General features: G+C 47.7%; 2 protein-coding genes across 2 annotated transcripts; both read right to left on the reverse strand.

Annotated features, from left to right (window-relative positions):
- Positions 1 to 30,756: 30,756 nt before the first annotated feature.
- On the reverse strand, positions 30,757 to 33,468 carry LOC116408231 (E3 ubiquitin-protein ligase TRIM7-like). Its single transcript, XM_031894977.1, has 2 exons — positions 32,535 to 33,468; positions 30,757 to 32,342 (listed from the first exon to the last, which is right to left on the reverse strand). The coding sequence occupies exons 1-2, from the start codon at positions 33,441 to 33,443 to the stop codon at positions 31,692 to 31,694; spliced, it is 1,560 nt and encodes a 519-aa protein (XP_031750837.1). The 5' UTR covers positions 33,444 to 33,468; the 3' UTR covers positions 30,757 to 31,691.
- Positions 33,469 to 55,951: 22,483 nt separating this feature from the next.
- Positions 55,952 to 60,889, reverse strand: LOC105945670 (probable E3 ubiquitin-protein ligase TRIM8; the record flags this gene model as incomplete). The annotated part of the gene is made up of 3 exons (XM_031906809.1): positions 60,515 to 60,889; positions 59,041 to 59,131; positions 55,952 to 56,955 (listed from the first exon to the last, which is right to left on the reverse strand). Coding segments are annotated over exons 1-3 (1,470 nt in total), but the record flags the coding sequence as incomplete, so codon positions are not given.
- Between the last annotated feature and the right edge of the window lie 11,200 nt (positions 60,890 to 72,089).

The raw sequence follows: 72,089 nt of genomic DNA on the forward strand, positions 1-72,089 counted from the left end.
TCGCATGAAAATCGGCTGTTCGCAAGTTCGCGAACTTTTATCGATGTTCACAATTTGGGTTCGCCTTAGCTGGAGCCAAATTTTGACCTCTCACCCCCCAGCCAGCAGATACATGGCAGCCAATCAGGCAGCTCTCCCTCCTGGACCACCCCCAGACCACTCCCTTCCATATATAAACCGAAGCCCAGCAGCCATTTTACATTCTGCCTGTGTGTGTTTGATGAGTTAGCATAGGGAGAGAGCTATGCAGGGGTTTGAGGGAGAGTTTAGGTAGCTTTGCTGACTAGTGATCTACTTTCTACTGCTCTGTATGTAGCTGCTGTGCACAGCTGTCCTACTGATCTCATCTGCTGTAACCCAATAGTCCTTGTAAGGACTGCTTTTATTTTCTGATTACTGTTACTCTTCTTTTCATTGTGTACTGCAGCTCCGTCTGTGTGTGTTGGGGACTGGTGTGCTGCTCATAGTAGTTCACCCCCAGCACCAACCAGAGATCACTTTTTTTTATTATTAATTTATTTTTTTTTTTATTTAACTTACTGTTCTTTAATGTGTCCAGTGCTGTTTGCTGTTATTCATAGTAGTGCACCAAACACGTTACACATAGTAGTGCACCAAACACGTTACACATAGTAGTGCACCAAACACGTTACACATAGTAGTGACATTGCATTGCAATAAAATCACCTGAGTGACGTTTTTCCACCAGCAATAATATATTCCGTATCCACTACTGCGGCGTTTTGTCTTTGCGTGGGAACCGGCCGTAACCTTTACACGACTTGATTGGCATGTAGGCGCCGGACGTTTTAAAGCAGTTTATTACACAAGTTTAGGAATGTAGTGTGATTTCTGCCCTTTACAGCACAAAACGCAACGCTGTGTCAACAACGTATTTTTCAGAGAAATTTTTGCCCTTGATCCCCCCCTGCATGTCACTGTCCAGGTTGTGGCACCCTTTAAACAACTTTAAAATCAGTTTTCTGGCCAGAAATGGCTTTTCTAGGTTTTAAAGTTCGCCTTCTCATTGAAGTCTATGGGGTTCGCAAAGTTCGCACTTTTTGGCGGAAGTTCGCGAACAGGTTCACAAACTTTTTTTGTGAGGTTCGCTACATCCCTACCTACCAGAACTTTGGTGGGAAACTACAAAGGGCATTTCGCCACTGGATACGCGGCAACAAGACCCACACTCTGGAAGACATGCCAGCTGATCCTTAAGGAACAACTCCTTGAGCGATGCCCCACTGAGGTACAGGAGTGGGTAAGTGACCGCAAGCCAGGCACCCTAGAGGAGGCCACCCAGCTAGCAGATGAGTATATTGAGAACCGCTCCCAGGCCCGCCCCCTTACCCTTGCTTTAGGTACTATGGTCAACACCCGTGGTCTGGACCGCCCCCAGCCTCCGTGGTTAAACCATATACCTAATCGCACCCTCTCAGCACCTACTCGCGCAGCCACACCCCGGACCTGTTTCTGTTGTGGATCTCTGGCCCATTTATCTCCAGCCTGCCCTTTAAATCTACGTCCTGCCCCGCCAGGGCCCACAGGGAGGCTCTCTGCACCTCAGCAGTTCGCTGCTGTGTCTTCACCAGGACCCAATATTCGTCAGCAGGTTATCCAGACAGTACGGCAGCTTACCACAGACCCAGCAGTTGCCCCTCTCAGGCCAAGAGAGGATGTAATAGAGGAATATGTTGTCTTGGGGATGGGCTGGGACAACTGTGGATAGTCCAGAAAACATGTACTTCCTGTCAGGATCAATGGTAGGCAGGTGGAGGGATTCTTAGACTCAGGATCATTTATTACCCTAGTGGAGCCCCATATAGTCTCTGCAGATGTAGTGATTCCTGGCAAAACTGCCCGCATTGTTCTGGCTGGGGGGCACAAACAAGATATTCCCATAGCCCAGGTCACCTTGGATCTAAGACACGGACCGTTTACTCATTGGCATACTGCGACAACTGCCTGCTGAGATCCTCCTGGGCAACGATGTGGGCCATATTGAATGCAGCCTCTCCCGAAATACTAATGAAGCCAACACTGTCTCCATGGATGCGCCACAAGGGGTAAGAGAACCTGCAGCTGACTGTGCCAGTCCCCCTACCCCTGACTTGCTCCACCCCACTACCTTTAGGGAAGCTCAGCACACTGACCCTACCTTAGAATGTATACGAATTAAGGCAGGGAAACCCCCAAATGAGCGAGGGGAACAGATTGTTTGGGAGTGGGGGCTACTCTATAGGATTGTGAAGGGGAACCCCAACCGGCCATGGAAGTGTTCCCGACAACTTATAGTACCCCTGAGTTACCGGGCTCAGCTTCTTCACATGGCCCATGAGATTCCCTTAGCTGGACACCAGGGGGTTACCCGTACTCAACACCGATTGACCCAAAATTTTTACTGGCCTGGCATCTCACAGGAGGTGACGCAGTACTGCCGCACATGTGACAGCTGTCAGAGGACTGGCAGGGCCAATGATAAACCCAAGTTTCCCCTCTGCCCCTTGCCCATCATCAGTGAGCCCTTCCAACAGGTGGCAGTTGATCTTATTGGGCCCCTTAGCCGGCCAAGCCGTTCTGGAAAACAGTATATCCTCACTGTAATGGATTATGCCACCCGGTACCCAGAAGCTGTAGCATTGCGTAAAATTGATGCCCCCACAGTGGCTGATGCCGTTATCCAGATTTTCAGCCGGGTGGGCTTTCCTAGTGAAATATTGTCAGACCAGGGGCCCCAGTTCACATCCCAACTACTGCAATGCCTGTGGCAGCGTTGTGAGGTCTGGGCAATCCACTCATCCCCATACCACCCCCAGACAAATGGTCTTTGTGAGAGATTTAATGGGACACTAAAGACCATGTTACGGACATTTGTGGAATCTGGCGAGAAGGACGAGGGAGCGTTATTTGCCCCATTTGCTATTTGCCTATCGAGAAGTTCCCCAAGAGTCCACAGGATTCTCTCCCTTTGAACTGTTGTATGGTCGAAGGGTCCGAGGCCCCTTAGATTTACTATGTGAATATTGGGAAGGGGCCCCACAATCACAAGAAGTCCCCATAATCCCCTATGTATTAAAGTTCCGCCAGCATCTGGAACAAATGACCAGCCTGGCACATGATCACCTCTCCGCAGCTCAGCAAAGGCAGAAAGTGTGGTATGACCGCAAAGCCAGGGAACGCAGGTTTATGGAAGGAGACAAGGTGCTTCTCCTAGTTCCCACACATCATGACAAGCTCCAGGCTGCATGGGAAGGACCCTATGTGGTTACTCATAAGCTTCATGATACAACATGTGGTAACTCCCCCTGAGGACCCATCTCACTATAAGACTGTCCACATAAATATGATGAAGCCTTATCACATCAGAGAGGACATTGTTAGTGCCATATGCAGTGCACCAGTTGAAGGTACTGATGATCCTCCACTCCCCAACCTTATTGAGGAGGCCACTCCAGCCAGGGGAATAGATTCAGTTACCATAAGTGGCCACCTTCCCCTATCTCAACAAGACCAACTTCGTAAAATTTTACATTCCTATTCTCCCATGTTTTCGGCGAACCCAGGGCGCACTCACTGGGCTGAACATAAAGTTGATACAGGAACTCAGTTACCTATACGTAGCCCTGCTTACCGAGTGGCCGAAGCAGTTCGGCCAGAGATGAAAAGTCAGATAGATGAGATGTTGGCCTTTGGGGTTATTACTCCCTCCCATAGCCCATGGGCTTCACCTGTGGTGCTGGTGCCCAAGAAAGATGGTAGTACCCGATTCTGTGTGGACTATAGAAGACTTAATGATGTGACCACCACTGATGCTTACCCAATGCCCAGGGTAGATGAGCTCTTAGACCGGCTGGGAAATGCAAAATATTTGACTACCCTTGATCTCAGCCGTGGTTACTGGCAGATTCCCCTTGCCCCTAGTGCCCAGGAAAAGTCAGCCTTCCTCACCCCCTTTGTTTTATACCAGATTACGGTAATGCCCTTTGGTATGAGAAACGCGCCCGCAACTTTCCAACGCCTGGTGAACAGGCTGCTGGAGGGAATGCAAGACTTTGCTCAGGCCTATCTGGATGACATAGCTGTCTTTAGACAGACTGGGGAGGAGCATCTCCAGCACCTCCAGCGAGTGTTTGCTCAAATTCAGGATGCTGGGCTTACCCTTAAGCCAGAAAAGTGCCACTTAGCCATGGCCGAGGTACAATACTTGGGGCATAGAGTTGGGGATGGACAGCTTCGCCCTGACCCTGCTAAAGTTGAGGCAATTTGTCAGTGGCCTATACCCAAAACTCGGAAACAGGTATTAGCCTTCTTAGGAACTTCAGGTTATTATTGGAAATTTATCCCTAACTATAGTACTGTTGCCAAACCCTTGACAGATCTGACAAGTCGCCAACGTTCTTGAACCATTGTGTGGACCCCAGAATGTGAGCCATGAACACTCTAAAGCAAGCTCTGGCTAGTTCCCCTGTGCTGTTGGCCCCAGATTTCTCCCGGTGCTTCATTTTGCAGACTCATGCTTCCAATTTTGGCCTTGGAGCAGTACTTTCCCAAGTTAATACCTACTGTGAGGAGCACCCCATTGCCTACCTGAGCAGGAAACTGTTACCCCGAGAGGCTGCCTATGACGCCATTGAAAAGGAGTGCCTGGCAATTGTATGGGCTTTACAAAAACTGCAGCCCTATCTGTATGGCAGAGAATTCACTGTTGTGACAGATCACAACCCCCTCAGTTGGTTACAGAGGGTCTCAGGAGACAATGGGAAGCTTCTTAGATGGAGCCTCCTACTTCAACAGTATAACTGCACCATTCAACACCGATAGGGAAAAGAGCATCACAATGCAGATGGACTCTCATGCCAGGAGGACTAACAGACCAGCGGTGGTTCCTGAGGCCTTCCCTAATAAAGGGGAGCCCCAGGGAAACCACCTGCGCCAGGGGGGAGAAGTGTGACCAAAAACCCTTATACTGGCCCCATGTTTAGCCAGTGCATGATCTAGCCAAGATGGTGGCAGCCCATTGTTCTGTTTTCCCGCCGAAAGGGTTTTAAACAAAGAAGCTCCCAGAAGTCCCCTCCAGAGGAGCTGGGCAAGTCCCACCTAGGTTAAACCCCTCCCCTAATGGCCGCAAGTCACGTGTGACACGAGATTACAAAGTCACGACAAAAAAAAGTCGCCAAAATATAATTAGTATTGTATTTGTGTGATCTGTCGCCAAAATATAATTAGTATTGTATTTGTGCGATTTGTCGCGACTTTGTAATAGTCACCGCTATATTGGCAAATATTATGGCGACCAAAGAAACTTTGCCACTATTCTTGCTAACAAATATTCTACTTTAAAGTTAGTGACTGTTCATAGACTATACTCTTAGCCAATTTAAACGCACTTTAGTAAACAGACCCCTTAATGCCCTGTACTGTCCTTTATCAAGGAGGATTATTGTTTAAGCATTGGTTATACAGAGAGAGTATAAGGGAGAGCCCTGGGAGTTAGTGAGGCCCCTTAGCAGCAACTTGCAACAGTTTAGTAGGGTTTTGGTGTCAGAGCCTTAGTATTGTTACACTTGAAAGTAAAGGGAATTGATTGGGGCAACAATGAGTAACAAAAAGTCACTGCGCTGTTATGGCTTGCTTATTGGAGACAACACAATAAAACCATTCCTATATTTTCTTTAGATCAGGTACTGGAGGAGGGCCTAGCAAGCGGGTGCATTATACCCATTATGAGGAGCTGCTGCTGCCGTATATACACCGGGAGAGCGTGAGCAGTGTGTCCGGAACCTTCGATACAGACCGGAATGTTGGCCAAGGTAGGTGTAATGACAGTAATACAAGTGTATTTGCTCTTGCAGAGAAGCTTAAGATTAAAGTTATACTGCCACAAAAAAAACCTTTTTAAAATATAAATCTAATTAAAAAGATAGGGCTGCTTTTGTAAGTAATTGTTACTTGAAGTCCCTAAACCTGACTGTTTTCCCAGCCTGACTGTCCCTTCTCAGCCTGTCAGTTACAGCTTCTAATGCCAACGGCCTCCTGCTGCACAAATATGGCCGCCCCCTCATAGGGGAACATGGGGGATCAGATAGGGAATGTAAAAGCTTGGCCAAATACTTTTATGGCAAAATTATAAATAGCAGCAAAGACAATGTTATGACAGATGTAAAAATGGTTTCATTTCTGGTGTCAGTATCTCTTTAAGGTTAAACATTCTTTTCTCCAACAGATTCATCCCCACCTGGGCCGAGCAGGTGCAGACAAACGGCATCTGCTCCCATTCCAGGTATTATTCTTACCGAATTTGGTTTGACGTGTGTTTTGTGTCAGGCTTGTGCAGTGGCATAATAATGAATTGTGTCTGTGTATATTGCAACTGTTTCAATTCCAGAAGTGCAGTGTATTGCTAATAAGATAGGGGGGTTATTGGCCAAGTGTGCCTTGCTGGGTTAGGTGCAGTCAGTTCATCTTCTACTTTTGGACAGTCAGTCTTTTCAACTTGATTGTACCTTTTTGCCTCATTTGGAATGAATCAATCTCCACAAATTTTTGGGTACAAATAAACTTGGTCATGTTTGAACAAAACTGACAAATCTGCGTCCATGAAGTTGGTTTTGCATCATGAAGATAACAAAAAATTTAAAAAACTTTTTTCTTCTTTTTTTCCAAAGGTGGACGCTCCTCGTCTGGGCTCCACTCCCCATGGCGCCATCCTGCAATACAAGGCGAAACCTTTAGTGGGGAGGCAAGTGAGAGAGGGTCACACGTTGGTGGCAGCGGTGTGGCCTTCTTCTCGGATGAGGAGCCGGCCAACGTTCCCCAGCAGCAGCAGCTCCAACCCCAGGCCGCACGAGAACAGCTAAAAGATAGGTTCCACCAAACCCTAATAAAGCACCACAAAGTGATAATGCGCAAAATCAATCTAGTGCATACCGACTTGTGTGTGGCCACTCAGGCCTACAATGAAGGTCAGGCATGCCAGGTTGCACTTAGAAATGCTAAGCCTACATGAGGCAGACAGGGCACGTAAGGCCCAACATGAGGCCGACATGTTGAGCCTGAAGGAGGAGAAGGTAGAGCTCAAAAGGCAACAAGTGACTCTGTTGGTGGAACAGCAAAAATTATTTCAGCCGGCACAACAAGTAAAGTGCAAGTGGGGCTTAGTCCCTGCATGTTTATTCAGAAAGCAATGTTTCGGGGGCGTACCCCTTCATCAGGCATACAGACACACCAGTGCACATGATTAAATAGTCACATCATTAGCATATATAATTATATAATTGGTATATTAACCATTAAAACACTTTAAAAACTTAACCCAATTGTGCAATACAAAGTTCACAAAATCATTAAAGTGGACCTGTCACCCAGACATAAAAAGCTGTATAATAAAAGCCCTTTTCAAATTAAACATGAAACCCAAAATAATTTTTTTATTACCACATCCATACCCATTATAAAAGCATTTTAAAATCCCAGCTGTCAATCATATAATGCCTGCCTTAGGCATAGGGGCGGGGCAGAGAGTTACTTTCACTTTCAATTCAGAACTTATTAGATGTTGCTGCCCTGCTCGCATCCCCCCTCCCTCCTCACCATGTAATTGTGTAACCAGTGCAAGGATATCGGCATTAGGCCCCCCCATACTGGCACAGAAACAAGATATTGGCAGGATACAATGCCTGCTTTGATAACAGTGCCACAAAATGGCCCCTGCCTGCTTGCTGCAATTGTGAATTCCAAGGCTGAAGAAAATAAGATTAAAATAATTTATATAGTGTAAGTAAAGTTTATTTTGCTTGACAAACACAATAGAAAACAATTTGAAATTATTTCTTAAGGTGACAGGTCCGCTTTAATATACAGTATTTTACATGAATCACAATACTTTCCAATATCCAGTGTTCACAAGTGAAACCTCCATAGACACAATTCAACAGTGTAATTAAATCTGCAAAAACTAATACATAAAAATCTATAAAAACATGTTCCAAAGACCTTGCTTAAAAACAATTATCCCCTTACATAGTTTTCTATGTCCTTCACACTCCTTGTTGTTACAAAGTCTCATTTAACCTTGTAGCCTATACAATGTTATTATATGGTCTCATTTCACCCTGCAACCTTATACAATGTAGCCTAAGCCTCCAGGCTTTAAGTTTCATTACCAAAGGCTACAAAAGGTTACAAAAAATTACCAGATCGAAAAATGTAAACTCACCCTGAAGCAAGAAATGATTCCCTGTCACTTTAGCTCTGCATATCTCAACTGTATAATAAATTATCTGCAGGAAAAATATATATATAATTCACTAGAACATACTACCAGCACAATTCATAAAAAGCAGGACATGATACACTCTTCATTTAATCCTCTAGGATACTTTGTTTTTAAAGCCCAAATCCAATAACATTCCCTTTGCAATAGGCGTCTTTTTTATCATGATCTTCCCTTCCTTTAACCTGTTCCAGTATTTGCCACCTAAGTTGCGAGACTTGATGGCCATATTCAAAGAAATGTCCGGCTAGTGTTGTTTCTCTTTTTTCTCTTTTCTCCTTTCCAAATTTTTTATCCGGTTCATTTGCCTTACCCTTTTCCATAACCATGGGGACTAAGGGTTTGTAGTTACGTATCATAGATTTATGTTCATTCAGTCGCACCCGTATTGCATGACTCATCTGGCCGACATAGCCTAATCCACAAGGACACTTAATGTAGTACACCACAGCTTTGTTGGTGCAATCAAAGGTCCCTTTGATGGACAATTTGTAACCATTATGTGGGTGTACTACATTATCCCCGCGTATAATGCCATTACAATGGCTACAATTAACACATGGATAGGTACCTCCCTTCTCTGTTACTTCATTTCTCATTTTTCTATTAATTGCTCTTGCTTTAACCAACTCACCTACAGTTTTCCCTTTTCTGTAAGAAAACATCGGGGGGTTATTAAACAGTTTTCCAAACTTGGAATCTGCCTTCAAAACACCCCAATATTTTAACACAGATTTTTTAATCAATCCAGCATTATTATCGTAAGTGGTCACAAATACAGGTTGTTCACTAAAATTCATAAGAGTACTGTAAACCCTCCAGGGAGACCCATAGGGCCCGATTCACTAAAAATTATCGCACACTTTTTTGCGTTAAATAAGTCACGGCAATTAGCGTGCGATTCACTACAGCATTACCGCATGCGGTAAGTCGCCATATCGCATGCGGAAATTTCCGTGTGACCGTATGCACTAGTTTAGCGCTTGCATTAATTTCCGCGCTGAAAAGAATACGATCGCATGATTCACTATAACTTTTGCACGCTAAATATCGCATTCGGCTATGCGAAAATTAACCCCTACTACAGGCAGGCGAAAAATTATAGAAAAGTACAGTAAATGAGTTTTTGCCAATAAAATATGGACTTACAGTGTTATTTATTCAAGTCTGTGTTGCAGCGCACGATTCACTATAATTAGCCTAAGTGAGTGCCGACTCTCTGGGCCGTGCACCAAGTTGAAAACTTTCTGGAGCAGGTAAGGGTGTGCTGGTGTTAAGACTTGTTTCTGTTGGTGGAACAAAATTCCCTACTAAAACAACAACTTGCTGCCCTCCAGCAACAGGGCCAAAAGCCAACAGAGCCAACAAGCTCTACCAGTGGAGCTGCTAGTGAGAGTGCAGCTCCCCCTCCTGAAGCTCAATGAGGCAGCTTCGTAAGCGCAAATAAATTGGGCACAGTCATATTAGGGTTTGGTGGAACCTATCTTTTCTTTGGCCTATGTTTTGTTTTTGTTTTATTTTGTTTTATAGACAGGTTTTAAAATAAGGCTTGTGGTGGGCACTAAAACGTATGACAGAGAGTATCAAAGAGTTTGGCGAATCCTGTAAATCCTCTTCTTCTCAACATTACTGGGCATCACACTGGGCATCACACTGGGCATCACTCCCGGCACCTTCTAAGCATCACAGTTGCCATGTGCAGAGGGACAGGAAGTTGTTTGTTTTGGCTCTTCTTCTTCCTTCTTCTTCTTTCTCCCTTCCTGCTTGTTCTCTGCTCTCTCCAACCCCCTGCCTCCCTCCTGCTCTCCAACTCCCTGCCTCCCTCCTGCTCCCCAACTCCTGCTCCCTCCTGCTCCCCAACCCCCTGCCTCCCTCCTGCTCCCCAACCCCCTGCCTCCCTCCTGCTCCCCAACCCCCTGCCTCCCTCCTGCTCCCCAACCCCCTGCCTCCCTCCTGCTCCCAAACTCCCTGCCTCCCTCCTGCTCACCAACCCCCTGCCTCCCTCCTGCTCCCCAACCCCCTGCCTCCCTCCTGCTCCCCAACCCCCTGCCTCCCTCCTGCTCCCCAACTCCCTGCCTCCCTCCTGCTCCCCAACCCCTGCCTCCCTCCTGCTCCCCAACCCCCTGCCTCCCTCCTGCTCCCCAACCCCCTGCCTCCCTCCTGCTCCCCAACCCCTGCCTCCCTCCTGCTCCCCAACTCCCTGCCTCCCTCCTGCTCCCCAAACCCCCTGCCTCCCTCCTGCTCCCCAACTCCCTGCCTCCCTCCTGCCTCCCCAACCCCTGCCTCCCTCCTGCTCCCCAACCCCTGCCTCCCTCCTGCTCCCAAAACTCCCCTGCCTCCCTCCTGCTCACCAACCCCTGCCTCCCTCCTGCTCCCCAACCCCCTGCCTCCCTCCTGCTCCCAAACCCCCTGCCTCCCTCCTGCTCCCAAACCCCCCTGCCTCCCTCCTGCTCCCCAACCCCTGCTCCCTCCTGCGCCCACCCCCTGCCTCCCTCCTGCTCCCCAACCCCCTGCCTCCCTCCTGCTCCCAACCCCCTGCCTCCCTCCTGCTCCCCAACTCCCTGCCTCCCTCCTGCTCCCCAACCCCTGCCTCCCTCCTGCTCCCCAACTCCCTGCCTCCCTCCTGCTCCCCAACCCCCTGCCTCCCTCCTGCTCCCCAACCCCCTGCCTCCCTCCTGCTCCCAAACTCCCTGCCTCCCTCCTGCTCACCAACCCCCTGCCTCCCTCCTGCTCCCCAACCCCCTGCCTCCCTCCTGCTCCCCAACCCCCTGCCTCCCTCCTGCCTCCCAAACCCCCTGCCTCCCTCCTGCTCCCCAACCCCCTGCCTCCCTCCTGCTGCCCAACCCCCTGCCTCCCTCCTGCTCCCCAACTCCCTGCCTCCCTCCTGCTCCCCAACTCCCTGCCTCCCTCCTGCTCCCCAACCCCTGCCTCCCTCCTGCTCCCCAACCCCCTGCCTCCCTCCTGCTCCCCAACCCCCTGCCTCCCTCCTGCTCCCCAACTCCCTGCCTCCCTCCTGCTCCCCAACCCCCTGCCTCCCTCCTGTTCCCCAACTCCCTGCCTCTCTCCTGCTCCCCAACCCCCTGCCTCCCTCCTGCTCCCCAACCCCCTGCCTCCCTCCTGCTCCCAACTCCCTGCCTCCCTCCTGCTCCCCAACCCCCTGCCTCCCTCCTGTTCCCCAACTCCCTGCCTCTCTCCTGCTCCCCAACCCCCTGCCTCCCTCCTGCTCCCCAACCCCCTGCCTCCCTCCTGCTCCCCAACCCCCTGCCTCCCTCCTGCTGCCCAACCCCCTGCGGTTCCCACCAGTCTGACCCTGTTTGCCACGGTGTGTGAGAAGACGGTGCTGAAGCGAGTGCTGAAGGAGTTATGGCGAGTAGTAATGAACACCATGGAGAAGATGATTGTGCTCCCGCCCCTTACGGACCAGTCGGTGAGTTTTAACCCAAACTGAATATTTGTCCCCCTATTTTAACAGAGTTACATAGTTAGTTATAGTTACATATTTACATAGTTACATAGGGTTGAAAAAAGACCAGTGTCCATCAAGTTCAACCCATCCAAGTAAACCCAGCACACCTAACCCACACCTACCAATCTATACACTCACATACATAAACTATATATACACCCACTAGTACTAACTGTAGGTATTAGTATCACAATAGCCTTGGATATTCTGATTGATCAAGAACTCATCCAGGCCCCTCTTATAGGCATTAACAGAGTCTGCCATTACCCCATCACTAGGAAGGGCATTCCCCAACCCCCTCACTGCCCTCACCGTGAGGAACCCCCTACCCAACATCCCCCGGCAGGGCATTCCCCAACCCCCTCACTGCCCTCACCGTGAGGAACCCCCTACCCAACATCCCCCGGCAGGGAATTCCCTAACCCCCTCACTGCCCTCACCGTGAGGAACCCCCTACCCAACATCCCCCGGCAGGGCATTCCCCAACCCCCTCACTGCCCTCACCGTGAGGAACCCCCTACCCAACATCCCCCGGCAGGGCATTCCCCAACCTCCCTGCCCTCACCGTGAGGAACCCCCTACCCAACATCCCCTGGCAGGGCATTCCCCAACCCCCTCACTGCCCTCACCGTGAGGAACCCCCTACCCAACATCCCCCGGCAGGGCATTCCCCAACCCCCTCACTGCCCTCACCGCGAGGAACCCCCTACCCAACATCCCCCGGCAGGGCATTCCCCAACCCCCTCACTGCCCTCACCGTGAGGAACCCCCTACCCAACATCCCCCGGCAGGGCATTCCATAACCTCACTGCCCTCACCGTGAGGAACCCCCTACCCAACATCCCCCGGCAGGGCATTCCCCCAACCCCCTCACTGCCCTCACTGTGAGGAACCCCCTACCCAACATCCCCCGGCAGGGCATTCCCCAACCCCCTCACTGCCCTCACCGTGAGGAACCCCCTACCCAACATCCCCCAGCAGGGCATTCCCCAACCCCCTCACTGCCCTCACCGTGAGGAACCCCCTACCCAACATCCCCCGGCAGGGCATTCCCCAACCCCCTCACTGCCCTCACCGTGAGGAACCCCCTACCCAACATCCCCCAGCAGGGCATTCCCCAACCCCCTCACTGCCCTCACCGTGAGGAACCCCCTACCCAACATCCCCGGCAGGGAATTCCCTAACCCCCTCACTGCCCTCACCGTGAGGAACCCCCTACCCAACATCCCCCGGCAGGGCATTCCCCAACCCCCTCACTGCCCTCACCGTGAGGAACCCCCTACCCAACATCCCCCGGCAGGGCATTCCCCAACCTCCCTGCCCTCACCGTGAGGAACCCCCTACCCAACATCCCCCGGCAGGGCATTCCCCAACCCCCTCACTGCCCTCACCGTGAGGAACCCCCTACCCAACATCCCCCGGCAGGGCATTCCCCAACCCCCTCACTGCCCTCACCGTGAGGAACCCACTACCCAACATCCCCCGGCAGGGCATTCCCCAACCCCCTCACTGCCCTCACCGTGAGGAACCCCCTACCCAACATCCCCCGGCAGGGCATTCCCCAACCCCCTCACTGCCCTCACCGTGAGGAACCCCCTACCCAACATCCCCCGGCAGGGCATTCCATAACCTCACTGCCCTCACCGTGAGGAACCCCCTACCCAACATCCCCGGCAGGGCATTCCCCAACCCCCTCACTGCCCTCACTGTGAGGAACCCCCTACCCAACATCCCCCGGCAGGGCATTCCCCAACCCCCTCACTGCCCTCACCGTGAGGAACCCCCTACCCAACATCCCCCGGCAGGGCATTCCCCAACCCCCTCACTGCCCTCACCGTGAGGAACCCCCTACCCAACATCCCCCAGCAGGGCATTCCCCAACCCCCTCACTGCCCTCACCGTGAGGAACCCCCTACCCAACATCCCCCGGCAGGGCATTCCCCAACCCCCTCACTGCCCTCACCGTGAGGAACCCCCTACCCAACATCCCCCGGCAGGGCATTCCCCAACCCCCTCACTGCCCTCACCGTGAGGAACCCCCTACGCTGCTTCAAATGGAAGCTCCGTTCCTCTAATCTAAAGGGGGGGCCTCTGGTGCGTTGATTGTTTTTATGGGAAAAAGAACCCCCCCCATCTGCCTATAATCCCCCCTAATGTACTTGTACAGAGTAATCATGTCCCCTCGCAAGCGCCTCTTTTCCAGAGAAAACAACCCCAACCTCGACAGTCTAACCTCATAGTTTAACCCTTCCATCCCCTTTACCAGTTTAGTTGCAGTCTCTGCACTCTCTCCAGCTCATTAATATCCTTCTTAAGGACTGGAGCCCAAAACTGCCCCCCATACTCACTGTAACTGCCCCCCATACTCACTGTAACTGCCCCCCATACTGTCACTGCCCCCCATACTCACTGTTACTGCCCCCCATACTCACTGTTACTGCCCCCCATACTCACTGTTACTGCCCCCCATACTTACTGTAACTGCCCCCCATACTGTCACTGCCCCCCATACTCACTGTTACTGCCCCCCATACTCACTGTTACTGCCCCCCATACTCACTGTCACTGCCCCCCATACTCACTATAACTGCCCCCCATACTCACTATAACTGCCCCCCATACTCACTGTCACTGCCCCCCCATACTCACTGTAACTGCCCCCCATACTCACTGTTACTGCCCCCCATACTTACTGTAACTGCCCCCCATACTCACTGTTACTGCCCCCCATACTCACTGTTACTGCCCCCCATACTCACTGTTACTGCCCCCCATACTCACTGTTACTGCCCCCCATACTCACTATAACTGCCCCCCATACTCACTGTCACTGCCCCCCCATACTCACTGTTACTGCCCCCCATACTCACTGTTACTGCCCCCCATACTCACTGTTACTGCCCCCCATACTCACTGTTACTGCCCCCCCATACTCACTGTTACTGCCCCCCCATACTCACTGTTACTGCCCCCCATACTCACTGTTACTGCCCCCCATACTCACTGTTACTGCCCCCCATACTCACTGTTACTGCCCCCCCATACTCACTGTTACTGCCCCCCCATACTCACTGTTACTGCCCCCATACTCACTGTTACTGCCCCCATACTCACTGTTACTGCCCCCCATACTCAAGGTGAGGCCTTACCAGGGACCTATAAAGGGGCAAAATTATGTTCTCATCCCTTGAGTCAATGCCCTTTTTTATACAAGACAGCACTTTATTTGCTTTAGTAGCCACAGAATGACACTGCCTGGCATTAGACAACTTGTTATCAACAAAAACCCCTAGATCCTTCTCCATTAAGGAAACCCCCAACTCACTCCCATTCAGTAGATAGTTCGCGTTTATATTATTCCTACCAAAGGGCATAACTTTGCACTTATCAACATTGAACCTCATTTCCCAGTTTGCTGCCCAGTTTCCCAGCCAAATCTCTCTGCAAAGCGGCACATCCTGCATGGAACTGCTGGCTGCTGGGATGTTCTGTGTGGCACCCGTAGCGCCTTATTTGTTTGATGGGCTGTGACTTCCCTGCAGGCAATGCGGCTGCAACTTCCCCACTAGTCACTGTCTCAGCTCCGCCCCCAGGAAGCTCCAGATCAAGCAGATATTTCCAGAATATGAATCCCCCTGCACTGTGCCCATCTCCAGCCCCCGTTACTTTGTATCCCCCCAACTAACCGGCTACTCACACTCACTTATACTCACGGGGCAGAGCAGTAAAGCCTAACTAACCGGCTACTCACACTCACTTATACTCACGGGGCAGGGCAGTAAAGCCCATCTAACCGGCTACTTACACTCACTTATACTCACGGGGCAGGGCAGTAAAGCCCATCTAACCGGCTACTTACACTCACTTATACTCACGGGGCAGGGCAGTAAAGCCTATCTAACCGGCTACTCACACTCACTTATACTCACGGGGCAGAGCAGTAAAGCCTATCTAACCGGCTACTCACACTCACTTATACTCACGGGGCAGAGCAGTAAAGCCTATCTAACCGGCTACTCACACTCACTTATACTCACGGGGCAGAGCAGTAAAGCCCATCTAACCGGCTACTCACACTCACTTATACTCACGGGGCAGAGCAGTAAAGCCCATCTAACCGGCTACTCACACTCACTTATACTCACGGGGCAGAGCAGTAAAGCCCATCTAACCGGCTACTCACACTCACTTATACTCACGGGGCAGAGCAGTAAAGCCTATCTAACCAGCTACTCTCACTCACTTATACTCACGGGGCAGAGCAGTAAAGCCTATCTAACCGGCTACTCACACTCACTTATACTCACAGGTCAGGGCAGTAAAGCCTATCTAACCGGCTACTCACACTCACTTATACTCACTGGGCAGAGCAGTAAAGCCTATCTAACCGGCTACTCACACTCACTTATACTCACAGGTCAGGGCAGTAAAGCCTATCTAACCGGCTACTCACACTCACTTATACTCACTGGGCAGAGCAGTAAAGCCTATCTAACCGGCTACTCACACTCACTTATACTCACTGGGCAGAGCAGTAAAGCCTATCTAACCGGCTACTCACACTCACTTATACTCACTGTATTCTGTAGGATTTACTGGGCACCCAGTCTCATTCCTGACTTGTTATTGGCCATGGGGATTGGCCGCTTCTGCCCAAACAGTCGGTGTAACCCCGTCAGTGCCAAGTAGGAGTCTGTGCCACAGGTTGCTCATATATAGATCAAGATTATCTTTCAGGTACTAAGTGACTACATTACCCAGAAGCCCCTCACAACAAGCAGATGTTGCTAAACTTGGGGGTTACAGGCCTTACAGGAGACAAACCCAAGCCTGTAACCATAGGCCAATATTCATATAATACAGCACAGGTTGTGCCCACAAGGGGGCGATGAAACCTGCGGCTGGTAAATTACATCCAGTACTGCTGCTGTGATTCTTCACTGCCTTCTCTTGGGCTGCTCTCTTTCCCATGGTCCAGCAGGGTGGGAGTTCCATTCCACTGACTGACCATGGGGAAGAGAGCAGCCCAGGAGCAAAGCACTGCAGGAGTATGTTTGTCTGTGAGATGGAACCCATTGAGTTCCACTGGAAGCCTAACCAGCTGCCAACCAACGTGTTCCTATTGAACCTGTAACCTCTGTCTCTCTCTCTCCCTGTCTCTCTCTCTGTCTCTCTCCCTGTCTGTCTCTTTCCCTCCCACCCTGGTCTCTCAGGGGACTCAGATGATTTTCAGTGCAGCCAAGGAGTTGGGCCATTTATCCAAACTGAAGGTACTGCTCGTGTCTGTGTTGCATGTACAGTGGCTTGTGCTCTGCGCCCGATGCACTGGGATTGGCCGCTTGCCCCCCGACACTCTATGGTGCCCCCCCCCCCCCGACATTATCAGCTTTGGCTGCCACAGCACTAACCTCTGCCTAAACCTTCACCCAAAAATCCATTTAGTATCCTGTAGTCGGACTGTATAGGCCAACTGGGCATTACTGGGCCAACGGGTAAATGTAGTTATTCCTTCTAATCAAACTCTCTGCAACTTGCCGTTGAAAGTGATTTTTATTGGTTGCTATGGCAGTGACACCCAGCAACCAGAATCATTTAGATGCAAACTGTTGCTATAATTTATTTTCTTCATCTCTTTGTCTGCCTGGTTGCTAGGTGTACTGACCCTAACAACAAGTTGCAAGTGTTTCGAGAAATCTCCAGTCTGCAGCATGCTAAAGTGTATTTTCAGGTGAAGTTCCCCTTTAGCAGTTGAGGATTTGCTTAGTTACGTGTGTGTCACTGCGCATTTACTCATGAGAAATAGCGTCACGCCCGCCAGGAATCATGGGGCCCTGTGCCAACCAGTAGCCAACCCATACCCAACCCGTGCCCAACCCGTGTGCCCAGCTGCTTTATGTGCAGTCATTCCCCATTCAGCGGCACAAAGCATAAGCCAACTGATGTCTTCCCATAATGCTGTTTGCTTCTTTATTGAAGTCTCATTAGGGCCCCCATAGAAGTAAAAGTCCCATTAGGGCCCCCGTAGAAGTAAAAGTCCCATTAGGGCCCCAATAGAAGTAAAAGTCCCATTAGGGCCCCAATAGAAGTAAAAGTCCCATTAGGGCCCCCTTAGAAGTACGAGTCTCATTAGGGCCCCCTTAGAAGTACCAGTCCCATTAGGGCCCATGTAGAAGTACCAGTCCAATTAGGGCCCCTGTAGAAGTACCAGTCCCATTAGGACCCCTATAGAAGTATGAGCCTCAGTAGGGCCCCTGTTGAAGTATGAATCTCATTAGGGCCCCTATAGAAGTACCAGTCCCATTAGGGCCCCTATAGAAGTACCAGTCCCATTAGGGCCCCTGTAGACGTACCAGTCCCATTAGGGCCCCTGTAGACGTACCAGTCCCATTAGGGCCGCTGTAGATGTACCAGTCCCATTAGGGCCCCTATAGAAGTACCAGTCCCATTAGGGCCCCTATAGAAGTACCAGTCCCATTAGGGCCCCTGTAGACGTACCAGTCCCATTAGGGCCCCTATAGAAGTACCAGTCCCATTAGGGCCCCTGTAGACGTACCAGTCCCATTAGGGCCCCTGTAGACGTACCAGTCCCATTAGGGCCCCTGTAGATGTACCAGTCCCAATAGGGCCCCTATAGAAGTATGAGTCTCATTAGGGACCCTGTAATGTATAATAGGAACCATGGGGGGGTTCCCGTCACATTCCCCAGTAAGTGATACATGAGAATAAAACCAATTCTTGCCCCACCCTGGCTAAGCAAATCCTCATATCAGCACGGCTGTTCTGCCCCCCCGGCACCCCCTGATGTCTGGTACTAACAGTAACCCAGTGTGTCTGTGTCCCAAACGCTCTGCGCTAACGGATCCCGAGTGGTTCTGCTTGTGCGTCCCGCTGGGCCCAGGGTTCCGTATCACCCGCTGCTCTGGGAGCCTAATGGTGAGGGGAAAAGCTCGTTATCTAAATGGGAACATGAGAAAGCAAATGCCATTGGCTCCTGGGCAGATGTTACTGGAACATGCAGAGCTTTGATGTGGGTCGGTGAGAGACGGAATAATTACAGGGGGGACTGGGTGCATCAGTTGGGGTGCAGGGATTACAACTCCCAGAAGCCAGTGAGCAGGTAGGTAAATGTAGGTGATTGATGGGGTTATTTTCCCTTTAATGCCCTGACTGTGGTTGTTAGGGGGTATAGTTCTGGGCTGCTGGGGGTTTCCCAACAATGGCTGGTAACACAGGGGTAGTTCTTGGATACAGTAATGTTAGTTACCCCATGAGCCTCTGCCAGACACACTGTTGACTGGTTGAAGATGGTCCCAGCCATGGATCACATGGATTTCCATTGACTAGTAGTTTGTCACAGACAGAGTTATCAGTTGGCCGGAAGTGATCAGGTCTGCAGGTTTTTGGTCGATGCCTTGGAAGGTCCCTCAGACACAGTTGGACATAAGAATAGTTCTGTTCAATCTCAGATATCTATTAGAATATTCTTTATATAAATACAATGAATCCGGAGAGGGCCCTAGGAATGGTTTGAGGCACTAGACATTCTCTCAGACATGATTTAGGTACAAAAGACAGACACACACTTAATCAAGGCACACCATATGGGAAGTTAAAACAATTATTTATTTCAATTACTTCTAAAAATTAGTTAATTTAAAATAGCAAATGGGGAAAACAGGAAAGGTTAAAAAGGGAAAGGCCCTATGTTTGTTGGAATTGAAACAATTTCACATTCTATATAGCAACATAATAGCACTGTAGCGACTTACAATTTCTTGCTATAATTGCTATTCAGAGACAGCAGCTATTGGTATTCTCCAAACTGGAAGTAAAGTAATCGTACTGGTTCATAAGTCCAGAGTTTTTACAAATATTAGTGAGAGATCCCGATTTCCTAAGGTAGTAACAGGTATACTACAATAGTGCCTCTACCTTAGGTCATCTACATAAACCGTCTTTTTTAGTTCGAGTGGAAGTTTATGGGAGTTATAGTTCACATAGTTGCACGTTATTCATTGCTGTAGCATAAACAGAGTAGCTATCTATAATACCCAGATTAGAATTGGAAAGTTGAGCAAAATTCAGCCTATCTGTTCGGGTATTGTCTTCACAGACAAATTAGATATCCTGTACATCAATTTAGTGCGTAAGGGTAGAGTTATATGTCACGGGGAGCTGGCTATGCCTTAATCTGACACATACGACGTTTAGGTATTTAGCGTTCGTTATGTTACTCGTGTATCAGCGAAATCAGGAGCAGTAAATTTATCTCGCTGTAGCGGCCCTCTAGTATACCCCAAGATCACTTTCAGTTGCTAGGAGCCGCCGCACCATTCAACAAGCTGCCCAGCACCATACAACAGACCGCCTAATACAGATGGCGTCCGTGCCTACCTCGACATGTATAATACTGACTACAGACTAGTCAGTCCGACCCACGGATCTTACAACAATTGCCAGTCTCCCCCACTTAATATACAAAAATCCTTTTACGTGTCAGAGGGAGTTGGTTGCCTCTTTTGAGCTTCTGTACCTTGGTCTGCCAGATATGCCGTTTTCAATGTTAAATATGACGTGTTAATTATGCTACTCCGGCAAGAACAGGAGCGGTAAGTTTGTCTCACTACAGCAGCCTCCCAGCTTGCTCAAGGATTACTCTCCATTACTAGGAGCCGCCCGTACTATTTAGGGAGCTGCCTAATACCATTCAGCAAGCTGCCCAATACACACGGCATCTACTTAATTATGTATGATACTAATTACAGGTTAGTCAATCCGATTCACGGGTCTTGTAACTATTACCAACCTCCCCCACGCTCGTATATAAAGCTAAATCGATGCTATACAGTGCCTTGACTCCCATTATTGTAACCAGATAGCCTAAAAATACCATCTCTCCCCCCGAAGCTTTAAACTAAGGAGAACGGCTATTAGTGTCCCTTAGCAACCATAAACAAAAGGGTTGTAACGCCGACGCGCGTTTCGCAAGAAATGCTTTCTCAATGATGAAGTGGCATGAGCCATGAAACGCGTTAAGCTGGGGGGTTGCCTTTTTCACATGTTTTTAATGGAAATGAAATAAAGGATATTTTTATTGACTAAGCAGTCCTGCGTGCTCCATCCAATAACTACAACCTTCTTGCAACTAACTACGTCTGGATCGGGGGCGCTCCTGGATGTGTATGCACGAGTCACTGCCAACATTGGGACTAAGCCGGTGAGTGCTCCCTTACTTCATATAACTATGATGGCACCAACATATGGTTGCTAAGGGACACTAATAGCCGTTCTCCTTAGTTTAAAGCTTCGGGGGGAGAGATGGTATTTTTAGGCTATCTGGTTACAATAATGGGAGTCAAGGCACTGTATAGCATCGATTTAGCTTTATATACGAGCGTGGGGGAGGTTGGTAATAGTTACAAGACCCGTGAATCGGATTGACTAACCTGCAATTAGTATCATACATAATTAAGTAGATGCCGTGTGTATTGGGCAGCTTGCTGAATGGTATTAGGCAGCTCCCTAAATAGTACGGGCGGCTCCTAGTAATGGAGAGTAATCCTTGAGCAAGCTGGGAGGCTGCTGTAGTGAGACAAACTTACCGCTCCTGTTCTTGCCGGAGTAGCATAATTAACACGTCATATTTAACATTGAAAACGGCATATCTGGCAGACCAAGGTACAGAACCTCAAAAGAGGCAACCAACTCCCTCTGACACGTAAAAGGATTTTTGTATATTAAGTGGGGGAGACTGGCAATTGTTGTAAGATCCGTGGGTCGGACTGACTAGTCTGTAGTCAGTATTATACATGTCGAGGTAGGCACGGACGCCATCTGTATTAGGCGGTCTGTTGTATGGTGCTGGGCAGCTTGTTGAATGGTGCGGCGGCTCCTAGCAACTGAAAGTGATCTTGGGGTATACTAGAGGGCCGCTACAGCGAGATAAATTTACTGCTCCTGATTTCGCTGATACACGAGTAACATAACGAACGCTAAATACCTAAACGTCGTATGTGTCAGATTAAGGCATAGCCAGCTCCCCGTGACATATAACTCTACCCTTACGCACTAAATTGATGTACAGGATATCTAATTTGTCTGTGAAGACAATACCCGAACAGATAGGCTGAATTTTGCTCAACTTTCCAATTCTAATCTGGGTATTATAGATAGCTACTCTGTTTATGCTACAGCAATGAATAACGTGCAACTATGTGAACTATAACTCCCATAAACTTCCACTCGAACTAAAAAAGACGGTTTATGTAGATGGCCTAAGGTAGAGGCACTATTGTAGTATACCTGTTACTACCTTAGGAAATCGGGATCTCTCACTAATATTTGTAAAAACTCTGGACTTATGAACCAGTACGATTACTTTACTTCCAGTTTGGAGAATACCAATAGCTGCTGTCTCTGAATAGCAATTATAGCAAGAAATTGTAAGTCGCTACAGTGCTATTATGTTGCTATATAGAATGTGAAATTGTTTCAATTCCAACAAACATAGGGCCTTTCCCTTTTTAACCTTTCCTGTTTTCCCCATTTGCTATTTTAAATTAACTAATTTTTAGAAGTAATTGAAATAAATAATTGTTTTAACTTCCCATATGGTGTGCCTTGATTAAGTGTGTGTCTGTCTTTTGTACCTAAATCATTTATTTACTACATTCAAGTGCACCCATTGAGCAAGCTATAGTGCGAGGTAGTTCTCTACCTTATTCTCTCAGACATGACTCAAGCTTGTATATAAACAGCTGGGTGCTCTGGAAGGTCTCTCAGTTGTGTCTCTTCACTTGGAGTTGAGCGTATGAATAGATGGTTGTGCTGGTTAGTATCAGAGAGACAGTCATGGAGCTGGGGAGAGCCCTGCGAGTAGTTGGGTGCATTGGAAGTTCTCTCTATATACAGTTGAGTTGAAGAAGGTGGCTTTATAAATGGCTGAGATACTAGAGTGTCCATCACACAAGACTGTTGTGTTAGATTTGATTCACTGGAGGGTGTTCTAGACATGTCAGTTGACAGTGTGAGTAGAGGAATGCACTGGTGGGGCTCTCAGACATGTTGGACCATGTTAATGGTGAGATGCACTGGAGAGGGTTCTAGACATGTCTCATCAGTTGGAGTTGACCAGGTGAATGGTGGGATACACTGGTGGGTGTCTCAGACATGTTACTTCAGTTGGGGTTGACCAGGCGACTGGTGGGATGCACTGGTGGGTGTCTCAGACATGTTACTTCAGTTGGGGTTGACCAGGCGACTGGTGGGATGCACTGGTGGGGCTCTCCGACCCGGCGGAGTTGGAAGTGGCCATAGATACAGTGTGACGCACAGTTACTGATGTTCTTGCCGTTGTTGTGCCAGGATCACATGGTGAGAGAAGAGACGCGCAGCCTGACCCCCAAGCAGTGCGCTGTGATGGACCTCGCTCTCGATACCATCAAGGTGGGTTGTGATGTAACTGGACACAGATACTGTTAGTGAGCACAAGAGCTTACATGTTTGTGACAGCCGGGTCTCTCTGTCCCTCCAGCAATACTTCCACGCCGGTGGCAATGGCCTGAAGAAGACCTTTCTGGAGAAAAGCTCAGAACTCCAGTCTCTGCGCTACGCCTTGTCCTTGTACACACAGACCACAGACACACTCATCAAAACCTTTGTGCAAACACAGACGTCTCAGGGTGAGTGTCAGCTCTTGTACAACTCTGAGCAGAGGATTCTCAGGGCCCAATCACTCACATTGTTGTACAATAGCTCCCCCTACTGAGTGAAACCTGGGACTGTCACTATGGTAACTGCCCATTGGGGCCATAGCGCTCCCTACAGCCTGACCGTAGTACAATATAGAGGTAGCAAGTACCCAGGCTGAGTCCTGCAGTTGCACCGTAGGGCAGATACACAGGGGTATAATGCAGTTATGTGTATAGTATTTATGTTTAATAGCCCCCTTGTACTTCAGGGTCCTTCTATGTTCTTTTGTCCTTCATCTGTTGTTGTAATTGTTTTTCTTCCTCTCTTCTTGCTTTCTGTTTGTGTCGTGGCTAAGTGCATGATGGGAAGGGTATTAGGTATATGGCTAATGAGGGCATTCTTCCTGACAAGGGTATGTGATGTATAAGTTGCAATAGATTCCAGCTCCACCCGAGCCCCACATAACTACCAACTGCAACTGAACCCCGAAACCTGCCCTGTCTCACCCCCAGCCCTACCTGAGCCCCACTTACCCACGACCCCAACCAATAACCTGCATGAACTGGTCCCACCCAGTCCCTGGATAGGTCCTGCTCCCACCCCAGTCCCACACCTGCATAGATTCCAGCTCCACCTCTTTCTGCAGAATAGATTTGCCCCCTACATTACTTACATTGGTGGAAGATTCAATACATGACTTTATGCATAAACCAAATTTACATATAGTCCTTAACATACCCCTGCCCCCCTCCAAGTCCTATGTAGACCCTTGCCCCCCTCCAAGTCCTATGTAGACCCTTGCCCCCCTCCAAGTCCTATGTAGACCCTTGCCCCCCTCCAAGTCCTATGTAGACCCTTGCCCCCCTCCAAGTCCTATGTAGACCCTTGCCCCCCTCCAAGTCCTATGTAGACCCTTGCCCCCCTCCAAGTCCTATGTAGACCCTTGCCCCCCTCCAAGTCCTATGTAGACCCTTGCCCCCCTCCAAGTCCTATGTAGACCCTTGCCCCCCTCCAAGTCCTATGTAGACCCTTGCCCCCCTCCAGGCCCTATGTAGACCCTTGCCCCCCTCCAAGACCTATGTAGACCCTTGCTCCCCTCCAGGCCCTATGTAGACCCTTGCCCCCCTCCAAGACCTATGTAGACCCTTGCTCCCCTCCAAGCTCTATGTAGACCCTGGCCCCCCTCCAAGCTCTATGTAGACCCTTGCCCTTTTCAAGCCCTATGTAGACCCTTGCCCCCCTGCAGGCCCTATGTAGACCCTTGCCCCCTCCAAGCCCTATGTAGACCCTTGCCCCCCTCCAAGCCCTATGTAGACCCTTGCTCCCCTCCAAGCCCTATGTAGACCCTTGCCCCCCTCCAGGCCCTATGTAGACCCTTGCCCCCCTCCAAGCCCTATGTAGACCCTTGCCCCCCTCCAAGCCCTATGTAGACCCTTGCCCCCCTGCAGGCCCTATGTAGACCCTTGCCCCCCTCCAGGCCCTATGTAAACCCTTGCCCCCCTCCAAGCCCTATGTAGACCCTTGCCCCCTTCCAAGCCCTATGTAGACCCTTGCCCCCCTCCAAGCCCTATGTAGACCCTTGCTCCCTCCAAGCCCTATGTAGACCCTTGCCCCCTCCAAGCCCTATGTAGACCCTTGCTCCCCTCCAAGCCCTATGTAGACCCTTGCCCCCCTGCAGGCCCTATGTAGACCCTTGTCCAACACAAGCCCTATGTAGACCCTTGCCCCCCTCCAAGCCCTATGTAGACCCTTGCTCCCCTCCAGGCCCTATGTAGACCCATGCCCCCCTCCAAGCCCTATGTAGACCCATGCCCCCTCCAAGCCCTATGTAGACCCTTGCCCCCCTGCAGGCCCTATGTAGACCCATGCCCCCCTCCAAGCCCTATGTAGACTCTTGCCCCCCTGCAGGCCCTATGTAGACCCTTGCTCCCCTCCAAGCCCTATGTAGACCCTTGCCCCCCTCCAAGCCCTATGTAGACCCATGCCCCCCTCCAAGCCCTATGTAGACCCTTGCCCCCCTGCAGGCCCTTTGTAGACCCTTGTCCAACACAAGCCCTATGTAGACCCTTGCCCCCCTCCAAGCCCTATGTAGACCCTTGCCCCCCTCCAAGCCCTATGTAGACCCATGCCCCCCTCCAAGCCCTATGTAGACCCTTGCCCCCCTGCAGGCCCTATGTAGATCCTTGTCCAACACAAGCCCTGCATGTATTCTTCACCCATGTAAACCCTGCTTGGATTCCTCCCCCTCGATGTTCCTTCAGATGTTACTGTTTTTATCTACCCGGGATAGAAGGCACATGGCTGTACATATGAAAAAAAAGATACATTTGTACCTTATTACATATCATGCTACAGCTTTTGGGGTAATTAAAGAAGCTAACGACGTGGTTGGAGAGCATGAACTAATGAAGTGATGATCCAGCCGAGCTCGGTGTTGCCCCTAGTAGAGATATGGTGGCCCTGCCTTGGGTGCCCTGTGATACATGTCTCTTTATGTTCCAGGTTCTGGTGTGGAGGATCCAGTGGGAGAAGTTTCCATACAGGTTGACCTGTTCACACACCCAGGGACTGGGGAGCAGAAGGTGACAGTGAAAGGTGCGATTCTCTTTCCATCACTTGGGCAGTCACATTGGCACCTCGGCTAGTGAATCTGGGTCCCTGCCGATGGGCCCCTTATATGTTACAACTGTCAGCTCTTGGGATTGAAATGTCTGAGGGTTCTGCTAAACATGGATCCCAATAGATCCCAATACAAACAGCTGATGTGACTCTATAATAACCAGTCATTCCCCTGCTGGAAAGTTCATGTAAGAGCCGCTCATATAATTCAGTAAATAGATCCCAATACAAACAGCTGATGTGACTCTATAATAACCAGTCATTCCCCTGCTGGAAAGTTCATGTAGGAGCCGCTCATATCAGTCAGTAAATAGATCCCAATACAAACAGCTGATGTGACTCTATAATAACCAGTCATTCCCCTGCTGGAAAGTTCATGTAGGAGCCGCTCATATCAGTCAGTAAATAGATCCCAATACAAACAGCTGATGTGACTCTATAATAACCAGTCATTCCCCTGCTGGAAAGTTCATGTAGGAGTCGCTCATATCATTCAGTAAATAGATCCCAATACAAACAGCTGATGTGACTCTATAATAACCAGTCATTCCCCTGCTGGAAAGTTCATGTAGGAGCCGCTCATATCAGTCAGTAAATAGATCCCAATACAAACAGCCGATGTGACTCTATAATAACCAGTCATTCCCCTGCTGGAAAGTTCATGTAGGAGCCGCTCATATCAGTCAGTAAATAGATCCCAATACAAACAGCCGATGTGACTCTATAATAACCAGTCATTCCCCTGCTGGAAAGTTCATGTAGGAGCCGCTCATATCAGTCAGTAAATAGATCCCAATACAAACAGCTGATGTGACTCTATAATAACCAGTCGTTCCCCTGCTGGAAAGTTCATGTAGGAGCCGCTCATATCAGTCAGTAAATAGATCCCAATACAAACAGCTGATGTGACTCTATAATAACCAGTCATTCCCCTGCTGGAAAGTTCATGTAGGAGCCGCTCATATCAGTCAGTAAATAGATCCCAATACAAACAGCCGATGTGACTCTATAATAACCAGTCATTCCCCTGCTGGAAAGTTCATGTAGGAGCCGCTCATATCAGTCAGTAAATAGATCCCAATACAAACAGCTGATGTGACTCTATAATAACCAGTCATTCCCCTGCTGGAAAGTTCATGTAGGAGCCGCTCATATCAGTCAGTAAATAGATCCCAATACAAACAGCTGATGTGACTCTATAATAACCAGTCATTCCCCTGCTGGAAAGTTCATGTAGGAGCCGCTCATATCAGTCAGTAAATAGATCCCAATACAAACAGCTGATGTGACTCTATAATAACCAGTCATTCCCCTGCTGGAAAGTTCATGTAGGAGCCGCTCATATCAGTCAGTAAATAGATCCCAATACAAACAGCCGATGTGACTCTATAATAACCAGTCATTCCCCTGCTGGAAAGTTCATGTAGGAGCCGCTCATATCAGTCAGTAAATAGATCCCAATACAAACAGCTGATGTGACTCTATAATAACCAGTCGTTCCCCTGCTGGAAAGTTCATGTAGGAGCCGCTCATATCAGTCAGTAAATAGATCCCAATACAAACAGCCGATGTGACTCTATAATAACCAGTCATTCCCCTGCTGGAAAGTTCATCCTCTCTCCACTTTACTTCCAGTGGTGGCGGCAAACGACCTAAAATGGCAGACGACGGGGATGTTCCGACCCTTCGTGGAGGTGACAATGATCGGCCCCCACCAGAGCGACAAGAAGAGAAAGTTCACCACCAAGTCCAAGAGCAATAACTGGGCGCCCAAGTACAACGAGACGTTCCACTTGTGAGTAGCCCAGGGGGGAGTTAGACCCGTATATATTCCCTTTCTGCATCGGCCAATACAGGGCAGTGGGCTGTTCCATTTCAGTAGCGCAGGGGGGAGTTAGACCCGTATATATTCCCTTTCTGCATCGGCCAATACAGGGCAGTGGGCTGTTCCATTTCAGTAGCCCAGGGGGGAGTTAGACCCGTATATATTCCCTTTCTGCATTGGCCAATACAGGGCAGTGGGCTGTTCCATTTCAGTAGCGCAGGGGGGAGTTAGACCCGTATATATTCCCTTTCTGCATCGGCCAATACAGGGCAGTGGGCTGTTCCATTTCAGGTGGGGGGGTGGGATGGGATATATAAGGGTTAGAGTTAATGACCCCATATCCTTACTCTATGCCTGCAGCATCCTGGGGAACGAGGACGGGCCGGACTGCTACGAGCTGCAGGTGTGCGTGAAGGATTACTGCTTCGCCAGAGAGGACCGCGTGTTGGGCATCGCCGTCATGCAGCTGCGCGACATTGCGGATAAGGGCAGCTGCGCCTGTTGGTGCCCCCTGGGGCGCCGGATACACATGGATGACACCGGCCTCACCGTACTGCGGATCCTCTCCCAGAGAACCAACGACGAGGTGGCGCGGGAATTCGTCAAGCTGAAGTCGGACACTCGCTCCACGGAGGAGGGGAGCTGAACTGGGGCAGGAGAATCCCTTCCCGCCCCATAGTGGGGTAACTTGTGCCAATTCTACCCCCAACGCCAGCCAGGAAGTGCATGGCGGGAATCTCGCTGCTGCTCTAACGGGAATTTATTTATGTTTAGAGGCGATACTTCCCCTTTAGTATCCAAGCAAAGTGTTCCGGGGTTCCGCGACTGTCAATGATTTATTGAAAGGGAATCTTATCTGTGTCTCCATGGTTACGGAGCTCCGGAATTCTGTTGATGTGACTGTTACAGAACCTGTAACCCCTGTGCTCGGCCACGCCCCCGGCTGAACTACACTTCCCAGCATCCTCAGCACCCTACCAACGATTTCCCATTGTTTCCCCTTGATTCAAGGTGTTTTCTACACAGTTACAAACCCAATATTATTATTGCTACTATTAATAAGGGGGCGCTGTGCCCCAAAAGTGCCATAACGTGTGTAATAGTGATTTGGGGGTGACCCCGCAGATTTGTGGGCGACATTCCTATATCTTTCTGTGGATGATGTGAAACTGAAGATATATTTGCACAAGAGACGTAACAGCCAATCAGGAGGCTGCTATTTATTTCACAAGTCTCCCTCCTCCACCTGAATGTGAATGTTGGGAGCGACGGTGCGACTGGTTTTTGCTCCCAGAACCTAGAACAGTTCTAGATCAGCAGAGGGGGCAATTGTGGGACTTACGTCTGCCCTGACCCTCACTTTCCTGCAGTGTTGGGCAGTACAACCCATGTTACATACGGGCAGCGGAGAGGTCTGATTACTGCCACACTGACCCGCAGATGCCCCGCCTCCTTAGCAGCGGGTGGGACACGCCCATATTATTATCTCACAGGCAGAATAGGGGGAGACTTTGTATCCTATAGATTTCTGATCATCGTTAAGTGCCATTGTCACTAATACACTTAGTTTAACCTGTAATAAATGATCTTTTAGCAGCTTCTTTGCTTCCTGACGTCTGTTCTGATCCGAGGCGGGGTCGGGCTAATTCTACAGAACCTTGGCCAGAGCACAAGAGCTGACACTCTATAAGGAAGCTGCCCAAGCCCTTTATCCAGTGAAAGAGATCAAATAATGTCAATTTCCCTGTCTATAGATGGACATACACGGCCCAACCCCGCCCCTCCAGCCCAGGTCTGCAGCTTATTGGCCTGTGTATGGGGCCTGCCAGGGGTCTGTCCGGCCAATCTCTGGCCAAGACTGGACACATTAGAGAATCCAGTTGGACGAGGTCAGTGATTTGTTCCTCATCAACCGGCGCCAATGTCTGATCTGATTGTTGGGCTCAATAAATGTGCGGCCAATGGGCCCAGATCTTCTTGTCAATCTGGGAAAAATAGATCCCTGCCAACCACAAAGAGAGTTTCCTGATAGTGGGAGGGGCTTAAACTGGTACTACAGTCGGGGGTTTCTTTCTTCATAATAATTTGTATTTTCAAATAAACAACTATATAGCAGAAAGTAAAGTATCAGTTTTACAAAGAATTGCAGGTAAGATGAACAGATAGGGCCGGGGGCGCTGTGGGGGGGGCACCAAGAGAAGTCAAAGTCTGATTGGCCAGTCATGGAGGGGGTTGGGCTTCAAGAAAGGGGGCAGGATGAAGAATGGGGGGAAAAAATGGATCCAAGTGAAGGTCCAATAACCTGAATATGTGAGATCTCCCCCTTTCCTACAGGAACGTCTCGCTGTTGGATCCGACCAGGTCAGCTACAGTTTTATTCTCTTTTATCTGAGGCAAAAAATAGATTTTATAGAAGCTGCAAAAAATATCAGGAGTTTATTTAACTGTTGTAGTTTCATTTTTTCAATTTTTTTTCTGTTTTAGGCGCTAAATGAAGTTTGGGGGCCATAAAGCTGACAGCAAGTTTGCCGGAAACTCCTTTACTTTGCACTTACGGTGAGTCTCAAACCTTTGTGAAACCTTTTGAAATTTTCTATTCTATTATATAAATGTGACCCAACGTCGTCCTAAACATAGAGGGAAACAAATGAAACAAAAATGATTATATTTGCTCCTGTATTTATTGAAATAATCATCCAATAACATCTGCGTGGGGCAAAAGTAAGGGAATCAGTAAGGGAATCATTAGGATTTTCCTTGGGGTACAATCTATAAAGCTGTGGCAGATTGCACCTCAATAGTAGGGGGGGGTAGTGCTAAGGGCTGTATCGAGTTGTAAGTTGCAGTAATATGTCAGGGAAATAAACACCCACACACTATGGCTTATAACACACACAACTTTACTAAACAAAATGGCAACCAACAAGCAATCCTAAACAATACACACAATGCTACAGTACTACAGCAAATAAAACAAACATAAAAATGCTTAGCTTTGTTTAGTGGGTGAAGTTCAATAGAGGTTCTGGAAGAGCTGCAGCCTCTACACAAAGGCGGAACCCCATGGCCTTCAGAATAGCCCCCTTCAATGGAAGATTATGTGTTTAGGCACTCAGAGTCCTGGGTGGGATTCTTCTCTTCAGTCCTGGGTGGGTTTCTGGCTAAACAGCCCTGTGCAAGCTCATTTCTTGGGTACCCTGAACCAATCAAACATCACAACCTGAGCAAGCTAACTCCGCCTGTAACAGGGGGACCTATCAGAACCAACTGATGATCCCTCCTATATTGCTGTATAATAATCTAGAGTGTACTCCCCCACTCAGTGGGAGAAAGATTTAAACAGGTTCTGGGTGGGGGTAACGTGTCTGTGGTATATTGGAGAATATTGTGTTGGGTGTGAAGATGCCCCACCTACTGTTTTTGTTTATTGTGTATAGACGGCCAGTCCAGGGTCAGTTGACCACTGTTTACTGGGAATGATTCTCCGCTATAATACTCTATTGCTTTATAATTAATGCCTATAGGCTACTGTGTGACTGGTGCTAAAGTGTAAATATCAATGTTTCATTCATTTTGCTGTCACTGTGCCAGTATAAGGGCATCTCTGCAATGTGGCAGCTGGGAAAGGCTTCTCATGGGGTTAGGCACAGAAGGAAAATGGATTGTTGGGAAATTGGGAAGAAAAGCAGCTGGGACTTTCATTAGGTACAAAGAGGCCAATAAAGGCTATCAGGCAGCTAAAATAGAGATGGAGAGGGGCATCACAGGGCTAAGGGCAGCTCTGGGAATGGGGTTCCTGCTGGGCAGTGGGCGGGGCCTTAACTAATGGTTCTCACACAGGCACCTCCCCCCACTACCCTGAATGCAGCATGAAGGGGCTCAGTGAAGGAGGCAGTGAGGGTGTGTAAGTGCCTGATTGGCTCACTCAGCTCATAAAAGGACAGGCGTCCGGCCTCATAGTCCAATGAGATCCTGATTCTCCTGCAGGAAGGGACGTGGGGTAACTGTGTGTCTTTACTGTCATGTATCACTGTATAGTTATTATTCCATCTGTACAAACCCCAGGACTTGTTATTCTCCCCAATGTAGGCCTGAACCCCTCCCCTCTCTATACTGGGATAGGCCACCCCTACCCTCCAGCGCCCTGATTCACTGCCCTCCACTTCCCAGTAATGTCGCCCTGAGGGGAAACTCCTGGTGCTTAAAGCCTGAGAAACCTGAAATCTCTCTGGGGTTTGTGGGCGACGCTGGTCTGTATGTGAGTAGGAAGCAGATTTCCCATCCCCTGATACAGATACACCAGTCCCAGCCGTGTTTATATCCAGTACCAGCTCTGTAGCCTCCTGCCCATAGATCCTTCCCTTTACCCCAGTCACAATCCCAGCTAAGCCTGTGAGTAATGTCTCTGAGATCCGACCCACATCCAGATCCCCTACAGCCGGGTCCTTTATACCCTCTCTCTCTCTGCTCTCATTATCTGCCCCCTCAGTATCCTCTCTCTCTCTGCCCTCAGTATCTGCCCCCTCAGTACCCTCTCTCTCTCTGCCCTCAGTATCTGCCCCCTCAGTATCCTCTCTCTCTCTGCCCTCATTATCTGCCCCCTCAGTACCCTCTCTCTCTCTGCCCTCATTATCTGCCCCCTCAGCCCCACAAAAGGCAGCCCCATGGGATTCCCATTGTTCCTGTAGGACAGTGAGTGGATCTGCCATGTTGCACAGCTCCTCAATGTGCCGGATCTTCCTGGACAGCTCGTCCTTCTTTATTTCCAGCTGTTGGATCAGCTCAGTGAGTGTGAGTGAGAGCTCCTCTTTCTGCCTGGAGATGTCACTCAGGAGTCGCTTCTCTAGGGCTTCCAGCTCTTCCCTGATGTCTCTAAACAGGGCAGTGACTCTCTCTGTCTCACCGGCTGCCGCTTCTGCCACTTCTCTCCTGCGCTCCTGCAGCCTCTGGGCTCCTCTCTCAGTCTCCTCTCTCTCTGGGCTCAGTTTCTCCAGAACTTTCCTCAGTTTCTCTTTCTTCTTCTCAGAGGCCTCACTCAGCAGCTCCACCCTGTGGCCCCGGTGCTCCCCGGCCAGGCAGCAGGACACACAGATACAGGCAGAGTCCTCACAGCAGTGATACTCCAGAACCTTGTGATGTACAGAACATTTTCTCCCCATAAAGGAAGCGGTGGGCTCAGTGAGTACATGTTCTGCTGACTGGCAGTGCCCCCTCAGGTGGGTATCACACAGAGAAGCCTCACACAGGAGACAGGATTTAGCAGCAGGTACAGGAGAGAGGAGACAGTAAGTGCAGAAGATCCCAGTCTCCCCCGGCTCTGTCTCAGTTGGACGGAACCGCTCCACCATGCCACGCAGCTTCCAATCTGTTGCCAGTTCAGGTTTCCTTTTAAATCTCTGTCTGCATTCAGGGCAAGAAGGATTTTCACGGAAAGTCTCCTCCTGGGTGTCCCATGTTCTCCCAATGCAGCCCCGGCAGAAGTTATGGCCACAGGGCAGGGATACCGGATCAGTATAAATGCTCAGGCAGATGGAGCAGCTCAGCTCGTCTCTCAGATCAGCAGCCGCCATCGCTGGAATCAGGAACAAGAAATGAAACTCTGTCTCTCTGTATAACCAGTTGGACTTGTTTTATCTCCTCTCACACACACACAGGGAAGGGCAAGTATATTGCTTGGTTGTTAACCCTTTAAGTTCCCATTCATTTATCCCCATTCAAAAGACTCCTACAGGAATGAATGTGGGGTGATTATACAGTTAGAGTATTTCCCAGCAGGCACAGCAGATACAGACTCCCTAGGGAGCCAAAGTGCCAGTTACAGAGCTGTTATGTCAAAACACTTTTATTTGGACTTGTATGTATAACTTTATTTATAAAGCACCACAAGGGTACGCAGCTCTGTACAGTCTTACAATATACACAATTACACACAGGGAGAGTTATAATAAATACAATAAATAAGTATAAATACACAGGGATTAAGTGCCATGGGGTAAGAGACACAGTAGGAAGGAGGTCCCTGCCCCATAGAGCTTACAGTCTAAGTGGTTGGGTAACATACAGGCACAAACTGGAAGGTAAGAGGCATCAGGTATGGGCATTTGCCCTTAAGCGCAGGACTGGGCAAAATAATGTCTTAGTGCTCCAGAAGGTACAGTCTGAGTTTTTTCTTAAAGAGAGTGGGTGAGTGTTCCCTACGGAGGGATTCAGGGATAGAGTTCCAGAGGGAAGGAGCAGCGAGATAGAAAGGGTTAAGATGAGAGAGCTCAGTGGGTGTGGATGGTGTAAAAAGACGGAGGCTCTGAGAGGAGGAGGAGACGACCAGGAACGTGCAGGGAGACCAGTGAGGGAATGGAGTGTGGAGCAGGGAGACCAGTGAGGGAATGGAGTGAGGAGCAGGGAGACCAGTGAGGGAATGGAGTGAGGAGCAGAGAGACCAGTGAGGGAATGTAGTGAGGGGCAGGGAGACCAGTGAGGGAATGTAGTGAGGGGCAGGGAGACCAGTGAGGGAATGTAGTGAGGAGCAGGGAGACCAGTGAGGGAATGTAGTGAGGAGCAGGGAGACCAGTGAGGGAATGTAGTGAGGAGCAGGGAGACCAGTGAGGGAATGTAGTGAGAAGCAGGGAGACCAGTGAGGGAATGTAGTGAGGAGCAGGGAGACCAGTGAGGGAATGTAGTGAGGAGCAGGGAGACCAGTGAGGGAATGTAGTGAGGAGCAGGGAGACCAGTGAGGGAATGTAGTGAGGAGCAGGGAGACCAGTGAGGGAATGTAGTGAGGAGCAGAGAGACCAGTGAGGGAATGGAGTGAGGAGCAGGGAGACCAGTGAGGGAATGGAGTGAGGAGCAGGAAGACCAGTGAGGGAATGGAGTGAGGAGCAGGAAGACCAGTGAGGGAATGTAGTGAGGAGCAGGGAGACCAGTGAGGGAATGTAGTGAGGAGCAGGGAGACCAGTGAGGGAATGTAGTGAGGAGCAGGGAGACCAGTGAGGGAATGTAGTGAGGAGCAGAGAGACCAGTGAGGGAATGTAGTGAGGAGCAGAGAGACCAGTGAGGGAATGGAGTGAGGAGCAGGGAGACCAGTGAGGGAATGGAGTGAGGAGCAGGGAGACCAGTGAGGGAATGGAGTGAGGAGCAGGGAGACCAGTGAGGGAATGGAGTGAGGAGCAGGGAGACCAGTGAGGGAATGGAGTGAGGAGCAGGGAGACCAGTGAGGGAATGGAGTGAGGAGCAGGGAGACCAGTGAGGGAATGTAGTGAGGAGCAGGGAGACCAGTGAGGGAATGTAGTGAGGAGCAGAGAGACCAGTGAGGGAATGGAGTGAGGAGCAGGGAGACCAGTGAGGGAATGGAGTGAGGAGCAGGAAGACCACTGAGGGAATGGACTGAGGAGCAGGGAGACCAGTAAGGGAATGGAGTGAGGAGCAGGGAGACCAGTGAGGGAATGGAGTGAGGAGCAGGGAGACCAGTGAGGGAATGGAGTGAGGAGCAGGGAGACCAGTGAGGGAATGGAGTGAGGAGCAGGGAGACCAGTGAGGGAATGGAGTGAGGAGCAGGGAGACCAGTGAGGGAATGTAGTGAGGAGCAGGGAGACCAGTGAGGGAATGTAGTGAGGAGCAGAGAGACCAGTGAGGGAATGGAGTGAGGAGCAGGGAGACCAGTGAGGGAATGGAGTGAGGAGCAGGAAGACCACTGAGGGAATGGACTGAGGAGCAGGGAGACCAGTAAGGGAATGGAGTGAGGAGCAGGGAGACCAGTGAGGGAATGGAGTGAGGAGCAGGGAGACCAGTGAGGGAATGGAGTGAGGAGCAGGGAGACCAGTGAGGGAATGGAGTGAGGAGCAGGGAGACCAGTGAGGGAATGGAGTGAGGAGCAGGGAGACCAGTGAGGGAATGGAGTGAGGAGCAGGGAGACCAGTGAGGGAATGGAGTGAGGAGCAGGGAGACCAGTGAGGGAATGGAGTGAGGAGCAGGGAGACCAGTGAGGGAATGGAGTGAGGAGCAGGGAGACTAGTGAGGGAATGGAGTGAGGAGCAGGGAGACCAGTGAGGGAATGGAGTGAGGAGCAGAGGAGGGAAGGGCTGTGAATGTTAGCAGAAGGATTCTTAACAGGCAGCCATGCTAGAGAGCTTAATTGAGGCTGAGCAGGTTCCCTCTTAGGAGAGAACAGGAGGATCCTGGCAGCAGAGTTTAAGATTGATTGCAGGGGAGAGAGGTGGGAGTCTGGGAGGCTGGTTAGTAGGAGATTGCAGTAATCTAAGCGGGAAAGGATAAGGGCATGGATTAGTGTTTTAGCTGTCCTTGCGGAGGAAAAAGCGGCAGGTTTTGGCAGTGTTATTAATATGGTTAGAGAAGGAGATAGACTGGGCAAAGATAACCCCAAGGCAGCGTGCAGAATTAACAGGGTTAATGGACATGCCATCAATAGTAATGGTGAAAGGAGGAGAAGGGCCGGATTGGGTGGGAAGACCATGGGCTCAGGTTTAGGGTAAGTTTGAGGGGTGTCAGTTCATCCAGGGGGAGATACCCAGGGGGCAGTTACCAATCTGGGTTTGAACATCAGCAGTTAGTGCAGGGGTGTTTCGTAAAATTCTGATTGCCAACGTAAAAAACAGAGGTGTAGGCACCAGGGCTCTGTCTGGGAATAGAATACGGCAGGTTGATCCGTAATGATTTGGAGCATGTAACGGGGTGAATAGCGTAGGAAAAGCAACCATTGCATCTACTTATAGAAGCGCCAAAATAACTGTGGCGGCACTAGCCGCGATTCAAACTTAGCTTTCCTGGAGGTAATAATGGGAAGTAATGCGGCGAATGAGTAAACTGATCGGCATAGGCGGAGGGTGACTTTTTTGTTTGGGGAGGCTAAAGATGGCCCATACACAGACTGACCTACAGCTAATGTGACACTTAGTGGATTCACTGCTGGTGTAAAAAAAAAATTAACCTCCCAACTACCTCTGGCAGTTCCCACTGACTCCCAGGGATACTGTACAAAAGTGCGGGTGGGGGGGGCTTTTTTTAACCCTAAAATGCTTAGGATGTAAAAGCATTCATACGTGCACTTCTGTTAGGGGTTCTCTATACATTTGTGTTTGTGTTCAGTTAGGTTAAAGGGGTAGTTCACCTTTAAATTAACTTTTAATATGATGTAGACACTGATAATTTGAGACAATTTGCAATTGGTCCTCTTATTTTTAATGGTTTTTCGGTTATTTAGCTTTTTGTTCAGCAGCTCTCCATTTGGTATTTCAGCAGCTATCTGGTTGCTAGGGTCTTATATACCAGGTAGTGGTTTAAACAAGAGATGGGAATATGAATAGTTAAGGGGCCTGCATGGAAAAATAAAACTGTAGCTTCACAGAGCAATACTTTTTGGTCAGTGACCCTCATTTGAAAGCTGGAAAGAGGCAGAAGCAAAAGGCAAATTATTCAAAAACTATATAAAATTAACTAGGAAGACCAATTGCAAAGTTGCTAGGAATAGGCCATTCTATAATATACTACAAGTTAACTTAAAAGTGAATCTCCCCATTAGATGTGTTTAAGTTAGTTTTACAGAGAGAGAGGCAGCAGGTACTGACATCCCAGGCACATTATATACAGCGAGATGCAGTCTTTATATACAAACCCAGCACATTATATGCCATGAGGAGCAGTGGGTACAGATGGCAGATATTCCGGCCCTGGCACTATAACACTGGCACTGATACACAACATTGGCCCCACTGTAACTTACTATAAATGAAAAAAACAATGACAAAAGTAAAAAAAAAAAATAGAATGTGCAAAAAACCATAACAAATATATAAAAGCACAATGAGCTTTGTGGGGGGAAAATTAACTTACCCTCCATCTGTTAGGGTAGGGGATAGGGATATTATAAATGTCAGATGACAAAAAACTATTTAATTCCAGCTAGTGGGTCAGCCTTTAGAACATATACAGTATAGTACCTGTGTATAGTACCTGTGTATAGTACCTGTGTATAGTGCCTGTGTATAGTGCCTGTGTATAGTACCTGTGTATATTACCTGGGTATAGTACCTGGGTATAGTGCCTGGGTATAGTGCCTGTGTATAGTACCTGTGTATAGTACCTGTGTATAGTACCTGTGTATAGTGCCTGTGTATAGTGCCTGTGTATAGTACCTGTGTATAGTACCTGTGTATAGTGCCTGTGTATAGTGCCTGTGTATAGTGCCTGTGTATAGTGCCTGTGTATAGTACCTGTGTATAGTGCCTGGGTATAGTACCTGTGTATAGTGCCTGGGTATAGTGCCTGTGTATAGTACCTGGGTATAGTGCCTGTGTATAGTGCCTGTGTATAGTACCTGGGTATAGTGCCTGTGTATAGTGCCTGTGTATAGTACCTGGGTATAGTGCCTGGGTATAGTGCCTGGGTATAGTGCCTGTGTATAGTACCTGTGTATAGTACCTGTGTATAGTGCCTGTGTATAGTGCCTGTGTATAGTACCTGTGTATAGTGCCTGGGTATAGTACCTGTGTATAGTGCCTGGGTATAGTACCTGGGTATAGTGCCTGTGTATAGTGCCTGGGTATAGTACCTGGGTATAGTGCCTGGGTATAGTACCTGGGTATAGTGCCTGTGTATAGTGCCTGTGTATAGTACCTGGGTATAGTGCCTGGGTATAGTGCCTGGGTATAGTACCTGGGTATAGTGCCTGTGTATAGTGCCTGTGTATAGTGCCTGGGTATAGTGCCTGGGTATAGTACCTGTGTATAGTACCTGGGTATAGTGCCTGTGTATAGTGCCTGGGTATAGTGCCTGGGTATAGTGCCTGTGTATAGTGCCTGTGTATAGTACCTGGGTATAGTACCTGTGTATAGTACCTGGGTATAGTGCCTGTGTATAGTGCCTGTGTATAGTACCTGGGTATAGTACCTGGGTATAGTGCCTGTGTATAGTGCCTGTGTATAGTACCTGGGTATAGTACCTGGGTATAGTACCTGGGTATAGTGCCTGTGTATAGTACCTGGGTATAGTGCCTGGGTATAGTGCCTGTGTATAGTACCTGGGTATAGTGCCTGGGTATAGTACCTGGGTATAGTGCCTGTGTATAGTACCTGGGTATAGTACCTGTGTATAGTACCTGGGTATAGTACCTGGGTATAGTACCTGGGTATAGTACCTGGGTATAGTGCCTGGGTATAGTACCTGGGTATAGTGCCTGTGTATAGTGCCTGGGTATAGTGCCTGGGTATAGTACCTGTGTATAGTACCTGTGTATAGTACCTGGGTATAGTGCCTGTGTATAGTGCCTGGGTATAGTACCTGGGTATAGTACCTGGGTATAGTACCTGGGTATAGTGCCTGTGTATAGTGCCTGGGTATAGTGCCTGGGTATAGTGCCTGGGTATAGTGCCTGTGTATAGTACCTGTGTATAGTACCTGGGTATAGTGCCTGGGTATAGTACCTGGGTATAGTACCTGGGTATAGTACCTGTGTATAGTGCCTGGGTATAGTACCTGGGTATAGTACCTGGGTATAGTGCCTGGGTATAGTGCCTGGGTATAGTGCCTGGGTATAGTGCCTGTGTATAGTACCTGTGTATAGTGCCTGGGTATAGTACCTGGGTATAGTACCTGGGTATAGTGCCTGTGTATAGTACCTGTGTATAGTACCTGGGTATAGTGCCTGTGTATAGTGCCTGGGTATAGTACCTGGGTATAGTACCCGTGGGATGAAAACTGCAGCAAAGTTCAAAGCTGGTTCATGGGTAAACTTACAGTCTGCAGATTCTTCTTTTTTAAGTCTTCATTTCTGCAGTTTGCAAAATTTCCCGATCCCTGTCTGCATCTGTGTCTTGATTGGTCAATTTTACTGTCTGTCAAGAAAGCTGTGCTCTGATTGGAGAATCTACAAGAAGAAAGATCCAATCAGAGCACAGCTGATTAGAGCAGAACCCGGAGCTTGCAGGGACAGGAGAAGATTTGCAGCACAGCGCAGAAACAGAGCAGGGTTTTTTTTATTTTATTTTTTAATTTTTAGGGTGCCAGAGCAGGTTTGGGGAGGCTTAGCCTCCCCAAGCCTTATTGAAAATCCGCCTATGCTGATCGGAACACATGCGCCGTATAAGTAATAAGGGGAAGCAATGTGTTGAACTAGTAAGCTGATTGTAATATATGCGCCGGGGAAGTAAAGCCACAAGAAGCAGCGTAATATACATCAGTCTATATTTAAGTAAAATAGATACTCGTCCAGCGTCATATTTAGGTGGTCTTCCGATGCCGAGGTAGTAAAAGTTAAAGGCTGCTCTTACGTGCCCTCTATTAAGCATTGTGACACAGTAAGTTTGAATGCAATTACTGTTCCTGCGAGATTGACGTAAATGTTAGCAAGCTGTAAGTAATCCACAATCGTATCCGCTCTGCAGTAAATCGCTGATCAATAGTTGATAATAGCGCTAATATAATCAGTACCTGCTTGATGGGAATGTGTGGAAGCCGTAAGAAATGGTTTAGCCTATTTAGCCTCGGATCGGCAAAGTACAGCGAATCGCCAAAGGCTAAATGAGCCACCTCACGGCTAAACACATGCCACAAAAGACAGCATAATCAGAGATGGCTGTCCCGCTGAGCTAAAGAATAGACATTAATCACTAATCGGTCTGCCTTGAGTAAAGAGAAGGGATTTGTAAGCACCTTGATAGAAGTAACTCTCTGATCTACATATTACTTAAAAACACCTTATATTCATAGTTACATAGTTACATAGGGTTGAAAAAAGACCAGTGTCCATCAAGTTCAACCCATCCAAGTAAACCCGGCACACCTAACCCACACCTACCAATCTATACACTCACATACATAAACTATAAATACAACCACTAGTACTAACTGTAGATATTAGTATCACATAGTTACATAGTTACATAGTTACATAGGGTTGAAAAAAGACCAGTGTCCATCAAGTTCAACCCATCCAAGTAAACCCAGCACACCTAACCCACACCTACCAATCTATACACTCACATACATAAACTATAAATACAACCACTAGTACTAACTGTAGGTATTAGTATCACAATAGCCTTGGATATTCTGATTGATCAAGAACTCATCCAGGCCCCTCTTAAAGGCATTAACAGAATCTGCCATTACCACATCACTAGGAAGGGCATTCCCCAACCCCCTCACTGCCCTCACCGTGAGGAACCCCCTACCCAACATCCCCCGGCAGGGCATTCCCCAACCCCCTCACTGCCCTCACCGTGAAAAACCCCCTACGCTGCTTCAAATGGAAGCTCCGTTCCTCTAATCTAAAGGGGTGACCTCTGGTGCGTTGATTGTTTTTATGGGAAAAAAGAACATCCCCCAACTGCCTATAATCCCCCCTAATGTACTTGTACAGAGTAATCATGTCCCCTCGCAAGCGCCTCTTTTCCAGAGAAAACAACCTCAACCTCGACAGTCTCACCTCATAGTTTAAATCTTCCATCCCCTTTACCAGTTTAGTTGCAGTCTCTGCACTCTCTCCAGCTCATTAATATCCTTCTTAAGGACTGGAGCCCAAAACTGCACTGCATACTCACTGTTACTGCCCCCCCATACTCACTGTTACTGCCCCCCATACTCACTGTTACTGCCCCCCATACTCAAGGTGAGGCCTTACCAGGGACCTATAAAGGGGCAAAATTATGTTCTCATCCCTTGAGTCAATGCCCTTTTTTATTCAAGACAGCACTTTATTTGCTGTAGTAGCCACAGAATGACACTGCCTGGAATTAGACAACTTGTTATCAACAAAAACCCCTAGATCCTTCTCCATTAAGGATACCCCCAACACACTACCATTCAGTAGATAGTTTGCGTTTATATTATTTCTACCAAAGTGCATAACTTTGCACTTATCAACATTGAACCTCATTTTCCAGTTTGCTGCCCAGTTTTCTAATTTTGTCAAATCGCTCTGCAAAGCAAAGGGACAGAAAATTTTAATAACCTGTTTCCAGTATGCATCTATATGCCATTCTATATAGAAATCACTTAAATTGTTGCTGTAGTTAAACTACAGTCCCAGCTTTCATCTAATTTCTTCTAGTGGTCTATGGGAAATGAATTTGTTATCAGGGCTGTAAGTTATGCATCCCTCTATCCCTGTTGTCTTCGTCCTACTAATTAACTTGTAATCAATATTATAACTAGGGCCTTAGAAATCTATTGACCTTAAGATTTAATGTAGGTCTCTAGGGATCATGTCAAAGATTTGTACTGGTTTAATATTTTTCTTCTGTACAATTAATTTCCTGTTCTTTCACTGTATCTTATTTATAACTACAAAAATAGCACCCTCTTGCCTAAACAGCAAGAGGAGCAACACAGATGGGCAGATAATGAAAGTCATCAGTCAGTAAGCACTGTAGCCTAATTCACCAGGCTAATTTGAAGGATGCCTGGAGCAGGGGGTCATTGATGTGACAAATGGCTGGTTGCTTTTGGTTGAGAGACAGGGCTGTACATGTATCTGATTGGAAAATAATAGGTTATACTTGGCTCTGATCTCCTGGTTGTTGTGAAGTTCCTAGGGAAAGAAGGAGCTATGCTTCACAAGCGTCTTGTTCCTGAGGGAGAAAAGTGTCTGTCAGAAGCCACTTCCCACTTACTTGAATGGGACACATGCTGGCTATGACAAGCCTTACTTCTCTCAGAGAGGTATTACTTGGGAACATTGACTTGGTGAGCTGAACTAGCAATGGGCAGTGTTTTCATCACCCTAGTTCTCCCTGAGAGTAATGTGAAGACACAAACATTAGTGGCGCTGAAGGAAACAGGGCTATGTGACTGGAGGTCTGTAGTATGGATGCGGGCCTCTAAGAGATTTTAATGCTTCCCAGTATGCTCAAGATCTTCATAGATCTCTTTGTATGACCTCCTTTTTCACAATAGCCTTGGATATTCTGATTGATCAAGAACTCATCCAGGCCCCTCTTATAGGCACTAACAGAATCTGCCATTACCCCATCACTAGGGGCATTCCCCAACCCCCTCACTGCCCTCACCGTGAGGAACCCCCTACCCAACATCCCCCGGCAGGGCATTCCCCAACCCCCTCACTGCCCTCACCGTGAGGAACCACCTACCCAACATCCCCCGGCAGGGCATTCCCCAACCCCCTCACTGCCCTCACCGTGAGGAACCCCCTACCCAACATCCTCTGGCAGGGCATTCCCCAACCCCCTCACTGCCCTCACCGTGAGGAACCCCCTACCCAACATCCCCTGGCAGGGCATTCCCCAACCTCACTGTCCTCACCGTGAGGAACCCCCTACCCAACATCCCCCGGCAGGGCATTCCCCAACCCCCTCACTGCCCTCACCGTGAGGAACCCCCTACCCAACATCCCCCGGCAGGGCATTCCCCAACCCCCTCACTGCCCTCACCGTGAGGAACCCCCTACCCAACATCCCCCGGCAGGGCATTCCCCAACCCCCTCACTGCCCTCACCGTGAGGAACCCCCTACCCAACATCCCCCGGCAGGGCATTCCCCAACCCCCTCACTGCCCTCACCGTGAGGAACCCCCTACCCAACATCCCCCGGCAGGGCATTCCCCAACCCCCTCACTGCCCTCACCGTGAAAAACCACCTACGCTGCTTCAAATGGAAGCTCTGTTCCTCTAATCTAAAGGGGTGACCTCTGGTGCGTTGATTGTTTTTATGGGAAAAAAGAACATCCCCAACTGCCTATAATCCCCCCTAATGTACTTGTACAGAGTAATCATGTCCCCTCGCAAGCGCCTCTTTTCCAGAGAAAACAACCTCAACCCTGACAGTCTCACCTCATAGTTTAACCCTTCCATCCCCTTTACCAGTTTAGTTGCAGTCTCTGCACTTTCTCCAGCTCATTAATATCCTTCTTAAGGACTGGAGCCCAAAACTGCACTGCATACTCAAGGTGAGGCCTTACCAGGGACCTATAAAGGGGCAAAATTATGTTCTCATCCCTTGAGTCAATGCCCTTTTTTATACAAGACAGCACTTTATTTGCTTTAGTAGCCACAGAATGACACTGCCTGGCATTAGACAACTTGTTATCAACAAAAACCCCTAGATCCTTCTCCATTAAGGATACCCCCAACACACTACCATTCAGTAGATAGTTTGCGTTTATATTATTTCTACCAAAGTGCATAACTTTGCACTTATCAACATTGAACCTCATTTTCCAGTTTGCTGCCCAGTTATCTAATTTTGTCAAATCGCTCTGCAAAGCGGCACATCCTGCATGGAACTTATAGTTTTGCACAATTTTGTGTCATCAGCAAAAATAGAAACAGTACTCCACATTAGCAATCCGCCAGTCTCTCGGCACCATGCCAGACCTCAATGAATCCTGAAAAATTAAGTGAAGAGGTTTGGCAAGTGAAGAGGTTTGGCACCAGGCCGAGGTTTCTGAGGAAATTGACCATGGAATGCCTTCACAAGACGAGGAGCATGTACATCAGAATCTTTCTCCCAGGAGCATTCCTCAGGGCTGAATCCCTTCCATTGGACGAGGTATTGGAGAGATCCCCTGGAGAGCCTAGAGTCTAGAATTTTCTCAACTTCGTACTCTTGCTGACCATCCACGAGGACGGCAGAAGGAGGGGACTGAGCAGAGGAGAAGTGATTGAACACTACTGGCTTCAACAAGGAAAACGTGGAACACATTAGGAATCCGCATCTCTGGGGGAAGTTGTAGACGGACAGCCACTGGATTGATCACTTCAGAGATGGAGAAGGGACCCACGTATTTGGGACCCAGTTTCGGAGATGGTACCCTCAAACGGATGTTCCTGGAAGAAAGCCAGACTTTATCACCGACCTTGTATGGAGGGGAAGGCTTTCTCCGACGATCAGCACAGGTCTTGTGTACCAGGGAACTCTTCTCCAAATTAGACTTGGTGGCAGCCCAGATAACAGACATGTGAGCCGCCAGGTCATCTGCAGCGGGAACTTCGGAGAGGAGAAAATCTTGAGGGAAGGCCAAAGGATGTTGACCATACACCGACAAGAAAGGAGATCTTCCAGTGGAGGAGTGACTGGCATTGTTGTGAGCGAATTCCGCCCACGGGAGTAAATCCGACCAGTCGTCTTGGCAAAGGGAAACATGGTTTTGCAGGAATTGTTCAAGAGCTTGGTTTACACGCTCTGCTGCCCCATTGGTCTGAGGGTGATGGGCCGAGGAGAACTGAAGAGATACTCCCAGAGACTTGCAGAAGGAGCGCCAAAATCTGGAAACAAACTGGGACCCTCTATCAGAGACAATTTCCACAGGGAAACCATGTAAACGAAAGATATTCTGTACGAAGAGATGAGCCAGTTCTACAGCCGAGGGGAGTTTCCTCAAGGGTATGAAGTGTGACATCTTGCTGAAGCGGTCTATCACTACCCAAATGACAGTGTTACCACAGGAGGGCGGCAACTCCACAATAAAGTCCATACCCAAATGCGTCCATGGGTGAGAGGGTATTGGCAATGGATGCAGAAGACCGCAGGGTCGAGAGTGGCTGGCTTTAGTGGTGGCACATACTGTACAAGCTGCGACAAAGTCTCGGACATCCTTGCAGATGGTCGGCCACCAAACTAGGCGTCGAAGAAGCTCAAGAGTTTTTTCAGAACCAGGGTGGCCAGCTTGTTTGGCGCTATGAGTCTGCTGGAGAATGGGAAGGCTTAACTCAGGAGGTACAAATGCCATTCCTATGGGAGTATCCGGAGGAGTGGCAGACTGGCTTAGCAAAATTTGTTCAGCGAATTGGGGCAATACAGAGGCAATGATCCTGGAAGGAGGAATGATTGAAAACTTTGAGACAGGGCGTCTGCCTTCTGGTTCTTGGTCCCAGGACGATACGTCAGGACAAAATTGAAACCGGAGAAGAAAAGAGACCACCTCGCCTGACGGGGATTCTGTCTCTTGAGAGACTGTAGAAATTCTAAGTTCTTATGATCAGTGTAGATCGTGACCGGATGAGATGCTCCCTCTAAGAGGTATCGCCATTCTTCAAGGGCGAGTTTGACAGCCAGGAGTTCTCGATTCCCAATGTCGTAATTCTGCTCAGCGGAGGAAAACTTCTTGGAGAAGTATACACATGGATGGAGCTTACCATCTGCAGAATGCCTCTGGGAAAGGATAGCACCTGCCCCTACATCAGAGGCGTCGACTTCAATAAAGAAGGGTAAGTGAGGCTCTGGGTGTCGAAGAACAGAGGCAGAAATGAAGGCATCCTTCAGGGATTGGAAGGCTTCTAGGGCCACAGGAGGCCAACAATTGGGTCTCCCTCCTTTGTGGATGAGGGAAAGGATAGGAGAAATGCGGGAAGAAAAGCCTTTAATGAATTGGCGGTAATAGTTCACAAATCCTATAAACCTTTGGATTGCCTTAGTACTCTGGGGGAATGGCCACTTCTGGATAGCAGATACCTTGGCAGGATCCATTTCGAAGCCCCTAGATGAGATAATGTAGCCCAGAAAGGAGATCTTAGGTACTTCGAAGGTGCATTTCTCCAACTTGGCGAAAAGAGAATTTTCTCTAAGACGAGAAAGAACTTCTTTGACTTGGGAGCGATGGGTTTCCAAATCTTGAGAGAAGATAAGGATGTCATCCAGGTACACGACAACAAACTTCCCCAGGAGATCCCGAAAAACATAATTGATGAACTCCTGAAAGACAGCTGGAGCGTTGCAGAGGCCGAAGGGCATCACGAGGTACTCGTAATGCCCATCACGGGTATTGAAGGCCGTCTTCCACTCATCGCCCTCTCGGATCCTGATGAGATTGTAAGCCCAGCGGAGATCCAACTTAGAGAAAATCTTGGCCCCTTTAAGTTGGTCGAAAAGTTCTGAAATAAGGGGTAAAGGGTATCTGTTTTTAACAGTTATTTTATTGAGACCCCGATAGTCAATGCAGGGACGGAGTCCACCGTCCTTTTTTTTGACAAAGAAGAAGCCAGCTCCTACTGGGGAGGTAGAAGGACGGATAAAGCCACGCTGGAGATTCTCGGAGATATACTCCTTCATGGCAGCCGTCTCTGCAGGGGATAAGGGATAGGTCCGCCCACGGGGTGGCATGGTTCCAGTAAGGAGATCAATAGGGCAGTCATACCGCCGATGCGGGGGAAGAAATTCTGCTGACTTTTTGCAAAAAACATCAGAGAAGTCCCTGTAGATGGAGGGCAAAGCTGAAAGACTCGTAGAAGAGACTGTAACTCGCTGGAGTGGGTGAGGGATTATACAATGTCTTTGGCAGTACTGACCCCAACAGGAGATTTGACCAGATGACCAGTCAATCGAGGGGTTATGGAGTTGTAACCATGGCAACCCCAGCACTACAGGAGAAGAAGGACATGGGATGATCAGGAATGACATCTTTTCCAGATGTAGCGCTCCAATCTGGACAGATAGTTCACCGGTGGTTAAATTGATGGTGTCCATGGAGAGGGGTCTGTCATCAATGGCAAGACCCGAATAGGAGGAGTCACTGGAAAGAGAGGAATGCCAACCTTTTTTGCGAATGCCCAGTCCATAAAGTTTCCTGCAGCTCCGGAATCAAGGAAGGCTGAGACTGGAATTGCCTGGGAGGACAGCCGGATCTACACAGGAACATGAAATTGGTGAGTTTGTTCCGCTGACTTAGGAGCAATACTACCAGCAAAAGAAACAACAGTCTTACTTGAAGCATGAGTATTCCCCAGCTTGACAGGGCAGGAAACCGCTAAGTGGGATTGTCCGCCGCAGTATAGACATAGGCCAGAAAGGCGTCTTCGAAGCTTCTCTTGTGCAGACAGTCGAGCCTTCCCAAGTTGCATGGGTTCCTCCGAAGGGGAAGTGGTAAACTGCGGAGAAGATGGGGGTACCATAGGGTTCTGGAAGCGCGGTGCCAGGACAGGATGAGACTTTTTATTACGCTCTTTATCAGCTTGGTGTTCTTTAAGGCAGGTGTCCACCCTGATAGCGAGAGCAATCAAATCTTCAAGGGAGTCAGGTAGATCTCTGGATACCAGGTCATCCTTCAGGCGGGATGATAGGCCTTGGTAGAAGACTGCCTTATAAGCCTCCTCATTCAAGGATGTTTCCGCCATGAGGGTTCTAAAGTCTATGGCATACTCACTGGCACCAAGATTGCCCTGGTGGATTTTGCAGCAAGCGAGAAGAGGCAGTAGTGACCCGACCAGGAGCATCAAAGATGGTTCTGAACATCTGTAGAAATTCCTTCACATCAAATGTCAGGGGTGACTGACTCTCCCAGAGAGAAGTTGCCCATTCCAGCGGTTTGCCCTCCAGATGAGACATAACGTAACCCACCTTCGCTCGCTCACAGGAAAATTGGGAAGGTTGGAACTCAAACTGAATCTGGCATTAAGTCACGAATCCCCTGCAGGCCTGAGGATTGCCACTGTATCGAGGAGGAGGAGGTATTCGTGGCTCAGGAGCTGGCGACATCGCTGGCAGAGGAACCACCACTGCAGGAGGAATTTCCGCGACAGCGGGAGTAGCGGGCAAACGGGACAAAATGGAATCAAGTACTTGCCCAATTCTGACTTGCTGGGATTCATACACCTCCATACGGAACGCCAGCCCGCGAAGGGCTCTTCCGACGTCTGGTACAGCTTCCTCGGGATCCATGGCCCGAGTATAATGTCAACGGGGGCCTTCGGCACCCACAGGGAGGGTGTAGTCAGGATCAAGGAGGAAGGCCGCTTCCAGCGAGTCCGAGCGAAGTACAGATGCGGGGTAATCCAATAGAGAGGTCAGGTTCAGGCAAAGGTCACTTGAGGCAGGCAGCAAGGTTCAAGGTCAGGAACAGGCAATGGAACAGCAACAGGAAAGCAGAGCAGACAATTAGAGACCCAGGAACACAATAGGAATATTGAGCTATACTCGGGCATTGAACCTGGGTCTCTGGCATCCTTTTAAGTTTGAATTTGGCGCCATAGCGCATGACATCATCGCGCCGGCGTCCTTGCGCCCACGTGGAGCCCTGGGTGCCGCCATCTTGGATTCGCCGCGCCGAGAAGGAGGACGCCGCCGCACACCAGGAGCAGGTAGGGAGCACTTTAAGACAGTCACAAACTCCCGGCAGGACACTACCAAATTTCCAAAGCACTGCTCCAGAAAGCTGCATACTTTAGATTTCAAGGCCAAAAATTCCACTAACAGAAAGTTTATCCCAGAAAATTGTACATTTTTAGAAAGAACAGATTGTGGGGAATCCAGAATAGGCACAACTGTCTGTCTGCTCCAAACTATCAAGTCGCAATGCTTTCCTAAAGTTATTGGTTTTTATCAAAATTTGTGAACTTTCTTAAAAATCACTTCAAAGCTTCCAGTATATAGTATCTCCTACAGGCCATAAAGTAACCAGATAAACCCCCCTAAATATGAACGCCAGGGGTCCCCTGAAAAGTTTGATGCCCAATATGTATAGGTTTAGCTAAGTATGTGGCATGTAGGGGCCCAATGGGAACATACCCCCATATGTACTGTCATTTCTGTCATTTCAGCTTCTGAAAAATCAACACATTTACATCATTATATGTAGGATAAAGCTACAAAAAGTACATTCACCCCCAAAAATCATATATTTTTGGAAAGTACACATTCTCCTGAATTCAAAATGGGTACCCATGTCTTTCTACTCCAAAATACCAAGCCGCAAAGCTTTCCTAAAGTTGGCAATTTTGATAATATTTCCAAAAATCCTCTCCTCAGCAGGACTCCCTCAAAATCTGACACTTACCCATCTGGCAGAGCAATTTCAGGCAATCCCACATTGACCTCGCCCTTCTCTGGTGCGGCCCTTTGTATACTCTGCTGTTCTGCCTGACTGAGCAGTTACTAAAGGTTCTCACTTGCCCTACTGTGTTTGTGACTCTGCTCCTGCCAATGACTGAGGACTTGCTTGTAGCTGCAACTGTTGTCCTGTTAATGCTGCAACCTGCTGTTCTGAATGCAGGGTCGGACTGGGCCGCCGGGACACCGGGAAAAATCCCGGTGGGCCCCGGCCCTAGTGGGCCCCAGCGGCCCAGTCTGACCTTTGCTGGTGCTCCCCGCTACTGACTGTTCCTCCCCGACGCGTTCAATTTATACGCGCTCGGGGAGGACGTCAGGCGGGGGCCCTTCGGGGGGGTTAGGGGGGCCCTTGGGGGGGGTTAGGGGACGCGGCTGGGGCACCTGCAGGGCCCCTGGGGCGGGAGCCCCGGTGGGCCCTGCACCCCCCAGTCTGACCCTGTCTGAATGTATATGAGCAATATGTTTGTATGGATTGGACCTGTAATGAGAGTTAGGGAGGGGAAAAGAGGCACCACTCCAGGACTTTAAAGCCTGACTGCATTCACTGACTATGTATAAGGGTTCCATGCCCAGTGGTGAGCTAAGGCCATTGTGTTCCTTAAGGGCCCCAAGTAGCACAACATATTGGCAAATAACCAGAAGCCTGACATTTGGAGCAACAGATGTTCCTACTTGGGGGCTAACTGCTTGATCATGAGGCCTACAAGGCTGGTATAACAAATAAAATACATAATACATAAATACAAACCACTGCTGACCTACAAATGTGTTTGTTGTAGAACTCAAATTCGCCACATCCAGTCCAAAATAAAACCACCATGGGCATGCATTTTGATGTCTAATAAACGGAAGTCACAACCTGCTGTACATAGGCCTAACTAGTCCTTTACTGGACACCATGGAGGCAATTATAAAAAAATCCTAACTGTACAGCCAATGTAAGCTGGCCAAACACTTTCAGATGTGAAAACCAAAGTGACGCACATTTTTATATGTGTAATTAAAACTATTGACCAATTCCTATATGCAGTCCTAACCAGCCCTCTACTACACACAACTGAGGCGGTTATAAAACCATCCTAACTATAAAGCAAAGGTAAGTGAACCGCACCCATTCTGATATAGCAACTGCCATGGCAAACATTTTGATGCCTATAAACATAATTTGCCAATTTCTATACAGACACCTAACTAACCATTCACTACAGAACAATGTAGCTATATACAGTAAATCAGTCCAAACTATAGGGGAAAGTAATCTGGCACATAAAAACCACAGTGGCACATAAATTCTGATATGTCTAATAATACAAATCACCAACTACTGCGCATAGGCTATACTAATCATTATATTATTTGCTGGCAAGTTTAAGTGCTTTTGTTAAAAAGGGGTATCACAATTACGCCACTTTAGACGCATTTGACTTTAGGCGTGGTTGTCTAGTGGGTCCCCTGCTCAGTCTCACACACCCGGCACACAGGTCAGACTAGCGGCACAGCACCCCAAAATCCAACCAACACCCACACACTCATACACAATTTGCTGCTCCCACTCTCATACTTCTTACACTGGCGATGAGAGATGCCAAGCACACTGGTAGGGAAAGGGTTAATGTAAGGAACTGACACACACACTCTCCTTACCAGCAGTCAAAGGGTTAATCAGCATACAGCATGCAGAGGGCTAAGGCACACAGTTTTGGCCCCCATTTGAAATCTGGAAAGAGGCAGAAGTGAAAGGCAAATTATTCAAAAACTATAAAAAAAAAATAATTAGGAAGGCCAATTGCAAAGTTGCTAGGAATAGGCCATTCTATAACATACTAAAAGTTAACTTACAAGTGAATCACCCCTTTAGATGTGTTTACGTTAGTTTTATAGCAAGAAAAGCAGTGGGTACTGACACCCCAGGCACATTATATACAGTGAGATGCAGTCTGTATTTACAAACTCAGCACATTATATACAGTGAGACACAGTCTGCCTCTCACTGTATATAATGTGCTGGTTTTGTAAATACAGACTGCCTCTCACTGTATATAATGTGCTGGTTTTGTAAATACAGTCTGTATTTATAAAACCAGCACATTATATACAGTGAGACAGTCTGTATTTACAAAACCAGCACATTATATACAGTGAGACGCAGTCTGTATTTACAAAACCAGCACATTATATACAGTGAGATGCAGTCTTTATATACAAAACCAGCACATTATATATAGTGAGAGGCAGTGGGTACAGAAGGCAGATATTCAGGCCCTGACACTGTAACACTGGCACTGATACACAACATTGGCTCCAATGTAACTAACTAGAAATAAACAAAACAATGACAAAAAAATAGTAAGTGCAAAAAACAACAACAAATATATAAAAGCTCAATGAGCTTATTCAGGGGGAAAGAGTTAACTTACCCTCCATCTGTTAGGGTAGGGGATATATTATATATTATTATAGATGTCAGGTCAGGCAAAAAACAATTTAATATCAGCTAGGGATTCAGCCTTTAGAACTGTTACAGCTGCAGATTCTTCTTTTCAGGCTTCATTTCTGCACTGCCTTCAGTTTGTAATATCTCCCCAGCCCTGTCTGCATCTGTGCTTTGATTGGTGAATTTACTGTCTGTCAAGAAATCTGTGTTCTGATTGGAGAATCCACAAGAAGAAAGATCCAATCAGAGCACAGCAGAACCGGAGCTTGCAGAAACAGAAGATTCCCAGGACAGTGCAGAAACGGGAGAGGTTTTTTTTTGTTTGTTTGTTTTTTAATGTGCCAAGCAGGTTTGGGGAGGCTTGGCCTCTAGCCTTATTGAAAATCGCCTATGGCGATAAGCGTTGTCGCACTTTAGTGAATCAGCCCCATAGGGTCTTGGCCCTCCGCTCCCAACACTTTATATACCATAGATATCCCCCTTAGTATACTTGCATTGTAGCATACACATCTCCAATTTTGTAGCGCTTCTATTATAAATTCCACTATCTTTTAAAAAGTGTCTGAACTGTAAATATTTCTAGAAAAAGTTCTTAGGCCAACCAAATTCCTCCTGTAATTGCCCAAAAGTCTTTATATTAGAGCCCTGCAATAACTGGGCAACAAAAGTTTCTTTAGACTGGTGCCAATCCCTCAGCGATAAGTAGGGAATAGCTGCTGAAACTATTGGTGCTGCAAATGAAGGGAAAGGTGCCATTCCATCCTGTTTTCTACATTTGGCCCATATATCCAATGCTGATTTAGTAGTTGATAAAGTGTAAAAACAGTCAACATATTTATATGGGCCCTTTGCTCCCATAATTTGAGGTAGCATATTTGGTTTTACAAATGAAGCCTCGATATCCACCCAGTGCTTCTCCCCCCTTGGTAGATACCATGCCAACATTCGATCGACCACCACTGCCCAATAATAGCGAGTAATATTAGGGAAATAAACCCCCCCTGTTCTTTGGGCAGAAACAAAATATTTCTAGCAGTTCTCGGTCATTTCCCTTTCCATATAAAATCTAACATTATTTTTTTAAGATCACGCAAGTATGTTTCTGGTAACTGAATTGGTAATGTACGTACAAAATATAGAACCCTTGGCAAAATTAACATTTTAATAGCATTCATTCAGCCCACCCAGGAAATGCTTTGGGTCCTCCATGACAAAATTTAATTTCTAATACAATCTCTCAAAGGAATAAAGTTAAACTTATAAAATAAGTGCATTGAGCTCGGTAACTGGACTCCTAGATAAAGTATAGATTTATCTTTCCAGTCAAATTCATAACTCTGTTTCCGCCTAACCACTTCTTCCATCTCCAAATGTATGCCCAAAGCCTGCGTTTTACCTTCATTTATCTTATAATATGATAGCTTACCAAATATCTGCAGAAGTTTATATAACTCCGGTAATGCCTTTTGTGCCTTTGTTAAATAGATTATTACATCATCTGCAAAAAGACCGACTTTATGCTATATTTCCTCGACCTGTATTCCCTCAATTAGCGGATTTTCCCTTATTGCCTGGGCCAATGGTTCAATTATCACAACAAAAATCAGAGGGGATAGAGGACACCCCTGCCTCGTACCATTCGTAATCTTAAATTTTTGTGACAAAAAACCTCTGTATTTAACTATTGCCGATGGAGAATTATACAATGCCAAAACAGCCTGTCGAAATGCCAGTGGTAAACCAAAACCAAAAATCTCTAATACCTTTGATAGATATAACCAATTTACTCTATTGACTGCCTTGTCTGCATCCAGAGACAAAAGCAAAGATGGTGTCCGATTTTTCTTTAATATTTGTATAAGATCCACACATCTCCTAGTGGCGTCTGGAGCCTGGCGTCCCTTCATAAACCCAACCTGATCAATATGTATCAGTGTTGGAAGAATATGTTGTAATCTCAAAGTTAACACTTTCACATAGATTTTACTAATCGTATCAAAATTTTTCAATACTGTACAATCTTTACCCTGTTTAGGAATCGTTATAAAATGGGACAATAACATTTTATCTGGAAATTGCTTACCAGACATTTCCTCATAAAAAAAACGCACTAAATAGGGAACAAGAATTCCCTATATAATAAATTTGAGAAAAACCATCAGGACCGGGGGCTTTATTTATAGGTAAAGAATTGACAGCATATAGTACTTCCCCCTGAGTAATTGGTTAATTGGAAATTTTACGATGGCCTTCAGATATCTTTGGGAGAGTAAATGACGGAAGAAATACATCTATTAATTTCTCAGATGGTTGCAATAATTGGGAATCCCTCTTAAGATCGTACAAAGTACTGTAGTATCTACTACATTTGTCTGCTATTTCCTTTCGATTAAACAATTTTACACCTGAATCATGAATAGACTGTATATACGAAATCCTATTATTTAACGAATCTCATTTAAAGAAACACAAATTGTGCTCTGCTCTTTATTGGGAATATTACGACTCAGTTGAACAGAACATATAACAGAATACATGCAGTCAGCTTTGTATTTAGTCTCTGAAACACTAATGTGTGTAAATGCACAGGACTGTATGTGGTTTAAAGGTTAAGGGATAGCAAATGTGTGTGTTATGCTCCCTGCATTGTACCAACCTGACATAACCTCTGAGACTTTTAATGCAAAGAAATGGTTAACTATTGGTTTAAGGAACAGGCCTGTATGGGGGGATAAGGCAGTGTCATGAAAAAGGGTTAAACAGTGAAGTTCCTGAATAGCGTTACACATAAAAAGTAATGAGTGGCAGTTTGATAGGGCAGAAACACATAGCAACCAGTCAGCAGTTGGTTTTGAATAGTGTTGGATTATAGTGGTTGGAAAATGAAAGAAAACACCTTATTGGTTGCTACTGGCAGCTGCAATTTAGCACTTATAATCATAAATAAGTCCCACTTAATTAAAATTGTTAGGGGAGACTGCCCAACATTAACATGGTGCCCACATTTCCTTTCTTTCCTGGCATCACAGGGCTAAGGGCAGCTCCGAGAGTAGGTTCCCTTCTGGGCAGTGGGCGGGCCCTAACTAATGATTCTCACACATGCACGATCCCCCAGTACCCAGAATGCAGCATGAAGGGGCTCAGTGAAGGAGGCAGTGAAGGTGTGTAAATGCCTGATTGGCTCACTCAGCTCATAAAAGGACAGATGTCCGGCCTCATAGTCCAATGAGATCCTGATTCCCCTGCAGGAAGGGACGTGGGGTAACTGTGTGTCTTTCCTGTCATGTGTCACTGTATAGTTATTATTCCATTTGTACAAACACCAGGACTTGTTATTCTGTCCAATGTAGGACTGAGCCCCGCCCCTCTCTATACTGGGATAGGCCACCCCTACCCCCCAGCCCCCTGATTCACTGCCCTCCACTTCCCAGTAATGTCGCCCTGAGGGGAAACTCCTGGTGCTTAAAGCCTGATAAATCTGAAATCTCTCTGGGGTTTGTGGGCGACACTGGTCTGTAAGTGAGTAGGAAGCAGATTTCCCGTCCCCTGATACAGATACATCATTCCCAGCCGTGTTTATATCCAGTACCAGCTCTGTAGCCTCCTGCCCAGGGATCACCATTCTCTTTACCCCAGTCACAATCCCAGCTAAGCCTGTGAGTAATGTGTCTGAAATCCGATCCACATCCAGATCCCCTACAGCCGGGACCTTTATACCCCCTCTCCCTCTGCCCTCATTATCTGCCCCCTCAGTACCCTCTCTCTCTCTGCCCTCATTCTCTGCCCCCTCAGTATCCTTTCTCTCTCTGCCTTCATTATCTGCCCCCTCAGTATTCTCTCTCTCTCTGACCTCATTATCTGCCCCCTCAGCCCCACAAAAGGCAGCTCCATGGGATTCCCATTGTTCCCGTAGGACAGTGAGTGGATCTGCCATGTTGCACAACTCCTCAATGTGACGGATCTCCCTGGACAGCTCGTCCTTCTTTATTTCCAGCTGTTGGATCAGCTCAGTCAGTTGGAGGCAAAGCTTCTCTTTCTGCCTGGAGATGTCACTCAGGAGTCGCTTCTCTAGGGCTTCCAGCTCTTCCCTGATGCCCCTAAACAGGGCAGTGACTCTCTCTGTCTCACCGGCTGCCACTTCTGCCACTTCTCTCCTGCGCTCCTGCAGCCTCTGGGCTCCTCTCTCAGTCTCCTCTCTCTCTGGGCTCAGTTTCTCCAGAACTTTCCTCAGTTTCTCTTTCTTCTTCTCAGAGGCCTCACTCAGCAGCTCCACCCTGTGGCCCCGGTGCTCCCCGGCCAGGCAGCAGGACACACAGATACAGGCAGAGTCCTCACAGCAGTGATACTCCAGAACCTTGTGATGTACAGAACATTTTCTCCCCATAATGGAATCAGTGGGCTTAGTGAGTACATGTTCTGCTGACTGGCAGTGCCCCCTCAGGTGGGTATCACACAGAGAAGCCTCACACAGGAGACAGGATTTAGCAGCAGGTACAGGAGAGAGGAGACAGTAGGAGCAGGGAATCCCAGTCTCCCCCGGCTCTGTCTCAGTCGGACAGAACCGCTCCACCATGCCACGCAGCTTCCAGTCTGTTGTGAGTTTAGGTCTCCTTTTAAATCTCTGTCTACATTCAGGGCAAGAAGGATCTTCCTCTATCCCCTCCTGCCAGTCCCATGTTTTCCCAACACAGCCCTGGCAGAAGTTATGGCCACAGGGCAGGGATACCGGATCAGTATAAATGCTCGTGCAGATGGAGCAGCTCAGCTCGTCTCTCAGATCAGCAGCCGCCATCACTGAAATCAGGAGCAAGAAACCAAACTGAACTTTCCTCTCTCTCCCTATAACCAGTGGGTTTATCTCCCCTTCTCACACAGGGAAGGGCAAGTTTATCACTTGGACTTTTGATTTCTGTTAACCATTCAAATTTCCATTTGTTTATCACCATTAATGAAACTCCCACAAAAAATTAATGTGGGGTGATTACACAGTTAATTATTTCCCAGCAGGCACAGCACACACACACTCCCTAGAGAGCCAAAGTGCCAGCTCTGCCAGTTACAGGCCCATCAGCATTAGCGCTTCTCTCACTGACAGACACAGGCTGGGTCTCTCCCTGTACCTTATAGTAATGCTGGGGCCTCTGCACCCACCTGAGGAGTGAGAAGTAGAGGAGTGAGGGGCAGAGGAGTGAGAAGGGTGATAAGCGAATCTGTCCCATTTTGCTTTGCCATAAAATTCTCAAAACGACAAGAAAATTTGTGAAATAGTGTTGAGTTGACACGACCGTGCCCATTTTGACGCGACCATAACTTTTTTTGACACGCGACAAATTTTCACAGAAGCTTCGCAAAACAATTTGCCAATGGTGAAATTCTAAAATTTGCTGCGAATCAATGCCTGTTGAAAGAAAATTCTCATCACTAGTGAGGAGGAGAGAAGTGAGGGACAGAGGAGTGAGGAGGAGAGGAGGAGTAAGGGGCAGAGGAGTGAGGAGGAGAGAAGTGAGGAACAGAGGAGTGAGGGACAGAGGAGTGAGGAGGAGAGGAGGAGTAAGGGGCAGAGGAGTGAGGAGGAGAGAAGTGAGGGGCAGAGGAGTGAGGAGGAGAGGAGTAAGGGGCAGAGAAATGAGGAGGAGAGAAGTGAGGGGCAGAGGAATGAGGAGGAGAGAAATGAGGGGCAGAGGAGTGAGGAGGAGATGAGCAAGGGGCAGAAGAGTGAAGAACAGAGGAGTGAGGTTAAGAGGAGTAGAGAAGTGAGGGACAGAGGAGTGAGGGGCAGAGGAGTGGGGAGCAGAGAAGTGAGGAACAGGGGAGTGAAGGACAGAGGAGTGGGGAGCAGAGCAGTGAGGGGCAGAGGAGTGAAGTTAAGAGGCGTGAGGGGCAGAGGAGTGAGGGGCAGACAAGTGAGGGACAGAGGAATGAAAAGCAGAGGAGTGAGGAGGAGAGAGGTGAGTGGCAGAGGAATGAGGTTAAGAGAAGTAAGGAGCAGAGGAGTGAGGTTAAGATGAGTGAGGGGCAGAGGAGTGAGGGGCAGAGGAGTGAGGGGCAGAGGAGTGAGGGGCAGAGGAGTGAGGGGCAGAGAAGTAAGGGGTAGAGGAGTGAGGGGCAGAGTAATGAGGTTAAAAGAAGTGAGGGGCTGAGGAGTGAGGGGCAGAGGAGTGATCTCAAGGATAATTTTCTGACATTGAGGCTACAGATAGACAAATAAAACAAGATAAAATTCTGATGTTTATAATTCCACTGGCAAAATAACTTTTCAATAAAACTAACCTGGCATTTGTTATCATTTATTATTTGCAGAAATTCTACAGTATAAAACATTTAATACACAATAAACTTTCCTGCTTCTGCAGTTCAGTAAAGTACATTACAATCGCAGTAACACTTTGCATATTTTTTATACCCAACCTTATTCATTTACACAAACTGATACAAACCTTTACCAAGTAAGAAAAACATCTCACTATTAATTAACCCTATTCTGTGATGATTCCTATTTCCATTAACAAGTAGTAACTCCTTTTCTCTTCAGTCCTGGGTCTTTTATACCGACAGACTGGTCTGTTCATGGGACCCTGGGAGCGGCCATTCTGTGCATCAGGTTCCCTTGCCTGTGTAACAGCACAGACCTGAGCTTGCTCATGCATCATTTCAGGGTTCTCAGTAATATGATATCCTTTCTGTTTATTTTTTTACTGAAACATTTTTCAACAAAGTGCCCCACCCGACTACAGAAATGGCTTAATGCCTTTTTATACTCCTTTCTATTTGCTTTTTTTGATTGGCATATTTCCCTTATCACGTGACTGTTTGAGGGGCCTGAGTTCTGCAGTACAAGCTGTCTCCTGTACTTATCTATATGTGAGGCTGCTTCCTCAAGACTATCAAGATTACTAGTGAAAATATTAGCTACAGGATCTATTTATTTACAAAAGTTTTTATCATTACTGGGGAACTTGATCTTCTCCAATACCCATAACCAGTCTGTAAGCTGCTCAAACAAAACCAGAAATGTCAAGGGGTCATCATCTATAGAGATCTGAAGATTATTAAGCACCTCTATATCAAGCACATTTCCCCCATTAATGATATAATTAAGCTATAAAAGCCTGTCCCTCCTTGTGCCATGTATTAAATTTCCCATTAGTGATGGGCAAAATGATTCGACAGGCATGGATTTGCCATGAATTTCAGTGTTTCGCCATTTACAGATTTTTTTGTGAAGTGGGCACAAAAATTGGTTGTGGGAAAAAATGATGACCGTAAATTTTTTTTTCATGTTTTGCTAATTTTTTGTCATAAATTTTTTAGTGAAGTGAAATGGGACAGATTTGTTTATCATGAATCATGTTTATCTGTATTAGTTAATGGAGCACTGACAGGTATTGATAACCTCCGGGAAATACGTGCTGACACCCACAGTTTAAATGCTTTATTCTTCTGTTCCTCACATAACTCATATTTCTCTATATGAGACTCAAATGTATCAGAATTCATGGAAACATTCTTATTTGGGTTAAAATATGGGATCATTTCCACAAACTTTAAAAGCTGTTTATTAATTTTTAATTGCAATTTTGCCCTATCATAACCTAAAGTTGGGTCACTGAGATCTGGAACAAACATAGATCTCTGTTACTTTGTAACAACAACAAAAAACTGATTATTATGTTGAAAAATTGATTCTACTTCTGACAATCTAAGTTCATGCTCAGCAATCTCCTTAGCCAGAGAGTCAGCGCTAACTGGGTTCACACTTTGTCTTTCCTACATCATTTTTCTTCCTACCTGAGTGTTCTGTCTCAGCATCGGTTGTACCTGCCACAAGCCCAGTGTAGGCCCAGTCTGTGAGGATGAATGCAGCAGGTTGAATGATCACCTTTACGCAATGAATAAAGACTCAGAAGTGTTTTCCAATGCTTCTTTATGCTTCAAGGTAGCAAAGGTATAAACATAGAGACTTTTCCATAGGTAAATTTCTAATAGAGTTACACAGCTTACACACACTGCAGTCTCTTCATAACACACTAACCAAAGGGGAGTTACAGCAAGAAAATGGAGGGCGGGAGCAACTATCTGGCAAGAAACAGCAGGGGGGAAAGGATGATACCAAATAACATTATAACATAACATGTAATAACAACTGCTAGGCAGTAAGAAGCTGCGTAGCAAAACACTCCCCGCCTGGTATCGTGAGATACCACTACACAATTATTTTCCTTTAACATACTATTAACATTGCAAGCAGTAAAATGCTATCTAGCCTTCTCAAGGCTAATGCATTAGGTGACTCTTTGCAGGTATGCCATCTATGACAAGATGACATCTGACTGGACTTGCAGAAACTCTGTGCAATATGACTTAATCTTGCAATAGTCTTCACCAATCTTTTCCAAGAAGAGAAACGTTCAAAATGTCTCACCTCCAAGTTTCTTCTTGAGCAGATGTTGGAACTCAATGGTTCAACCTCTGGTTGGATTTCTGGATCAGTATCTGGATCCACCAGGTGGAAATCAATGTCTTCTTCGGAGTCTATAGAGGATTGATCTGTTAAAAACTTGGGTCCTGCAAACCAAATGGTTTGCGTGAGGACAACTGCTGGCACTGACCTTGTGGCGATGTCTGCGGGATTCAAACCAGTAGGGACATAGTTCCATTGTTTAGGTCTACTGATTCTTCTTATTCGTTCTACCCTGTTAGCCACATACACGTAGAACCTTCTTACACTGTTGCATATGTAGCCGAGCACGACCTTGCTGTCAGTGTAGTACTTAACCTGATCAATTTCAGTGTCCATTTCACTTTGTAGGAATTCTTCAACTTCAGCAGCTAGGGTTGCACCACACAATTCTAATCTTGGAATCGTGTGAGTAGGTTTTGGAGCTAACTTGGCTCTTCCTAGTAGGAAACCAACATGGGATCTTTCAGAGGGATCTATGATCTTGAGATATGATTGACGGCTTCTTCAGGTGTTGAGAAGGATTTCAGGCCATCATCTACATAGAAATCTCTTTCAATGAATTGCCTGGTGTCAGGTTCAAATTCCTTTTCACCTTCCTGCGCTGTTCTTCTTAGTCCATAGGTTGCCACGGCAGGAGATGGACTATTACCAAAAACATGGACTCTCATACGATAGTCTATCACCTGATCGTTAATGTCATTGTTGTGGTGCCACAAGAATCTGAGAAAGTTTCTGTGGTCCTCTCTGACTATGAAACAGTGGAACATTTGTTGGATGTCAGCTGTCACAGCAACAGGTTCCTTCCTGAACCACATCAACACTCCTACAAGGTTGTTCGTTAAATTTGGACCAGTTAGAAGTACATTATTCAAAGAGGTTCCCTTGAAATGAGCGCTTGAGTCAAAAACGATTCTGATTTCCCCGGTTTGCGAGGATGGTAAACTCCAAAGGATGGGAGGTACCAGCGTTCTTCACCTTTCTTAAGGTCTGGTGCTAGCTCAGCATGATGGTTATCAAAAATCTTCTGCATGAATGCTAGAAAGTGCTCTTGCATCTCAGGCTTGCTACAGAGGGTTCTCTTAAGTGCAGAAAATCTGGCTAAAGCTTGTTCTCGATTGTTAGGGAGAGTAAGCCTTGGTAACCAAAAGGGTAATGGAGCTACCCAACTGTTGGAGTTGTCCTTGAAGAACTCCTCACTCATAATCTTGATGAATTCCCTGTCTTCGACTGAAGGGGCAATCTTGTTGTCATAGCAAGTAGTCTGGTATACTGACTCAACAAGGTCCATGTGAGAAGTGAACTTGCAGGTAACATCTTGGACTGCTTGACATGGAGCTTCAGATTTGAAATCAAGTCTTTCCTTCACATGAAGGAAAATGTGGATGTAGGAAGCTACATCCAAGTGCTTGTGCGATCGATCTAGACAGGCTTCTCCTATTAACACCCATCCAAGATCAAGTTTCTGGGCATGAGGAGCATAATCTGGACTGTTTCATAACTCTCTTATTTTATGAACTCGGGGAATGTCTCTCCCTAGAAGAATCATGATCTTCAAATCCTTGTTAAGTGATGGAATGTAATCAGCAATGTAATTCAAATGAGGGTGATGCCGTGCAACCTCAGGTGTGGGGATCTCTTCTCTGTTATTTGGTAGCTGATCACAGTTGATTAGTGTTGGTAGAGGAAACTCTATGTTCTCATATTCTGATGCCACTATGAAGCCATGGGCTCTTCTTCCAGAAGTGCTGACTTGTCCTGCACATGTCTGCAAGGTGTAAGGCCAGGTCTCTCCATGAATGTTGAATAAGTCTAAGAATTCTGTACTGGCTAATGAGCGATTGCTCTGATTGTCGAGTATGGCATACATTTTTATGGCATTTTGTGGGCATCCTTCAGGAAAAACCCTAACGAGACATATCTTGCTGCAAGACTTGCTATGAAGCCCTTCTCCACACACCTCTGTACATCTTGTGGTTACAGGATTGGCATTTTGCTCAGTTCTCTCCCCGACATCATCTGATGTAGTCTTGGGGTTGCTCCCATGCAAAGGTTTCCTTTTGTATGAGTCTGACTGAAGAGCATCCACATGCTTGGCACTGTTATACAGGGAACATCTGACGGCATTCTTACAATCTCTAGCTAAATTATCAGAGGACGCACAACACTTGAAACAGATATTATGCTCCTTGAGGTATGTCATGCGTTCTTCGATAGGCTTGCTCCTGAATGCACGACATATGGAGAGAGAATGTGGTGCATCATGAACGGGACAAGATTGCTTGCCTTGGTATCTTGTAATTTAGTATCTGTAGCCAAGACATTGGATGCAATTGCGTCTTCCTCACGGCAATAGGATGTCTTAAGTCCTTGAATTTACTGTTGGTGGCAATACCCTTTGAAGTAGTTGAAGGAAGGGTGGTTGTATCTGGATACAAGAAGCTTGGGTCATTCATGGATCTTGCGATCTTCCTCATGAACTTTGCAAAGTAAGAAAAGGGTGGGAAAGGGACATGGTGTTCATATTTATATTTTGATCCTACGCTAGTCCACTTCCCCTGGAGATGATTAGGCAGCTTTGCTACAATAGGATTTACACCCTGAGCAGTGTCTAAATAGCTGGCAAACTAAGATCTGACTTAGCAATTTCAAGTTCAAGGAGAAGGTCACCTAAGTCTCTAAGCTTATGATTGTCCTTAACAGAGATCTTAGGAAAGTCTTTTAGTCTCTGGAATAAGGCAGATTCAATGACTTCTGGGCTTCCATAGTCTTGTTCCAAACATTCCCAGGCAACATCAAGGCCTGTTTCAAAGTTATGAATGTAGACAGATTTAAGTCTCTTTACTGAAGATTGACGCCCCAACCACTTTATTAGTAAGTCAAGTTCTGCTTGGGGTTCAATATCCAAGTTCTTGGTTACTGTCTTAAACGTAGATCTCCAACTCCTATAGTTCTCTGGGCGGTCATCAAATCTAGACAGTCCAGTAGCAATCAACTCTCACTGGATCAAATACTTGCTGAACTCTGCAATGTCGGTGCTTTCAGTTTTTACACCCACAGGAAGTACTGATGGTGCACCATCTTGGATCAAGGTTGGTATCCAATGCTGGCCAGTAGGTGGAGGGAAAGGTATAGCAGATGGGTTCAGTCCATGCAAGGGTCTGGCGTCTGAAGGTCCTTGTGCATTTGAAGTTGAAGAGAGCTGTATTGCAGGAGGCATAGAGTTCACTCTGAAGTCTTCTGCTGTGTCCTTGTAATCTCTACTCACATGGGGTTGTGGCGGCACATGAGCTGGATAGGTTGGTACACTTGATTTTGTGGCATGCGGTAGTACTGGAGTGTCTGTGTTGGGAGGTGCATACTGACTTGCTAGAGGATTATGAGATGGATCTACAACCGTAGGCCTGACTGCATCATCATGGTTCTGGGTCAAGACAAATTGTAGAGGCCTTTCAACAGGGTCTTGACAGGCTAGATTAAAGGTCTTATGTGACCTGAAATGTTGCTGCTGTTGTTGTTTGCCCCAAAAAACTTTGCAATAAAGGCATTTTAATCTACAAAGACAAGAGGTGCTGTTCCTGTTCTTCTGTACCAGGTGGCCAAGCACCTTCTTCTTCCAATAGGGCTTGTTACAAGACAGATAGTTCCACTAAGGCTACTTCCTTTTCTCTTTTCTTCTGAAGGATTTCTAGATGGGCCTCTGTTTCTGCTTGTATTCTTGCTTGAATGCATTTTGCTTATGCTTGTGCTTTGGCTTCCTTAAGCTTAGCTTGTAGAATCTCATCTATTTATTATAAAATTTTGTGTAAATACTATGGTCAAAGTACCACTCACCAAGGTGATAACAAAATATCTTTATTGTGTGGAGTTACAAATTATATGCAAAGTACAAATAGCCAGTCACACATACCCTTGGCAGCTCACAGGGGTAATCTGTACAATTAATGCATAGAAAAAGTATATGTAATATGTATGTATGTTTCATATATGTGTGTGTGTGCCTGGATGTGTGCCCATCTCTCAGGAACAGAGACCTATCTGTCCCTCCAGGGCAGAGAGAGATGTGTCTGCCCCTCCTGGGAAGAGAGAGAGAGAGAGAGACTTGTGCCCCAGAGTATATGCCGGGTGTCAGTATGTCCCTACCCCCCAAGTATCTATAAAAGGAAAGAACATATGTTAAAAGGCGGCTCAGTCCTTTCCCAAATTAACAAGTATGCGTGAATGGCAGGTGTACATTTCATTTGCTGTGGAATTATAATTCTGTGAAAATATCTTACATAGTTTCTGCCTTGAAAGCTGCTTCTCTTTCAGAACAGGTGGCTTAAACCTGGGCTACTGCAGCCTTTTGGCGAGCTTTGAGTATTTGGTCACTCAGTGATGACCTTACAGAGCAGGACCACAATGACTCAGAATAGAATTTATGATGTGAGCAGGCAGATCTAGATGATTTTCCTGAGTGTCTGGAAAAAGCAGATATACAGGATGAAGTCTCATGTAGTTGTGCTAATCTACCCTCTATCTGTACCTTTGCTTCAAGATATGTGCTGTGTCTCTGCTGCTCAGTAGAAGTAAAATCTTTTAATTCTAGTGAAGCTTCCTCCATGTTGGAACGTGACAAAAGGGAAGAGTACTTTTCAGAAAGTCTTTTATAATTCTCAAATGCCTTCTTAACCCTTGAGAGGGCGGCGTTCAATTGCTCAGTGTTGTTGCTAGTTTCATTAGCGGCTGTTATACAACTTAAAGTTTTCTCCCATAATGCAATCAGGTTATCAGCTGTCTCTTCCTTATTTGCTTCATAAGCCTCCCTTGCTTTCAAGGATGGATGAGGGACCCTAACAGGACATGCAGAATGGAGCAAGGTGTCTGCTTTATCATGAACAAATGCAGGCTCAGTAGAATCTCTGTCAGACAAAACTATTATAAAAACTAAAAAACGCTCAAAAGGAAAAATCGGCATAAAACAGGTGCCGGTAACTAAATCAGTAATTACAAAATAAGTGATGAAATCAATAAGCAACCGCTCATGCACAACCGCAACGAAAATAACTCAATGAGTTAATTATTTAGATTAAATTAGTTATATACCCCGTGAAAAGTTGAGACCCGGGTGTGGAAACCCCAGGTCTATCACTCCCAATACACAGAATGAATCACATAAGCGGCGTCTCATTCAAAGTAAACAATATGCTCACCGAGGTCCAATGGTGGTCCGGGTGCTCAAGCCCCGAACCCGCAGCTGAAGGGAAGATACACCAAGGTTTTATAGATATAACATCAAGCACTCCGGACTGTAGAGATCTGCTGTAAAAATGGACTTTATTTCTTCATTTTAAAAGCAATATGCCTGACGCGTTTCGTGCGTACATGCACTTATTCATAGGCAGACATGACAAGTGCTGCAGTTTAGTGTCTTGGAAATAGGCATACATGCACTTATTCTCTGTCAGACATGACAAGTGCTGCAGTTTAGTGTCTTGGAAATCTGCAAAAGCTCAGCTCTGTAGGTACTGATACTTTGTTTGTAAGCAGGCTGGGCCTTGGGGCTGGGGCTAGAGCTGGGCCTGGGGCTGGGCCTTGGGCTGGGCCTGGGGCTGGGCCTGGGGCTGGGGCTGGGCCTTGGGGCTGGGCCTGGGCCTTGGGCTGGGCCTGGGGCTGGGCCTTGGGCTGGGCCTGGGGCTGGGCCTTGGGGCTGGAGCTGTGCCTGGGGCTGGGCCTTGGGCTGGGCCTTGGGGCTGGGGCTGGGCCTTGGGGCTGCAAGCCAGCTCAAACCGGACTCTTGGCAAAGAAAACCACAGTTCAAAATCACTTTGTGAAAGGCAAGAATATAGTTCTTATAATAAATACAGATATTGAATTCACAGTCCAAACAGTTTGAACAGTGAATCCCTGTGACTTTATATACCAATAATAGACAGTGTTTGCACAGTTCAGAATGTACTTATGGCTGCCCAACAGCACAGACCGGCAATGGGTTATACTGTGGGGAATATTCGGCAGGTAGCTGGCTTTGGTGCAGTGCGATGCTTCTGGTGAGTGTAGCAGTAACACAGGCAGGGATAGGCCTCAGTATGAAGATGGATTCCTGTCTCAGGGTGTTTATTCTTCACACAGGGAAACGATTACTCACGGTTGTGAAGCTGCAGAGTATAGCCGTGCGATGGAGTCTTCTAGAAATTTACTGTTCTGTCTCAGCATCAGTTGTACCTGCCACAGGCTCAGTGTCGGCCCAGTCTGTGAGGCCCAGTGTAGGCCCAGTCTGTGAGGCTCAGTGTCGGCCCATTCTGTGAGGCCCAGTCTGTGAGGCCCAGTCTGTGAGGCCCAGTGTAGGCCCAGTCTGTGAGGCTCAGTGTCGGCCCAGTCTGTGAGGCCCAGTCTGTGAGGCCCAGTCTGTGAGGCCCAGTCTGTGAGGCTCAGTGTAGGCCCAGTCTGTGAGGCCCAGTGTAGGCCCAGTCTGTGAGGCCCAGTGTAGGCCCAGTCTGTGAGGCCCAGTGTAGGCCCAGTCTGTGAGGCCCAGTGTAGGCCCAGTCTGTGAGGCCCAGTGTAGGCCCAGTGTAGGCCCAGTCTGTGAGGCCCAGTCTGTGAGGCTCAGTGTAGGCCCAGTCTGTGAGGCCCAGTGTAGGCCCAGTCTGTGAGGCTCAGTGTAGGCCCAGTCTGTGAGGCCCAGTGTAGGCCCAGTCTGTGAGGCCCAGTGTAGGCCCAGTCTGTGAGGCCCAGTGTAGGCCCAGTCTGTGAGGCCCAGTGTAGGCCCAGTCTGTGAGGCCCAGTGTAAGCCCAGTCTGTGAGGCCCAGTGTAGGCCCAGTCTGTGAGGCCCAGTGTAGGCCCAGTCTGTGAGGCCCAGTGTAGGCCCAGTGTAGGCCCAGTCTGTGAGGCCCAGTGTAGGCCCAGTCTGTGAGGCCCAGTGTAGGCCCAGTCTGTGAGGCCCAGTGTAGGCCCAGTCTGTGAAGCCCAGTGTAGGCCCAGTGTAGGCCCAGTCTGTGAGGCCCAGTGTAGGCCCAGTCTGTGAGGCCCAGTGTAGGCCCAGTCTGTGAGGCCCAGTGTAGGCCCAGTCTGTGAGGCCCAGTCTGTGAGGCCCAGTGTAGGCCCAGTCTGTGAGGCCCAGTGTAGGCCCAGTCTGTGAGGCCCAGTGTAGGCCCAGTGTAGGCCCAGTCTGTGAGGCCCAGTGTAGGCCCAGTCTGTGAGGCCCAGTGTAGGCCCAGTCTGTGAGGCCCAGTGTAGGCCCAGTCTGTGAGGCCCAGTGTAGGCCCAGTCTGTGAGGCCCAGTGTAGGCCCAGTCTGTGAGGCCCAGTGTAGGCCCAGTCTGTGAGGCCCAGTGTAGGCCCAGTCTGTGAGGCCCAGTGTAGGCCCAGTCTGTGAGGCCCAGTGTAGGCCCAGTCTGTGAGGCCCAGTGTAGGCCCAGTCTGTGAGGCCCAGTCTGTGAGGCCCAGTGTAGGCCCAGTCTGTGAGGCCCAGTGTAGGCCCAGTCTGTGAGGCCCAGTGTAGGCCCAGTCTGTGAGGCCCAGTGTAGGCCCAGTCTGTGAGGCCCAGTGTAGGCCCAGTCTGTGAGGCCCAGTGTAGGCCCAGTCTGTGAGGCCCAGTGTCGGCCCAGTCTGTGAGGCCCAGTGTAGGCCCAGTCTGTGAGGCCCAGTGTAGGCCCAGTCTGTGAGGCCCAGTGTAGGCCCAGTCTGTGAGGCCCAGTGTAGGCCCAGTCTGTGAGGCCCAGTGTCGGCCCAGTCTGTGAGGCCCAGTGTCGGCCCAGTCTGTGAGGCCCAGTGTCGGCCCAGTCTGTGAGGCCCAGTGTAGGCCCAGTCTGTGAGGCCCAGTGTAGGCCCAGTCTGTGAGGCCCAGTGTAGGCCCAGTCTGTGAGGCCCAGTGTAGGCCCAGTCTGTGAGGCCCAGTGTAGGCCCAGTCTGTGAGGCCCAGTGTAGGCCCAGTCTGTGAGGCCCAGTCTGTGAGGCCCAGTGTAGGCCCAGTCTGTGAGGCCCAGTGTAGGCCCAGTCTGTGAGGCCCAGTCTGTGAGGCCCAGTCTGTGAGGCCCAGTCTGTGAGGCCCAGTGTAGCCCCAGTCTGTGAGGCCCAGTGTAGGCCCAGTCTGTGAGGGTGAGTGCAGCAGGTTGAATGATCACTGACAGATAGCTTACTCAATGAATAAAGACTCCAGAAGTGTTTTCCAATGCTTCTTTATGCTTCAAGGTAGCAAAGGTATAAACATAGAGAATTTTCCATAGGTAAATTTCTAATGGAGTTACACAGCTTACACACACTGCAGTCTCTTCATAACACACTAACCCAAAGGGGGAGTTACAGCAAGAAAATGGAGGGCGGGAGCAACTATCTGGCAAGGAACAGCAGGGGGGAAAGGATGATACCAAATAACATTATAACATAACATGTAATAACAACTGCTAGGCAGTAAGAAGCTGCATGGCTGCACATGGGTATATAGGAGATAGGGATACGGCAGGTCGGTATATAGGAGATAGGGATACGGCAGGTAGGTATATAGGAGATAGGGATACGGCAGGTCGGTATATAGGAGACAGGGATACGGCAGGTAGGTATATAGGAGATAGGGATACGGCAGGTAGGTATATAGGAGATAGGGATACGGCAGGTCAGTATATAGCAGATAGGGATACGGCAGGTAGGTATATAGCAGATAGGGATACCTCAGGTAGGTATATAGGAGATAGGGATACGGCAGGTAGGTATACAGGAGACAGGGATATGGCAGGTAGGTATATAGGAGATAGGGATATGCCAGGTAGGTATATAGCAGATAGGGATACGGCAGGTAAGTATATAGCAGATAGGGATACCTCAGGTAGGTATATATGAGATAGGGATATGGCAGGTAGGTATATAGCAGATTGGGAAACGGCAGGTAGGTATATAGCAGATAGGGATATGGCAGGTAGGTATATAGCAGATAGGGATATGGCAGGTAGGTATATAGCAGATTGGGAAACGGCAGGTAGGTATATAGCAGATTGGGATACGGCAGGTAGGTATATAGGAGATAGGGATACGGCAGGTAGGTATATAGGAGATAGGGATACGGCAAGTAGGTATATAGCAGATTGGGATACGGCAGGTAGGTATATAGGAGATAGAGATACGGCAGGTAGGTATATAGCAGATAGGGATACGGCAGGTAGGTATATAGCAGATAGGGATACGGCAGGTAGGTATATAGCAGATAGAGATACGGCAGGTAGGTATATAGCAGATAGGGATACGGCAGGTAGGTATATAGCAGATAGGGATACGGCAGGTAGGTATATAGCAGATAGGGATACGGCAGGTAGGTATATAGCAGATAGGGATACGGCAGGTAGGTATATAGCAGATAGGGATACGGCAGGTAGGTATATAGCAGATTGGGAAACGGCAGGTAGGTATATAGCAGATTGGGATACGGCAGGTAGGTATATAGCAGATTGGGATACGGCAGGTAGGTATATAGCAGATAGGGATACGGCAGGTAGGTATATAGGAGATAGGGATACGGCAGGTAGGTATATAGGAGATAGGGATACGGCAAGTAGGTATATAGCAGATTGGGATACCGCAGGTAGGTATATAGCAGATAGGGATACGGCAGGTAGGTATATAGCAGATAGGGATACGGCAGGTAGGTATATAGCAGATTGGGATACGGCAGGTAGGTATATAGCAGATTGGGATACGGCAGGTAGGTATATAGGAGATAGGGATACGGCAAGTAGGTATATAGCAGATTGGGATACCGCAGGTAGGTATATAGGAGATAGGGATACGGCAGGTAGGTATATAGGAGATAGGGATACGGCAAGTAGGTATATAGCAGATTGGGATACGGCAGGTAGGTATATAGGAGATAGGGATACGGCAGGTAGGTATATAGGAGATAGGGATACGGCAAGTAGGTATATAGCAGATTGGGATACCGCAGGTAGGTATATAGCAGATAGGGATACGGCAGGTAGGTATATAGCAGATAGGGATACGGCAGGTAGGTATATAGCAGATAGGGATACGGCAGGTAGGTATATAGCAGATAGAGATACGGCAGGTAGGTATATAGCAGATAGGGATACGGCAGGTAGGTATACAGTATCTGGATAAGAAAATCCAGCTAGGTCAGTTTTATCTGACTTTTGGGGTTGCTGGTTCTACTAGCAGGCTACAACTAAACCTCCAAATGGCATAAAAATCTATATTGACGTAAATGTGGAATACCGGGGGGCAGTAGCTCCAAAACATGATCATCTGAAGGATCCATCTTCATGGTATTAATTTCATGGTATTAATTCCTGTGCCTTCCAGATGGGAGTGAGTAAAATTATTTTAGGCTCCATCAACCGTTCCCTAATCTGCAGCTGCCAACATTTTATATTTATTAAGAGTTCACATGGGGTTACGCTGAGTGTCCTTTATTATTTATTTCATTATTGAAACTTAGCAGTAGCGGCTGCATTTCCCACCCTAGGCTTATACTCGAGTCAATAAGTGTACTGTTTCCACACTATACTGTGCCTTGCGTAATATAGGTTAACCAGCCAGCTTAACACACTCCACATAAGACTCAGCAAAGAATACTCAGACTGCTCTGTGAGTTGAATAACTTGAATGCTTTATCCTTATGAAGAGTTTATTTGTAAAACTGTAAAACAACATAATAACATTGCATCACAACCTGTACAACATATTCACACATGTAAACACATACAGGAAACCTAGCATCTTACTTACAGACGGTTATGTAACCAGGGCCTGTGTAAAGGTGAAGAACCCTAAGGTCTGTCCCTCTGCTTGTGAGCTGTCTGTGTGCGCTCAAAATGGCTACTCTTCCACTTCCTGTGAACTTTAGGGGGAGGTTTAACCTTGAATGATGTGTATAATTAACATATGGACAACTATCCCAAAGGGGGTCACTAGGTGGCAGCACATAACAGCTGAACTTATATTAATGCATACAATCTAACATTAAATGGCATTAGATAAGATATAAACAGCACACTCCCTGCCTGGCATATTTCAATGTGCCACTATATAACTTACTGCTATGCAGAACACAATTCAAGTATTATCAGAAACAAGAACAACAATGTCTGAAATTGGCCTTGTATACGTTTTGGCAGTCCCTTGTTTGACAATCTTTACTTCCACTTTCCTAACTCTGCCATCTCTACTTGGCAGAGTGTTGATGATGAGTCCCACAGGCCATTCATTCCTGCTTTCTTGACTGTCTTTCACTAACACGACATCACCCACTTGGATGTTTGGGAGATTTTGGGTCCACTTTCTGTGGCTTTGCAAGTTAGACAAGTACTCTCTTTTCCAACCTCTACAGTGCATATTGCTTGGCTCTTTCTGGAAACTCTTAGCTACATGGATAAGTCTGGCAATAGTTTTACACAGTGACATCCAGTTAGAAAACCTCTCAAAGACATGTGAATGGAGGAAGGTGTCAGAAGCTTTGGTGTTGAAGCTTGCAACTGTAGGTTTAATTTCAGGATCAGCTTCAGGCTCTATAAGTGGGTAATTTTCTGCTGAATTGCCTAACTCCTCTCTGTCTGTG

The sequence above is a fragment of the Xenopus tropicalis genome, chromosome 1, assembly GCF_000004195.4.
Source record: "Xenopus tropicalis strain Nigerian chromosome 1, UCB_Xtro_10.0, whole genome shotgun sequence".
NCBI lineage: Eukaryota > Metazoa > Chordata > Amphibia > Anura > Pipidae > Xenopus > Xenopus tropicalis.

Excerpts from the sequence above, each read along its gene's own strand:
- LOC116408231 (XM_031894977.1), bottom strand. The coding sequence starts at position 33,443 with ATGGCGGCTGCTGATCTGAGAGACGAGCTGAGCTGCTCCATCTGCCTG. Across the intron at positions 32,343-32,534 it reads AACAATGGGAATCCCATGGG|AGCAGAGAGAGAGAGGGTAT; the intron begins GCTGCCTTTTGT and ends GCAGATAATGAG.